This window comes from Vidua macroura, chromosome 3 (assembly GCF_024509145.1).
Source record: "Vidua macroura isolate BioBank_ID:100142 chromosome 3, ASM2450914v1, whole genome shotgun sequence".
Lineage (NCBI taxonomy): Eukaryota > Metazoa > Chordata > Aves > Passeriformes > Viduidae > Vidua > Vidua macroura.
This window is the reverse complement of record NC_071573.1, coordinates 77,515,703-77,587,791: the sequence shown is the minus strand read 5'-3', so window position 1 is coordinate 77,587,791 and position 72,089 is coordinate 77,515,703.

Below are 72,089 nucleotides of genomic sequence, written 5' to 3'. Positions count from 1 at the left end.
CCCTGCTGCAGTCTGAGCTTGCATTACTAAGAATTAGTAAATAAATTTATTCTTCCTCTGCTTGACATTGTTATGAAATGGGTAAATGGATGTGGATTCAGTGTAATATGACCATTTTGATGATTTTAAGTACTGAATGACTTACCATCATGCCAAAATAACTATGTATATTTTTGAATAGCAGTGAGAAAAGTATCAGATTAAGAATATAGTAACTAAGCCAATGGTTTTCTCAGACTTGTTTCTATTTTCACACAAATCAGGTAGCTGTGGCTTGCTACTTCCTATTGGTATATCTTTCAAAGAAACTGTGATAACCTAATGGTCATATCAGTCTCATAATATAACACAAAATGCAAAAAATGGACAAAATGTCCCATAAAAAAGTGCACCTAATATAGAATACTTCCTTTATTATTGTGAAAGAAGCTATGGAAATTATTGTTTTGATTGCTTACTCTTTCTAGAAATAATTATAACATATTCTGCCAAATTTTAATTATCATGGGTGTGGTATAAAACCTACAATATATAGACACAGAAGTAGATTTCCCATTTTAGAAAGTCCTGGGTATATAGCTTGCTGCAATTTCAAATGGCAAATAGATTTAGGTTTTTTTAATGTTATACTAAAAATCCTCTCTCTGTGCAATTTTTCCTTTTCTCAAGATAGATTTCTCCCTTTTGATTTCAAATCCCAAACTTCTATGACTTACTTAATATTTACACAAATATTCCACACTTAGAACCAGCATAGCAAAGACTGAAGAAGTGACTGTCCAAAGCTTTATTCAATACCAAAAGTTATTTCAATGAAAATAGAGTACAAAATTCATTCCCACACTTCACAACTAGGTCTTTCAGAGATTGCAGCTTTTGAACAAAAGTATTATAAAACACAGAAGGAACCCCTTGAGTTTTGATATTTGAGGAAATTGTCTCTCATATAAGAGAAATTCTCATCTGAGCCAAAGGATTGAAATCGTCCCTCACATTTCTCTGTAAGTTTATAACTGTTTATAACATTCAATTTAAGTAACACATAAAGCCAAATGCATATGAGATTCACTGCAAGTTGCTGAATCTCATAGTCTGGCAGAGAGGAGGCTGCCACAGGGCCATGGTCCCAGGTGCAGCCAGCAGCCAGACCGAGCCAAGAGTGTGTCCTTGATAGGCATACACTCACATGGGCACTCTTCCACAATACATATGTACATACATGACTGGCCACACCAATTAGCAAAGACACAAGCACTCACACAACTGCAGGTAGCACAGACAGCTGTTTCCACCTCCAGCAGCTCAGGATGAAGGTCTGTTTGTGGGCAATTTATTCACATAGCATGGATCCCTCCTTTAGATACCCAGTCTACACATTACCCGAGCCCTGGATTCCCTGGTTTCCCAGTTTCTTTATACTCATAAACACAAGATGCTAGTGAGTCTGACACCTACATTTTGCAGTCTCCCCAGTTGCTAGCTTAGTCACCTGTATCCTCTCAGACCATACAGGTCTCTACAGCTGCCCCAAGAATCTGTTGCATTCAGCAGCCAGTCCAGGTGGATGTTAGCTAGTGAACATATTCCAGCAGGTCCCACTGCAGCCTCTCGAGTTGCTGGCACAGGAGATACATGGTCCCTCTGACCTGCACTCCCCAGTTCTGTCTGCTGAATTCAGGTCTCCATGTACATATGCATGTTGAAAATAAAGAGCCTTACTCAGAAAAAATAGTAAAATATAGAACTTAATGTGAGTACAGGACAGATCAGGCAAGGTGATCAGACATAGTGTATGGCTAATGAAACATATTGACCACCAGCCTGATGAGAGGTACTGGCCCCTTTTATCTCTTTATCTCTGTTTTCCTGTTATTGTTACCCATACGCTCCCTTTCCTGTCCTTTGATTTGTCCTCAGAGTGATCTCTCTTTTGAGGTGCTCATATCCTCATATCCATAATAGTCTTGTACAATCCAAATGCTCCCCTCTGCATCCCACACTAAATTTCCTACTTCTGTGGGCAGTATCCACTGTGAGTCTGTAAGGAGGCCTGGAGACCATCTCCTGTCAACTGATGGATCTCAGTCACAGCCTAAGGGGCTGACACCCTCCTGAGATGCCTTGAGAGGGTCGATCTGGAGGAACTCACCCTCCTGCTTTCTTTTGTGCCTCTGGGCTTCTAAGTGTGTGGAGATGACCTTATCTTCTTAAATCCTATCGCTGTACAAATCCATCTGAAGTAGGTTTTGTCTGTTCATTTTGTAGATGTATTGCAACAATATGGTGTCACAGGACTGGTTGGGTGGGGACAAAGGCACATTTGCAAGCCCTGTGGGAACATATTTCAGTCAGCTGTCGCTTTTTGAGAATCTGTATTTGGAGAGTAACCAGAAGTAATGTTTTTCTGTTTGCTTATCCATGACATCTTCCTTGCACCTAAACTTTGTAATTCCTGTTCCTGAATTAAGTGGGGATGTTGGTTATATGGCATGAAGTCAGATCCTTTGGGTGCCTCAAAATAGAGATCACTTCTTCTGCCCAATTAAGTTGCTTAATCTTCTTTTTGCAGGTCTAACTCTTAGCTGAAATTGAAGGAAGAATGGAGGATATAGTCACCTAGGGCATGTCACTATTGAGACTCTGCCTCTTCTCACATAACAGCAGTTGCAGGAAATGGAAACAATTTATAGCATCTTAAGGCAGATATCTAAACCAGGCCAGACTAATTACAGACTGAAATGGCCGTTATCTCTCCACTGATAAAGGCAATCCAGGGTGACAAACTCAGATGTAAACACTGTAGGCATCATTTAATCTGATGAGTCTCACCTTAGACACAATAGTTGGATGTGTAGTACAAGAGACCTGGATGCTGCTATACAAATAATTGAAGTCACATGCCTTTCAGCATGTGTTATACATATATATATATATATATATATATATATATATATATATATGTATATATGTATATATATATATATATATAACATGAGAACTGGTGATCTAGAAGATGAAACACATCTCTTTCAATATTTCCTTTAAGAAATTAAAGGACCAGTAAGATCAGCAGGTGTTTAATTCAAACATATTTGCATTATTTTTAGAGAAGCAAGATCTTAAGCCAGAAAACTCCAATCCAGAATTTTCAAGGGGAAAAGTTTGAGTTTTTTGAAAGTTTGTACTTTTTTTTCTTCTAGATTTTAGAGGATTAATTAATTAAAATAGATGAAGATAAGATCAGAACAAAACAAATTTAAACATTGGCATGTTACAGGAAAAAAAACAACAGTATTTTTTCAGGAACAGTGTTCCTAACCACTACGCTACTAATCCATGTCTTGCTTCTGTCACATAACAAGTCAGGCCTGACCTCAAAAAGGCAAAGTTTGGAGGAGCTAGGCTAAAAGCAATGTATAACTTAAGCAAGGGTTAAAATTTTGGAGCTGTGCTCTTAAATTCATGTTCAGTATTACTTCAGGTACCTCCTTATTTGATATGGTCATTTAACTGCAGCTTACTTAAAAGCAATTTTTTTTTTGGTGCTATGTTATGAGTGGATCATACACAACTCTTTCTTTTGTTTCTGTCCTTGGTATACCTTACAAATTTTGCTCCATATTACAGTTCTTGTCACAGTTCCTGTAAGACAGATTTGGCAGCTGCCAAGATGCAGTCAGAGGTGAGCTCCATGATAGGGAAGTACTTAAGCACAGGTGACAGGCTGCACAGCAGCAGCAGCATGACATTTTATCTGAGATACAGACAATGCAGGCAGTAGCACATTGCATTTGATACACACAGGGGACAGCTGTGGTAAGGATGGCAATGTACAAGTAAGTGCTTTGAAGGATTATGACAGGCAAAATCTGACTTTTATTAAGAAATGGGGGTGAAAAAAGTATCTAATGGACATTAAACAAATGGATTCTATACATTGAGATTAATTCAATTTTACATTAAATGTTACATGAATACTGTACAGAACAGCATTTTAAAAAACTTTCCATATAAGCCCAGACTTTGAAAAGGTTTGAGTGTCCTTGCCTGATGTGCATTAAATATGACCTTGTTCTGTAAGTGGTACCACTGGTGCCACTGACATGAATAAAAGTGGCAGCGGTAGGCTCCTGTTTGACAGAAGCAAAACCAGGTATCAGTCATCCATTTCAGTTTAAGTTTCCCTTCAGACATATTAATTTCTGTGTTGTTCATTATACTCAGCAGGAAAATAAAAACCAGAATACTGAACAATGCTGAGATCCTTCTGGAAAGTTAGTGAAGAGCACATTGATTCAATGATACAACCTCACATTGATTCATCATTGAATTTTGTCTTAAAAGACATTGAAAGGAGAAAAAATGAAAGGCAGAATGGTTCATTGAGACCCACCACTGGCAACTATCTTTCTACTTTTGTTGATCTTTTTAAAGATCAATCCTAATGTTGTCGGTGAGTGGTTACAAACCACAGAAGAGCCAGCAGTGGAGGTATGTTGGCTTTTTGCAGCACCAATATCTCCCACAGCTGGCAGGATTTTGGACAAAAACATTTCTGTCATTCCAGAATGCACATAGAGAGAAAGCAAAGAGATATATGTGCTAGTAGGCTTTTATTTTTCTTCACAGTAATCTGGATTAATGAAATGTATTCTAAGCACAGCTGTTAGGTTTTTTCAGCTGTAAAGAAAAAAATATACAGAGGAAAAATATCCTTTTGGCATATTTGCCTCTTATATCTGTGTTCTATAAGGTTTTGCATTTGATTATATAGTGGGAGAGATCATTAGTAAACACAAATCAATAAAGGTTAACTTAAAATATGTACAATTATGCTGCTTAATAATTACAGCTTTAAAAATTTGGAAATTTGGACCTTGTGACATAGCCAGAAACACTTTTTTTTTTATTCTTTTAAATTGCCAATAAGTAAAAAGAAATCTGACTGCAGGATGAGATAATATTTATCTACGTAACTATCTTTTTATTTTAAGTTTCTTCTTTAGAGATTGCATAGGTTTTTTGTTTTCAGCCCTAGAACTAGTAGGCAGTAAACACCAGTTCTTCTTTTTCCTGCCCAGTCACTCATTCCTTCAGGAAAAGGACAAGGACATCTCCAGAGCCTCCCTGCTTTCTTGTCTGGAGCATGGCAACCTCCCTGCTCTGTTTTACAGGTACAGTGTAGCCCATCATGTAAAAATGTGATAGAGTAGGTGCAAAGGAAAGAACTGTGTACTTCAGCAGCAAGAGATGAACAGTGATTCTGCGGGTCCCCAGGAAACTCCAGCCTGTAAATTCTCACCACCATGAATGACAGGTACAGCGTCAGGTCCAAAGTAAAGAAAAAGGAAATAAGGGGAAACAGCTTTCTGTAGAACATAGGCTTAGATAATTAGTCTGACTTGTCTCTTTTGGCTCTCAGAAGAGATTCCACTGAAGTAAAATTTATGGAGAACCATAATCAACAGGGAGTTGATTACAGCAAATATGCCTGAGGTACCTTCCTGAAAGAGGCTGGGTTCTTTAAGCGCTCCAGACAACTACAAGTCTTATTCTCTGGAATTTTGCACTATTACTGACACCAGATTTTACTTTGGTAAGGAATAGGTGTTTGCTTTTTATTGCATTGCAGTTGCTTTTTTTCACTGCAATTTACTAGAATTAGGAAGAGAGAAAATGTTTGCTTGCAGGATCAATGGAAAGTTAAAAGAGAAAGCAAGAAAGTGAGAACAAAATTTAAACTTTAGCAGGAGAAAATCCTTGAAACCAGCACAGCTAGAACACTGAAATCAGCTAAATATATATATATATAAAGAGCATTCTGATTAAGAAACAAATGCAGGCAGGAAGGAAGTAATGAAAACACTAAAATCTGTAGGAAACTGTTGAGAAGCACCAAAGGAAAAAAACGCAGAACCTGGGATATACTGAATTAGAAGAAACTTAAGTATCAATATACTAGAGGGGAAAGAAAATATTTCTTTTGAAGTGAGAATGCCAGGGTTTTTTCAACAATAATGCAAAAAGAACTATTTAAGTATTTATTTTCAGTCTTTTAGTGTAATAACACAAAATATTTTAAATTTCAACAGTAACTCGGGAAAATATTTAATAATAACTTGTAAAATTAGATATTTAAAAGAAATAGGATTAATAACTTTAAAGCTATTAAAAGAGCTGAGCAAGTGCTTTTATGCACCAATAATGTTGATTTTCAATAAGTCCTGGATGTGAGAGAAGTTCAAGAGAACTGGAAGAATGCTAGTGTTTTTTCAATATTTTAAAAGAGAATGATCACATATTTTAGGCTTGAAACATATATATTACATAAAAATATGAAAGTGATAATCTAGGACTTGAATAATTGCATTAGCCCTCTTTAATACTTTTTTAATGTCAATCAGCATGGAGTTAGAGAAAACACATTGTATAAACCAGTTTTTTATGTTATTATTATTTTATGGCTGCTAACAATAACAATTTTCCAGTGTACTTTGGATTTAGAAGGCTCATCTTTTATTTTAGGAAAAAAATAAAAGAACAAAAAAAAAAAAAACAAAACAAAAAAAAAAAACAAACCTAAAATAAACTAAAACCTGACCTATTACTTTAAACTGACCCTAGCTAACTCAGTGTTTAAGAGTTTTTATCAATGGTGACCTACAGGCAATCGGTTCCTACCCTGCAGATATTTGAATATTTGTAGTACTGATTGATACTGAATAGAAATTTGGGTAAATAAAATATTATGCAACATCAAGACCAAGCAAAAGAGTCCAGCTGTCTTTACTTCTGACCATAAATTATCATCAGATAGTGGCCATGCTATTCACATTTCTTCAGTTTTGACTTCAAGTTCCTTAAAATGAAGCACATTAATAAAGTTTTGATTTCAGTGTTATGATGTCTCCCAAAATCTCATGAAATGTTTTAGGCATAGAAGATAATTCCTATATACCCCAAGCTCACAGTACAGCTGGGTCTGTGTTTCTACCACCTAGTAGATTAAAACTCCCAATACTGAATATAAATTAAAATTATTAAGTTCATTTCAAAATTACAAAAATGGATTTTATAGAGTGATAGAATTTAATAGATTTATTATCTGAGTCTTGCAAGGTAAGGAGGGACATATATAAATTAGGACATTTATAATTAAACCCTTGAATATTGGTTAATAATTTGCTGTTAATGATGAAAAATAGAAATTGCAATAAATAGTATTGTAATAATCTTGGAGAAGGAAAAATAAAGGCTCGGGTTATTTTTAAAGTGCCTTTTTCGTACTATCATTATTTAAATTCTAGGAGTACTTAGAGGTTTTATCTAGGAATGGGACTTTATTAGTTCTTGAATTTCAAAAAACATTCAGGACAATAAAAAATTACTTCATTTTAATGACTTAAAAATTTAGATTCTGGTCTGAGCTATTTTACCTAGGGTTCTTCTTCAATGAATTTGGACTAAGCACCCCTTGTGTTAAAGGTATCTGTGGTTGAGGAGAGGGCACATAAAGAAAGCCAGGTGACCTAGCACAGGGCAAAAAAATATGACTGACAGGCAAGCATTTAAATTATGTTATGTGTTCCAGAGGAGATGGTAGCCTGACCTCATCACTGAGGTGTAGATTGCAGCTTCATCTCTGCCGCTGCTCTTGTGCTGTGTGCTGTGTTTCAGTAATTGTTCCATTTCCTAACCATTACTGATACTAAGTCAAAGGCAGGTCTTACACTGGATATTATCATGAATATCATGGTGATTATCTCACAGCTTATAAATAAAATGCAGTGATTCTTTAGACAAAAGTGCACAATCTCATTTTTCTACTGAGTTTAGGATGACAGGAAAGATTACACTGCAGACATACTTTTATTTATTTATTTATTTTATTTATTAATCATTTGTAAGACAGCATCCTATGACAACAAGCCTGGGCTGATATGGGCAACACAAATAAAGAAATAAAAACTGTCATTTCTCAGTTCTGCAGCTTTTCACAGTTCACACATTCAGAGAAATTGGTTGCCTTCCAAAGCTAGTCCTTCCCAAATAATGAAATACTCTACAACCACATCCTTTTGTGTTCCTTTGAAAGCTCTTGGCCCACTCTGTCAAAATTATCTTTTTTTGAGGGGCGCAGACAGTTCTGACCTATGAAAGGTCTCTTAGTTCAGATTTTTATCTTGAATGAAGTGCAGCAAGCTTGACAAGCTCCAAAATACGTATCACCTAAAATATAGGACACCTCTGATCATAGTACAAACACAGGACTTGAATTTAAGGTTTAGGCTCACTGTCAGATTGCTTGACCATGAAAAGAAGATTTTTTTTTTTTTCATAGATTCTTAGAAATAAGTTCCTCATTATTTAAATAGTTGCACTGATTCCACTAGAGTGTAAGAGGCCAGTATTCTGTATTTCATTTGTTAGGGTATTTGGATTAGCAGAAGAGTGATAAAATGGGAAATTATGATTATTCTTAATATATAAATAGAGAGTTTTTTATTTTTCTGTCACATCATCTAACAGTTGACACATAATTTTACCTTCATTCAGGTCACACACGTACTTTTGAAAAGCTTGTTTGTGCCCTCCTTCATTTCAAGCTCTCATCTTTCATTTTTTGGCTAAGCATTGCACACATTTTTTCAGGTGAAGGCTTACAATGTTTTATATAACAACATCAATATTTCCATTGCTCTGTTAAATATGTCTCCCATAATCATTACAGCCCTATTGCTTTGAGTTTATAGACACTTCAAGAACACAAGAGTGCATTCAGGTGTTATAAATTCCCATCTTATTGCAGATATTTATATTAGGCTTGTTCATCTTATTTCTGAATGTCTGTCATGATATCCTAATTTTCCTGAGGAGGTCTCCAACTCTGTGCATCACTAGCCATTATTATCACCATCTTTTCTGCAGCATATCTATTATTTCATAAAATAAGTTACAAGTTTTTAAGACAAATACTTAAGACACTTCAAGAGTAGCCTCCTGTCAGCTTCCTATTCTGACTTTCAGCATATGGTCTCCTTTCTTTAGTAGTTCCTTACCCCTTAATAGTCTGAACATTATGTCTATTTTGTCCAGCTAAACTAGAAGTTTCCAGGTGGTGCCACATCTTTCTTTTATTTTCCTTTTTTTATTAATTGCAGTACTTATAGATTAGATTTGTATTTTCCTTGACTAAAAAATTACTTATCAGAAAAGATTTCTTTTTTTTTTCTACAATTTATCTTTGATAGTATCATGTGAAATTGCATTACATTTTCCGTTTAACTCCATTCCTTTTTTCATGTTTTAAATTTAGTTCAGTCTTGCATGTTATTAAAAACCTGGCCTCGCCATGCTATTAGAAACATGTGCTCACACTGTGCTATTAGAAAATTAACAAACTGATTTAAAACACCAAAAGCCTTTTATTTGACTTGCATTTATTTTAATATATATATTTGGAATTAAAATAGATTTTTGGGGATGTGGGGTAGTTCATGTTTCACTTTTCCCATTGTGAAATTCTTTATACCATTCTTGGGCGTTTTTCCTTTCTATGCTTGTCCAATATAATGTGTGAAAATTTATTGAAAAAGTATGCAGCTAAATATAGACTTTTTTTTTTTTTTTTCTTTTTTTTTTTTTTTTTTTATCTCTCTTGTCATAGAAGAGTGGCCTCATTTCTTCTGTCCTCATCTGCCAGGTTCCCCATTCCCATTCATGTGCTCTGTAAATCAAATTATTCTTTTATCCCCTGCTCTGTATTGGAATTGAAAGTCTCTGTTTCAATTTGACAGGGAGTAGAAACATTTTTATGTCAGTTAGAATAGGGATAAGTTGCTTAGAAATTCAGCACTTTCAGTTTCCTTCCATATAAGAGGCCTATCTTTGTTTCCCTTTTTCCCTGGTGTTTCTGTAAAGTGTTCATCTTTAGATTAGTGTTGCAGAGGACATGTTTCCAAAATCCTGATAAAAGGTCCAGATAACTGTGGTTTCTGTCCTCAATGAATATAAGTAGTTATGATTACATGATGAAAAAGTTGCATGCAGAAGAGCAGAACTGGAAAGAGTTCTCTGGATTAAATATACAGCACATAAATAAACATTTGGAAAAAAAAATTACCTTAATTTTTTTGGAACAGGGAATTAACTCCTGACCTGTGGAGTTTGTGTGCCAAGAAGGATTTTCCTGTTACTCTCAATCAGTGCACAGGGCATTTGCTCACTTAACTTCAGGAGAAAATGACACAAGCAATAAGGTACAGGTTGAAACCCTTCAGAAGGCAGGTATTAACAAATATATATTTTATATGACTCTATAACAGACTGGATATCCCATGCTAAATAGTAGAAATCTATCTTCATTGAGGCAGGGAAGTGGATTATTCGGAAGTGACATAGGGAAAGAAAGTTGCAAAGAGGAAATTAGTCACTATTTTAAAATAAGAAAAAATAAAATATATCTTGAGTATTTTTAGTACTTATTTGCTTTATAAAATTGAGTATTTTTTAAGTTGTCAGACCTCCTTAGCTCTATAGAGTATTTTCTGCCCTGTCGATGATGGACCTTTTGGCATTTTCAGTGTGCTCTACCCTCATCAAGCTCCTGCTGCTATTGCTTTTCTTATATTTCTTCAGTTACATTACAGGTCCACACTGCACACTGAAGTCACTGAAGTAAATTTAAATCTGCTAAGTGGCTCCTAATACAGTTAATATTATCCACTTGCCATGCTTTTAAGATATTTGCTGAATTATTTCATTTATGTTATGCCTATGTATGGCAGCTAGCTGTATAATGGAACTTTTCACTAAAGTCTTGAAAATGTCTGTAACATTTCTGCTCCGCATAGAAGTAATCAAAGGTTGAAAATTCATTTTTTGTGTGCAAAAAACCAAATCCCACAAAGTTTGCTTTAATCAAAAAATGATCACTGGCTCCAACATACAGGCAAAAGATGAAATGTGTTAAAAAAGAAGTGTCTGAACACCTGGCATCAACATTTAAGGAAATATCTATATCTATAGATCTATATAATCTATATCTATATCTACATCTATATCTATAACATATCTATCTTCAAATATGTATCAAACATAAATAATATTCCAGTGCCTGGATCCTCTAGTTCAAAAATGCAGGCTTACGGTGCTTCAATCAGGTTAGAATGTAACCAAAATCAATGACTGGTACTATGAAGAAAGCAGAAAAAATGTTTTGCCTGTAGAATTTCTTAGTTCAGACAGGATGACTAAATTCAGCTGTGTGGAGGTAAAAAGAGCAGCTAACTTAAACTTGGTGTTTGATTAAAAAACCAAAATTAATGAAACAACTTAGAAGAGTCTTTCCGTTTTTTGATAACATCTGCTTATTTTACTGGCTCGTTCAAAAAGATCAGACAGCTGTTCAGCCAGATAACGTGGGTCTTACCTTTGGAATAACTAGCAATACACCACTGGGACACAAATCCTTGCTTTCACTCAGCTAGCTGGGCATAGTAAAGGGAATGGTGAATATGGGAGGAAATAGTCCTTAGGTACAGCTGGAATGTACAGTCTGAGCAACCTGGTCCTACTGAAAGGCCTGTCCATGGCAGAGAGATTGAAACTAGAGGGTCATTAAGACCCCTTCCAACCCAAATCATTCTATGATATTATAATGCCACGTAAAATTTGTTACATGACCTAGAGCTGTTCTTTGGGAGCATCCACAAATGACAGTGTTTTATAACCATGTCTTCTAGAAGTAACAGACAGGATTGGTACTTAATAAAAATTTTGTCCTCCTTGCACTTAAGTAGGCATGAATGATTCCCTCCTGTGTTATTGTTCATAGTAACATTTATACGAAAAATGGGAATATATGAAAATCCCTAAAAATGAAAACTGCAGCTTTTCTTAGCTAGCTTGAATTAGTGAAGCTGACTATACATGAAGGAAACAATACAGATTAAAGACCAGTCTGTGTCAGGGTGCCTTCATGTTTTTCTCTGGAAGCATAGAATATTATGTTTGGTTTTCATTATTTTTTTTCTTTTGTTTTTACTGGAAAATACACTTTGCATTCTGTTTACTTTGTACAAAATGTTTGAGTAATTTTCTCATACTTTGTATGTTTCTGTCTCACAGATAGATCTCCCTTTTTAGTTCATTTATATCCAAAAAGTTCTTCAGGATATTAGTCAAAGACTGTACAACTTAGTGGGAAATGTTCTTTGCCACTGTGTCTTCAAAGGATCAGTTTAATAAAATGCTGTATCCATTAAATTTCTTATACTTACAATGTCAGCATATTTTACCAGTAATTGAAAGTAGTAAGGCAAATATGAGGATTCACACCTTCAGGACTTCTAATATAGATTTCTCTTAACACGACTAACAGAGTTGACAGTATCCATACTTATTATGTGAATAAATATCAATTACAATGGCTGTATTCCTACCTAATTGTCAGAAATATATTTAATATATACATATGTATATACAGGGATATTTTAAAATATATAAATAAATTGAAGTATTTAATTTGGAACTTCTCCTGTGTACCAGCCGCTTTACATAGTATACATTTTTATTCCAGGTTACATATTTACTCAGTCATCAGAGAGACTGAAATGTAGGTAAACAATGTAGAACGTGTTTTGAAAACTGAGTTATTTACGGCAGTGGAATAATTTACAAAGCCCATGTAGCTCTAGCATAAGGTATGTACATCATCAGCTGTGACAACACAGAATTTACAAGAAAATATGCAACATATCTATTTCTGTACATGCAATACACTTTGAGGGATTAAATACCAGAAAATCTGTTCACTTGCAATTAAAATTTGGAAAAGCGCCATAAAAAGAAACATATTATTTAGTACATAAAGAAAACAGGCTGGAAAAGCAAAAGGTTAAACTCTGGTTTGAAATCATTGGGTCATTTTTGGATGAACATGAACCCTCTGATTCAGTATGGGATAACTCTTCATTAACACTGAAGTCAATAAGATTACTCTCTGGCCCTTTGTTCTTATCTTCTGACAGTGTTTTCTTATGAAACAGCACTGGAACAGATACACAGCCTCAGAGCCAGCTCTGAGTAGGCATGTTTGTCTTTGCATAGGAAATACTTTCTGACATCAATACATATATTTACTCTCTTTCAGAATGTAGAAATATTTACAATATATTTAAATCTATAGATTTATATTAGATTAACATAATCTAGTCTGTATTTTCTAGGGCATGTAATTTGCTTTGGTATTAGTAGTTTTGAAATAACAAAAGCATTTCTGTATCATGAAACCCGCAAGAAAATAAATGCAAATCTTGATTGTCTATGCAAACACTAATCTCACATTCTGTTTTCACATTTGAATTGAGAAGTGTAGGCTTGCTTTTGAATAGAAATGCTATTGATGTCAGCATGTGCTTATCAGCTCAGGATAAAGAAGTTGCCTCTGCTCCCATGCTCTTACAATTTGCAAAGAGGTTATTGTCTTAAATGTTGGGGTTTTTTCCTAGAAAAGAGACAGCTCATTAGAACTCATTACCAGTCAGCAGCTGTCACAGAGCATGGATTTCAAACTTGTGGCAATACATCTCTTGACAAAAGCTTTCTCCAAAAAATGGGGACACAATTGATATTGTCATTAACCTCAAATGACATTATATGGGTGCACATTTGCACCTTTTGCTCCGCTTAAGAACATTTTAAAATTCAGCAGTTAAAACTTGTGTTATGGCATTTATTCCTTTTAACATGTAATTTCTGCCGCTGAAAAAATGTAAAGCAAAAAAATAAGATGAAAAGCAAAATATTTAATCACTGAATTCTGTCACAGAAACAGGAGGAAAATATTTAATTTCATTCTCCTGACAGTCTTTTTTGCAAGGAAAGAGGGATTCCAGGGAATTCATTGCTTCAATCAATGAAAGAAGTGAACTTAAGCTAGAGAAGGTTGACCAGAAAACTCCCATCTGTATCATCAGACCCTGAAAGGTTAATGTGTTATATTGAGGAACAAAGATATCTAGGGAATATTGGCAATGCAACTTCAGAGTGAGTAACATTAATTTAACATTTTTGAACAAGTGTATTCCAAAGGTCTTACTTTTTAACAGGATTTTACAGCCCTTACATTAAAATTAGAAAAAAAAATAGAATTGTTATTTGCAGACCTAGAAACAATATTAAATTATCTTATTATTTGAACATTTCTTTCATCTCTTAAAAAATATGAAATGAAGGATTCTACACAGTGTTGCAAGTCTAAGTGTTAGAGTAGAGCAAGTCTAAGTGTAGTTAGAGACCAGCAACCAGCATTTTCCTGTTGACAGTGCACTTATTAAAATCTGAATGCTCAAGGATGCCTACAGCAGGCTATAGGTTCAATAAGAAAATAAAAAGAGTTTGCAGTTTCTCATACAGTTTAAATAAAATATTTTCTGAAAAAGAGGAGACAGAAATGGCCTGATTTATAACATTTTATGATGCTAATGACACTTTTCTGCATTTCTTTGATCCTTAACATCAATCTTTCTTTCTTTTGGTGGGGTTTTTGATTGTTTAAAAAGCTGTTTTACAGTGCTGTTTCTGTTTCTGCTGGGTACAAAGCAGATAGGTGTGCCAAATTACTGTCTTCCAATGGAGAAAGGTGATCTGCTCTTTTGTTGACTATTTTGACTCTTAAACAAATGTTTTCTCATTTTACCATCTGAGACTTGCAGAATATTTAAAGTGTGTAACTAAAGAATTCTATTAAATATTTTATAAAAAGCAGAAATCCTAATAACTATTATGTGTGACTGCCAAAACTTAGGATAAAAGAAAATAATATGAAACACTAAAGAAAGGTGTGTTATTAAAGCAGTTTTTAAAGTCTGAATAAGCATATTTGGATATTTTAAGGAAAAAAAGAGTGCTACCTACTTTGACAATTGAGACTTGCCTTGGGTTAAAAAAACAAAACCAAAACAAAACAAAACTCCCCCTGGAGTTTCTTTAATTTGCCTGAACAGCTTATTTGGTAAACTAAACAAAAACATGACTCAAATAAAATATGTATAAACGCAATCACAACAAGTTCCTAAAACTCGTGATGCATGCCTGTCTTATTAACCTAATCATAGCAACAGCAGGGATGATTTGTGCTTAAGTGAGGTTACATACAGGAATACCTGCTTTTCATCTCTTTTTCTCCATGATCCTGTACTTAGGACACATGAAAGATCCCATACCAATCATGCACTCCCAGAGGCTTTGGTCTCGAGCAGATTTCCAGAGCAGATTTCCAGTGGGCTGCCAGTGACAGGCCTGGCAGCTGGAATGAATTGCCATCAGCCGTGGAGATGTGCTGCCTTCCTGAGCTGCACCTGTAGAAGCCAAGCACTGAAGGGTGAAATCTCAAATGCTGCTATTTTGCTCAGGGAATCAACATGGTAGAATGCTTCATACCAAGGTTTATGTAACTTATAATTGTTTGGTACATTTCCACCAGTCACTGTAGACTCTGTAGCCAAAGGAAAGAGCAGGACATCTCCAAAAGGTGAAAGCTCCCTTGCAGATGACTTTCAATACACCAATACAACTAGATAAGAAGACTACTGAACAGCAGCATATTTAAAGTGAAGATAAGGAACATGGGAATATGCCACAATTGTCTTATTTCCTACATTTTCAAAGAAACTAATGGATCACATTAGTTTATATGAAGATTTTGGTCCTGTGGAAGGTGTTATAAATGCTCTAAGCACATTGGCCAGACAGAGGGCTTAGGCAGACAGACATCTAGCTTTTGAATCCTTGCCAAACTATATAGGACAACTTGTAACCATCAATATTAAGTCTAAGCCATAAGCTGAGATAGGCCGTGTATTGACCTCCGCCAATATGCATTTATGTAATTTCTAGGAACTCTAGAAAGTAAAAAAGGAAAAATAAAAAAAGTAAAAATAATGACATCTGCAGAGTACAAGTCCTTCCACAATGAAGTGGCCTTTAGATCACAACTTAGGCATGTTAAGTCCTTTCCTGATACCTTGATTTATGTCAAATGCCAAAGATCACAAAGGCAATCCATGTCAGAGAAAGGATTTGACCCAGCGCCTCAACTCCTGAGCTAATATTTAAAATGCTCTACAAATCAGTCTATCTTTTTGACAGTTCACTATGTGAGAAAGTAATTTACTTCTAGGCAAAACATGTTCCAGATGGTTTGCATTTGTAACCATGCTTGAGGAAGAATTATGAGAGCACTTGTTTGGCTCCCATGTAAGAATTAGCGATAAAATTCTTCTCATTTATGAGTGTCTGGGCCTAGTATTTATATACAGTTTTCACTTTCTAGGGTCAGATTCATACCTATTTTTACCCCAGCTGCCCTTGATGGAAATCATGTTGCTTAGGCATGGACACAAAAGACTTTTTTCCTCATAACAAAGATATCTGAAACTTAATTTCTGTAAGGCCAGAACTTTGTTACGGCTAATACACTAAGCAATTTCCTGCTGCATTTTCCAAAATGTGTGAATATTTTCAAATTTGTAGGAATAAGCTTAAAACATTGAATTGAAAATATGGGGGAACATAAACAAAGGGAAAACCATATTTTTTTAACATCTCCTTCAAAGCATATGGCGTATGCCTAACTAAAACAGTGCAACTAACCTCAGCAGAGGTTGGATAATGTTGGGGATATGAACTCGCAAATCATTTGTTTCTTTTACCCTCTGTCATTAGTATTGTGGCTGTTACTGCTCCTTTACTTATCTCATTACTATTTTCAGTAAGTTCTTCTTATCTCAGCCTGTAATCTTTACATTTTTTTCCTCCAGTTTTCCTCTCCAGCCTGCCACAGGGAGAGTGAAGGGCAGGGAGAGGGAGAAGTGAGGAAGCAGCACGTGGTTTGGAGTTTTTCCTGTGGGAACACTAAATTGGGGAATGACCTTCCTAAAGCATGACTGTATAGAAGTGAATTTAATGTGATTTTAATTATAATCTAAAGGCGTGATAATACTTTTTGTGATAATTCTGTCTTGGATTTAGTTTTTATTAAGTAATATTCAACAGTTTTACATTGTGTAAATAAAGAGCATCTTTCTCAGCTTCATCACAATTTATGATTTCTTTATAGAGATTATGCAGTTTGTGAATCCTTTTTCAAAAAGCTAATCACAAATCTCTAATCACAAATCTCACAACCTCTGATAGTGAAAACAGTAGTCTTTGAAGTAAAGACAACTGAGAAGGATAATGAAATCTTGGGAGGCTGAGGAATAAGAATTCTACTTTTTACAATAAGCAAATCTATTTGGCCATAGTGAAGGACAGAAAATTTTAGACTGATAAGAGAAAATAATGACTTTTCTAAAAAAAATTACCAAAAATCCATTGTAATGCAATATTATTCCCTGAATATTCAAAAATGAAAATGAAATATATAGTATTGTATCAGAAATAAAAGCCAACCAAACTAGGAAGCAAAAATGAAATGCTAATTTTTTATTTAAAAAAATCTTTCATAAAACATATTTATAAAACAGAAATTTAAATTGCCAATAAAACGGATTCTGTTTTTTTTTCTAAAACAGCTTTCTCTAAGAAACATTCATGCTACTCCTGTCCATAGAATGTGTAAATTGCTTCACAAAATACATTAATAAATAATATCCCTTATTATACAGCCCTGGTTCTGATTGAAATCTCTGACTGCTTTAGCATGCTCCAGTAAGAGCATCTCTCTCCTATCACTTATGACTGAAACTGTTAAAGAAGAGGTTATCCTGTTAAAAAACTGTTAAAAAGAGGTTTTTCTACTGTCTCTCTGTGGAAGTAAATGCTACTCTTTAAATACAGAGTAGTTGAAAGCTAAACAAAGGAGTGTGTACAGCAGGTGATGTAGGAAATTAGCTCTGTATGAGAAAAAAAGTAGACAACACTTAAAGAACATTAAATTAAAGTAAATTAAAAAAAAATCCTTAAAGTAACTTGTTTTGCAAACTATTAATCAAGATAAAGAAATTATTATTTATGCTAATAACACTAAATGCTTGATTTATTGTTCAGGCTATTTCAAAAGAAGGCACTAGAAACCAGTTTATCATGGTGTTCTTGATAGGAAATTTCACTGCCTTGGATGGATTTTCAAAGTGTCGTTACAGGTAAGTATTTTCTTATTCTGTGTAATACATCTACAATTAAAGACTGTAAACTACACTTGTGCATTCTGATTATTACTCAAGCTTTGGCAAAATACCAACTTGACTATGGAATTGAGCTTATTTGACTAGAGAAAGTAACAATACATCTGCAGTTTTCACACTGCTGTTCATGCCTTTTCATATGGAGCTCCAGCTGCCTCAATGGGAAAATAAGGGCGGTAATTCATTGTAAGGGCAAAAAACATCAGACACACTTCTAATTACTGGGAAGTGTGTTTTGTAACATTTGGCTTCTCTTCTGCTGCATCTCATCCTTTCTCTTTGCAGAAACCTCATAAGTATGTCCTGATTTTTAAAATTTATTTAAATATCTGCCAACTAGCCCAGAGCCCATTGGAGCCTTGTAGATACATCTATGGCACATCCTTCAAGCAATAAGTTGAAATTTTTAATTATTTCTGAGTTGGGTGTTTTTTAATTAAAATAACCTGAATAAAATTTTGCTCATTTTATTATTTCTTTTAAGTGAAGTTTTTCATACAATGGTCCTAGAAGCCAGCACATGAAAAAAAAAAAAAAATCATATGACATCAGCTGAAAAGATGAACATTATTATATTTTAAAGCAAATAGACACAACTATCTCTGCCACATCATGCTTTCCTTTCCACCCAAAAAAAGAAAAAAAAAACAAAAAAAAACAAAAAAAAAACCAAACAAAAACCCAGACCAACAAAAAACCACTACAATCTCTCAGAGAGAAAACAAGGAATGGCTTAAGTAAAATTCTTTTGAAAAATACTTTTTTTGGGAACGATCTACAATTTATGTAGTGCTTTTTATCAGTAGATCTCAACTTTTCTCGGAAATATCTATTTTACAACAAAGTAACTAAGGCATAATGATATGACCTTACTGCCTAGGGTCAAAAGTCCTGTTCAGCAGGATATCAGAACTTAAATCCTTTTTGAAGACAAATCATTGACTAAGACCTGCAGAATCCAGGATTAACTTGTGTGATCTTTTTGTTTGTGAGACAGAAAGTGTTAGTGGCTAGAATCAAATATCAATTTCAGCTTTTCTAACAGTTGTTAAAGAAAGACAAAAATTTTTTAAAATGTGTTTTTAAGTCTGATTGGTTAACTGCCTTCTGTACTTCACAATAGTTCCTTCTGACAACTTGGACTGTTGTCAAATACTGCTCTTGACACACAAAAACCAGTATAAATAAATGGAAGATATTATTGTACCTTTACGGCATACAATGTTCCAAGCCTTAGTCTTGGACTTATAAATCTCTCTTTCTTAAAGATTATTTGAGATGAAAAATATTCTGTAGCATGGGGTTTTTATTACTTTATGCTGAACTTAAACTTTTCTGTATGAGGAATAAGATGGTGAAGCTAGCTTCTAATCCACAGTCCAAATGGTGTAGGCAGCAATATTTTTAAAGCACTTGCAATGCTAGGTTACAAGTTGGTGATGATATAGTCCAAGATAGTTGCTTACTAGTCACATGTGCATCCAATACTTTGTTGTGAAATTCCTTACAAGCATTGGGGGTTCTTTTTAGAGCAAACCAAATTCTTATTTTATTTCTGAAAAAGACAAGTAGAGAATTAAGGGTAGAATTGACTTTTGGACTCAGAAAATAGGATATTGTGTCTCTATTTGACTGGGGTTTTTATCACAGACCTATTTAAATTGTGTGGTCAGGATAGAGAAAGATTAAACCTCTTTAGTTTAAAATCTTTTTTGTGTTCTGCAACTACATGCCCTTTCTCAAAACCTTCATTTTGCCATGTTCTTCTTGATATAATTATTAGAAGCTCAGATTTAGCAAAAAAGAAACAATCAATAAATTAGTAGGAAAAAAAATATGACATATGTTGTTGCATAATGAGATCAGAGCCTTGAATAAGCATAGTAAAAAAAAATGTCTAGATTCAGTTTATGATTTCAATTGATAGTTTTATACATTATAGCTTGAGGACAAAGGAGTTCAGATAATAATGGAGGAAATTTGACAAGGTCATACAGAATGTAGGAACCTACAAACCCAGCTGTTACCAGTAAAATGCCTGGCTATTCATTTTCCAGGCAAACTGATGGAATTAAGATGTAGATTAAAATAATTTTAGCTCAATTGCTTTCAGTGGAATTGCGCTGATCTTCACCACAGGGAACTTCACATGACTGAAGACTGTGTATTCCCATTCTCTGCTCTTGTTCCTCTTCAAGTCAGTGGATCTTTAACCTATGAAGTCCTTTGTTGCAAGATAAACATGTGATATTAATCAATGGGATTTGCATCAGAGGGGTATAGTACATGATTTGTTTATGCAAATAGCACAAGTGAACACTCCAAGGGCAAACAGTAAGTGATGTTTGGAGCTATTTAGATCGACATGAAATGCTGTTTAATAAAATAATGCCATGTGACTTTTAGCACTAGATTAATCAAAAAGGTTAATGTGTCATTTTAGCAAAAAGAAGGAAAAATAGTATTTCTATTTACTGTTTATGGATAAGAATAATATTTCTGTTGTTATACTTCAAAACAAAATTGCAAATAATTGTCCATGATCTTTTGATAATGGTCAGATACTTAATAAATGTGTTCAGAGAATCATTCCATAACAATAAGCTACTATTAGTAAAGGGTAATGAAAATAAATGTATCTTCACATGAAGAATTAATTACTTCAGTGACTTCATACAGAAATACCGATATGAGCAAAGCGAAAATTTAATAATTCACTCACTAATAAATATAATTCTGAGGGAAAAGTGTGATTTTCTGAAAATGGGCCAGATAACTTTTCCTGTCTTTCTTAGCAGGGAGAGCATGGAAGGTTTACCTCTTCAGTTTCCTTCTCATTTCCTCCGAGGTCCTGTCTTCTGTAGACCCCTGAGCAGACATTTTCTTTGTCATTTTTACATGTATCTTCGTATTCAGTCAGATGAAGTTTAGACAGTCAGAATGATTTAAATCTTATTTAAGTGTTATCATCAATATTTTACATAATGCACAAGGCTTTTTCTTGAGGCTTTGGTTGTAATATTAACTTTTTTCTTGATCAATGCATTAATTATCTAGTTCAGGAACCAAAAAAAATGTCTTCTGGTTTAGGTGACTAGTCACACTGAAGAGTAATTACAAGCACAATTATCCTGGTATTCGTCATGGCATACAATGATACATACAGTTATTTCATCCCAGAACTCAGAAAACTGACCATTCCCTGCTCCTCGCTGATTCCATCTTGCACAACTTTTGCACCCATTCAGCTAGCAAAGTTCATGCATTCCTATGCACCCTTACCTCAGACACAATGATCAATAAGGTTAGTAACAGTGTAAATAAGGTAATTCTATAAATTTGTTTTGTTTTCACACAAAGGGAATAGTTGCTTTACGAAAGGTTCTTCCTCAGACTTGCCAAGTGTTTTGATTCCCAAGAAAAAACAGATATCCATTCCTCTGTCTCTAAGCTCCTTACAATCACTAGCATTCTTCTAATTGCCGTTTGTAGGACTCTTCTACTGTGGAATAGCAGCAATGGAGAAAATAGTAACTTGTGCCTCTGCTCTTAGAAATTACTTGACCAAAATAAACTCTGAAGAAATAGCGGTGTTGAAAAAATCATTATTAACACAGGAATGTTTATTTCCTCAGTTTCAATGTTTCAGTCTTACTGCTTTACGTTGCTTGTTGATGCAAATCAGTTGTAGTTTAAATCAAGTCAGAAACTCACAGCCATTTTGCCTCAAGGAACTCAACAATAGAGAGACCATTCTGTGAAAACTTATCCATTGTTCATAATGAAGAAATATAGCTATTTAGTAACCTAAGTTTTGCCATCTTGAAATAGATCTATATTTTGTCTAATTACTTGCTCTGAGCCAATGCCAGACTTTTTACAAGTGTGACAACTTAAAAAGTGTCCTTGCACAGGTAGGAACTTGGATATAATTGTTCCCAGATATCTATATTGGGTTCCACTGATGGAGAATTATCACCTCCATAGTACAAGCAGCATCGGATGGAAAGGGTGTTTGCACTGTATGTGCTCTGAATTGGAACAGGTAAAGTAGGGACTGATGCCTTCTTTCACGGAAGCAAAATTGAATGTAGTGCTGTGTGCTGCCATCAGTTACTGAAGAAACATCCTTCATATCCCCAAACTTATAGTGCAGGGGAACAAACACTCTAAGACAGCTTAAATGTCTGATTTGTCTACCTTAGGATTTGCAGTGCATTGCAGCAAAGCACTGAGACTGGTGTTATGATCCCAGTGAAAAGATCACTCGGATTCAGTAAGATGCTGCTTAAAATACCATTCATTGGCAGTAACACTGTAGGGATAAAGAGAATAATATAGATAATCTTATATGCTTTCAGATGTAGGGAACAGTTGTATATCATTAGAAAGACCTCTAGTCAGGGAACAGCACATAATGCAGATCCCATCTGTTTGATGGCATTTTGGTCTTTAGAGCTCTTATAGGATATTCTTAGAAAAGAACAATCCTATTAATCATTTCTAGTGTCAAACAAAAGGATGTTCACATGAGAACAGGCTGCTTCATTCTGAGATAAATACAAGCACACACAGGTGGTGTTATTTCTGATGCAAATGGCAGCTGCCTACAGGCTCCTTCATTACCAGTACCAGCTCTGTGTACCCTGCAGCCGAGGGATGCGCACAGCTCAACATAGTGCTGAAGGAAAACATCAGAACACAACTTTGCACAGAAAAGTCCTGCACCTTCTCAGGCAAACTCTTAAGTGGAGGTTTAATTCTTTGGTGAACGATGGTCTTCCTGATAGAATCACTACCGGGTTACCTAAAAAGCTTCTGCCATTAGCCGCTGTGCTTGCCATTAATGGCATTAGTGTTTCAAATGCTCAGATGGCAGATAATACTCTGTGCCTGCACCTCAGTCTGCTCAACCAGTTTTTTCAGCACATTCCAGCTGTATTTCACCATGAATATAACATCCTCCACCAATGAAAGTATATTGCAATGAACTGAGCTGAAAACTGAACTATGGGCAGACTTTACCAATCCTTTTTGCCTGCTGCTGTAAAATTCTTACAGGCAGATAATAGTCCTGCCATGTGACTAAAACTTGCCCCTTCTCTTACCTCCATTAGTCTTAAACTTGCCTCTTCCTTTGCCTCCATTAATCTTAAGTCTAATAACTGCCCGGTACTCTGCAGCTCAAAGCCTCATAACTGCTCCATATTTACTACGGTAGCCAGGTGTTTTCATTTGGACACAATTCTTTGGCAGCAATTTAATTTTAATTAAGTATTGTGATAAAATTTGACCTCCTTATTGTATCAGACAGTATTTATTTCTTGTCATCGTGGTATGTTATTGGGATGACAGCAGTTTTAAATCTAATTCCTCTAGACCATTTACAGCTGAAAATATTGTTACTTCAAGTTCATTCTATGTTGGTTCTTCCCTTCCCATCTTTAGAATAGCTTAATATTCTCCTTGTTCTAATAATAAACTTTTAGTTTATCTCTATGAAAGGAGGTACCAATACAGTATATTGTAATACATTTCATCTTGGATATCTGTACATGGCACTATAAGATTTGTTGCATAATTCTCCAGTCTTATTGCTTACACAACGTTGCATCTTTGCTCTTTAGAACCACTTATGAAGTGAATGAATTTCCATTGAAGTCCCTGAAGAAAATAAATTTGAAAAAAACCTCAATCTAAGGTTCATATAAGATCTCAAACTTGACAGGAAGGAATAGTTTTAGGTCTTAGTGTTTCTCCAGAATAGGGTGGGATTCTTTAAATAGAAGCAACTTACATTTACATTACATTGGGCTAAAGTTTTTTCTCTATTCTGAGGAATAATAAAATGTATCAGATGTCTTCATGGGGACTGCAACTCAAATCACAAACATCCTAATTTTATTAGCAGCAATTTGCCTAACCACAATAAATCCTGACTGATCTGGGTTTACCTTTCTAATTAATAAACCTCTTTGTGTATTTGCCAAACTGTGGTAGAAACCTATAAAAATTGCTTTTAATTATGTATGCAAGCAACAAGAATTATCCTTGTTTATTTTCCATTGTAAAAAAGCATTCCCTTTCTTAAGAGCATTTTAAATAACCATATTGATATAGGCCCTAAGACACCCTTTAAATTTAGCAGCTGACCCATCTGAATGGGTTTTCCTTCTTCAAGATAATAATCACTGTCACCTTCATGATGGGATTTGTGAGGACGTAGATGTCTTCTCTTTCTAACTAAATGAAAGTAGAGCCTTATGGCCAACTAAAGCATTCTCCTGAAAGGATTACTTGAGGTATGTGATGCTTTAAAAATTGTTTTAAAACATCTGATACTTCTAAGAAGGTAGCAATTTACTGTTCCTACTAATGGGATTGATATGCTATCCATTTTCCCTAGGTTGTCTCTGAAAGGCTTTTCCCAACTTTTACATTTTTGTAATGTTACTGTTTTAATTGTAATCTATAATTTTTAAGATTTATTTCTTTTCTTTGGCTTTAACAACTGAAGCTGATTAATTTTATTATTTCCTATAAAGATTTTTATCTATGTTTTTGATTGTGGTTTTGTTCAAATAGTATTCTTCCTTGATTTTAAGTATTGGAACAATAATAGTACCACCTCTTGCTTTTCAAATGATTGTTAGCTGCAACAACTTAAACAACCTAACTTATACTGAGCCAATTTTAAAACTCTTTTTGAAATCTTTCTTTCCTAAATTTCTTAAAATATCTAATCAAACAAAACAAGGTTTTTTAAAAAATACTTTTTATAAGCAGGCCTTATATGATTTCACTGCTGTTAGCTCCTATTTAGATTTGGCAGAAAATAGCTATGTTCTTCACTTACTCATTGCTATTATGATTTTAAAATAGTGGGGTTTTTTTCTTATATGAATGCATAGGCTTACAGAAAGTACATATTTAGCTATTAAAATTGCTATATTTTCCATAATTTTTAACCAATTGATTCTAATCATTATTGTTATTATCTTTCTTCCAGGTATTTTTTTTTTCAGTCGAGTAGTTGAACTGAGAAATCAATTATTCATAGAGCCTGAGTCCAGATAGATTAGATGTACTTCATTTCCCTTGTCTCAAAAATCACTTATCAAAAAAAGATATCAAATTAATCAGGCATGAACTACCTTTGTTAAATGTGTGTTGTATTTCATCCCATTTTCCAAGTTCTTCCATTTATTTGATTATATTTTCCTTCAAAAGTCTGTCCAGAGCTCTCAATACCATTGATTGATATGACATTGAGTTTACACTTATTTAGATTGCAATTTTCTTTCCTTTTAAAAGCAGGCACTGTATTTTCCCATCTGTTATATGTTAACACTTTCACTGACTTCCTTATGATGAGTTGGCAATTTCACAAATTACACATTCCAGCATAATATGATAGAGAATACTAGTTCTTTTGAGAGATATTTTATAGTTTTTTTACCAGCTACAGTTTTTTTAATCATTATTTGTTAACACAAGCTTTCTTTCTGATGTTTCAATTACCTTCTTCTTCCCCACTAACCACATTGTTTTTCTCTCATCCTTAATATCTTCTCCATGGTTAAAAACAAGTAGAATATTAATTTTTTTATGCTGTCCATAAATTAATGTTAATCTCTTTCTTACTCCATCATTATATTAAATGTCACTAAATAGAATTTACTGGTCTATAAGGAAGACCTTATGTAATCTAATTAATAATTATGGCCAAAAAATAGGAGTAGGCTAATAAAATATTTTGGTAGAATAAATATAAGAGACATCATCAGCATAAAAAATAATCCAAACCATATCATGGCAAAAGGAAAAATGGGCATGAATTCATTTTTCAGAAAATTATGATAAATTTAGTAACTTTCAGAGTTACATTCTGAAGCAATTTATTGTTAGAAATGTGAAAGCAAGGATCAAACTAGAGTTAAGTATCTGATCAAATGTAGACTAATACTAATATTGATGTATGAGCAAATAATCCTACACCACTTCTGCTGAAGAAGATGCACATCCTAACATGCAACGTAATTCATCTCAAAGTAGGTCAACTAGGTCTAGGTGTTCTGAAAGTATTTATTTCCTTTCATCAGCTATAAGGGAAACACATAGTAACTGGCACCTCCCTACCTTAAGCAGATTGAAGTCTGATCCAGGTAACTGTACTTGGGTATTTATTTGCAAATCTCCTATGCATTTTTCATTTATTCATGATACACAGTATTTAGTGAGAATTCCACTACAAGCTATTCTATTCATATTCTTATTATATTGTTATTTTATAGTATTCTAAATGGATAAGAGGGAAGGTGATTGGCATGTATCAAAACTGGGGTGTTTTGATTTCTCTCTGTTTGCTGAGGTAAAAGAAATGCAAGTTGTCCTGCATCTTAGTTTTATTTTTTTCATTCTATGTCTAGACTCATGATGTACATTTAATATTATCACGGGTGGAGATATGTGAATATTTATACTAAAGCTGTAACATTGCAGAAAATTATTTTATAAAGAAAATACTTTCAGAACTGTGGATCAAATATAAAGAACTGAAGTAGGAGAAAAAAAGGAACAAATTCAGGGTTATCACTAACTCATTAAACTTCAGCAAAAATTTTGTTTAGTTCATTCCCCATAGTCTTCACTTATTACATGCAGAAAAGAAGTTGAAGTCTGTGATTTTCTAGGTACTCAATACTGTGAACAAGCAAGTCACAGAAAAAATCCAAACAGTGTTAACTTCCAGTTTTTCCTGATTCTATGCATAATTGCCTCAACTGCTCTCTGTTACTGTTACTTTCCCAGATGAAGTGTATTTATTTTATATGTGTCCTTTTACATGTGTAGCCAAGTTTTGGTCAGATACTTACATTGCTGTCTAGAATGAGGGCTTATTACTGCGTGTGCATTGCCCACACCGAGGTGAGATATTTCTACTTTTTATTCTAGTGTGAGCAAACTAGGGACCTTGGTGGAAACCCATAAAAGGCTGGCTCACCATTCATCAAAACTTAACACTATTTATATATTTTAATAAATAAATGCATCAGCATTCATTGGTTACAGATTGCATAATTTTTTTTTAAGTTAGCACTCAAACCCCTATTTGCTAGTTATACCAGCTGCTTCTCATCCTAATTAGTTTGCATGTGCAGTTCTTCCCTCCATTTGATTCTGGAATCTATTTGGAGTAGGTGATCAGTAAGTCAGTGGTCACAATCCCCCACCCTTAAAAATTGTCTTTCCCCCAGTTACTGCTTGGTTCTGCTGACTTTACTCCGGTAACTATAATCCAGACAACCTACTCATCTTTGGATTGTCTTCCCTTTTCCCTAAAATAAAACATTACCTACCCATACAATGTTCACAATGCAATTGCTTAATCATTACCATACAGCTATAGTTACTGATTAAAAATTAAAAAAACCTGCAAACTTAGATTCAAATCTTTGAGGGCTCACATTTTGAATGACTCAATATCAATGTGATAGCTTCTGTTGTTCTGTATCAACAAAGTTTATTAAAAGTATATGTGCAGGTAGATAAGAGCTGCCCGTGCACCATCCGTCTTCAAACAGAAGAGGGATTAAAACTGTTTTTAAAAATGCTTAATTTCAGCAGCTATTTTGTATCTTTCTTCAAATTATGTCACCATCTAGAAATATAGAATTTATTGAAAGATATGGCCATGTGTCTGTGATTTTATTTTACAAGAATTTCCTATAAAATTGAAGGCAAAATTTGTATCAACCCTTTCTGTTTCTTGGTACCCATTATTAACAAAAATGCTTATTGACTCCATTTTGGTGATGCACAGGAGTTCTATACTGCAAGAGAATTGCCATTCAACATGTTGAATGTGATAGATAAAAAGGATTTGGGTATTTCCCATACAACACCCAGTGTTGCTTTGCCACTAATTTTCAAGCTCCTTTTATTTACTAATATTTTTGTCAGGGATTAAAAGCTGAAATTAAAGAATTGTAAACTGTTTCAGTTAACATATGTTCTTAAGTCTTGTTTATTCTTGCAATTTAATTTTGGTTTTTGCTTTAATAAAATAAAATTTGCCTTTATTTTTTTTAACTTTGATACTTTAATTTAGTAGAGTAAAAGAACCAATCTCCTCTGAAGATATTGTCTGCACATTATATTAATTTAGTAGAAAAATATAAGTGTGTTGTTTCTAACGTAACTTACATCTTGGTTTTTTTGTAAGGCTTGCACATGTGTTTTAACACCTTACTATGTAGTTTATGACATGTAATTCATAGAATGATGGATTCTCAAAAAAAAATTGCTATCAAATTAATGATCTAGAGGAAATAAACATGCATTTTTATCGTTATATTGAAGACAACTACTGAATAAATAAGGATTTTTTTATTTAGAAGCTAGTGGAAAATTTTACATTTAATGTTCTGGAATTTACATATGCCGGAACATTAGCATAAAATTATCTAATTGTACAAACACTTTTATCCATCTGTTAAACTTGTGCCCTAGAGTAGTAAATGAGTTTCTTAGTCTGGGTTTAGCAATGGCCCGTGTTAAAATATGTATTATGAACATAAGGTTTAAAATTTTATCATTTTGGCCAAAAAATCACTTTTAAAAGTTGAACCTTCTATGCTCTTTTTTACTGTTGAGACAATCACTTGAAAGGATCAGTTTTTTTATTATTACCTGATGGTCCATCAAGAAGTTTTATAAAACAGCAATGGCTAACAATGGAAGTTAAAAATTTCTGTAAAAGAAAGGACAAAAACAGCACAACACTGGCCAAAACTCCCTAGGAACACCATCCTGAGTATGAAGGTAGGTAGGCATCTTTCTTTTCACTGGAGCTCTTTTTCACAGGAGCTGCCTAGAAAACGTCCAAAATCTGGATCTCACTGCCTAGGGAGGCTCTCTGTTTATGCTGGTCATATACTAGAGTTATGGAATAGATAAAAGCCTTAGAGGCTAGACAATTCCTAACCTGCAAGTGCTTTGATAGAACTCTAGTTATTACCTGAAGAAATGCAAAGCAAATTCATTGCCATGTTCATTCTTCATCCACTACAAATGATAGCGTACAATAATGGTACAGACTTGTGCAACTCACGTTGTTTACTGTCACGGTGATAAATTAATGGAGATCATTTGAAAATATCATTATGTATGTGGACATGTATTCAGTTCACTACAATTTTGGCCTACAGATGTATGGTTCTGAAGTCAACTTTTGAAAATAGGGTGGGACAAAAGTTAATAGAAAATTTACATTTAGCAATGTCCCTTCTCTGCTTAATTTTACCGTAAGAAATAATAAATGCTGCTTTTTCTAGTAAAAATTACTTACAAAGTTAAAGGGTCGTGCTCTTTCTGCCACAGACAGGAAAACTGGTTAGAGGACCAGAAGGAAGGAGGAAGCCCTAGAGTAATTTAGGATAACTAGTGGAAGAAAGACTAGTCTGGTGCAAGCTGTGAAACACGGAGTCCATTAGTCTTAGGGAGGTCGAAAGAGAGGTGAAATAGGCAGAGAAGTCTTTCTTCTACATGGACTCAGTTTTACATATTAATATCAGAAGGAGACGCTGCTAGTAATCAGCAGTGATTTGTTGTGATAGAGCATAAGCTTAAATGAATCTAAAAGTATGAGAAAAGATAGAGAAGATGGGAAGAATAAAAGAGACATACAAGGGCAAAGGAAAGGAAAGTATGTCCAGAAATCATAAAATTTGAGGGAAATATTTTGGAACATTTCCTTTGGACTTTGTTTCAAAACAAAAAATACATGTTACATCCATTCTCAAAAGTGAAACTACAAAGAACATAGAGAAAGTAAGAAAAAATAAATACATGCAAAGATATAAAATTGGACATTGGAGGAACTAAAGGAGTGAAGTCCAAGTGTAAGCATTTCATATAATTGGATGAATCCAAAGTAGTGCAGTAAGAAATTGAAAACTGGCTCAAGTTAGATAAACTCTGAATAATGTATTTACTGACACTAGAAATATGACTGCTACAGTGGGAGAAATTCTGCTTCAGTCTTAGAGATTTTAATAGTGAATACAAGGCTTTGAATGCTATGCAATGAAAGTCAGAAAAAAAAAAAAAAAGAAAAGAAAATTAGTCAATTCTAGGGGATTTGGAAGTATTAAAAGAATTTCTGCAGCAGTTGTGACTACTGCACTAAGTGAACTGTACAGTTTATAATCTACTATGAACCATTCTCCAGCAGAAGAGAAGAGAAATGAATTGTGGCAAACAGGGGAAGAGATCACAAATAACTGTTAGAAGGCCAACCACGAGGCTAAACGCCTTTGTGAAGAGGTCAATGTTTGATATGTCTCTTGCTGCTGGGCAAAGTATTGTACTGTGTAAAAGTACTTTGATCTGGTGGGATTTAGCTTATTTGCTCCTATCCTTCAGCTCCCAACAAGCATTAAAGTGTATAATTAAGAAAAGACCTTGCTTGCTTCAATCCAGGATAAAGGAAGAAACACTTTGAAAACAAAATCCAATTATGTTGGGAGGGACCTGAAGGTTTGACTTGCTGAAAGCTGTCAAACATATTTATTTTGAAGCAAGAATGTATTCTCAGGAGTTAATTCACTTCATAGAGATCAACATTTGCCACGAAAAGGCCCTGATAACACATCTTCATGGACTTGTCTGTGCTTTCCCTTATTTTGGTCATCACATGGCTGTTGCAAAAATTAATGTTAAACTCACCAAATGCTAGACTCGGGTCTAGGTCTTATTGACATCCTTTAGAAGTGATCCAAACCATACTTTTGTCTTAATTAAACTCAGGTTCAAATGTTTTGGTCTAAGATTTAAAGTTTTCACCTTTAAGCTTTTTCTGAATAGATGTTAGCCAGAAAAACTGTACATTTGTGAAATAATGTGATGAGAAAGAAAGTTCTAGGCATTAGGTATGCTTATGTCCTGTACAGGCTAGAGAAGAGCTGAATTCAAGAAGTGATTTAAAAGTCTGAAGTGCTTGAAAGAACCACTCCATCATTATAAAGGACTAAGCTTTAAGTAGCATGGCTATGTATGCATGTTTTCCAGGCTAGATGCTAAAAGGACCATGAGAGTCCCTGCTGAACATGCCTTTAAGATGCTAATTTAATTCTGCAAAGATCTACTTTCTTGCTGTGAATATCTGAGCTTCTGAACTGCTTAGGTCTCCACTGCCAGACTTTGTCTCGTGCCTAAATACTTGCTAACAGGTGCATACACAACAGTCTCTGATGCTGCTGAGCAGGTGAGGCAGCTCTGTACAGTCTTTCCTCTTTCTAGCACAGTTATATGGCAATAGGTAACACTTTTGGGACTGTAAGTTAATAAAAAATGTTAAAACTACATGGAAGAATCCTACAATAATACATTAAGACAATTGTGCAGAAGAAGCCAAACATGAGGGATGAATGCAGCAACCAGAAAGAGGAAGGAGATGCAGGCAGGTTCTATAACCATGAACTGCCTCTTATGTTCATATCATCATTGCTATTTTATTTTCTAAGAGTTATTATAAAACTGTGTAGAAGGCAAAACCTCTTTTCCAACACACATTGTAAAATCCATTTTATGAATTGCAGACTATAATGACCTTTCTTGCAACGATTTTTATTTGGATTGCCTGCATTACCACACTTGACTTCTAGACAGATATTAGCCTAAATTCAGCAGCGATTTCTAGTTCACACACATTTGCAAAATTTACAGGAGCTCAATTAGATGTGACTCAGCAAAAATATGGGTAACAAAAATAGAATCTTCATTGCCATTTATTGAGACCATTTAAAAAATAATGGGAATTAAAATGGAAAATAATAATTAGTTTCAAAAGATGTCATAATCAAAGTTAAAACAAAATTTGTACTTTTTAATAAGATCAAATAATAAAAAGAATGATAAATAGATAGTATATCACAGCCCTGGCTTAGTAAATTTTTTTCTCACATTTGCAGCATATTTGATTATCTCATAGCCATGATCCTTCAAGCAGCAATATATAGACATGTGTGTCCAGTCCAGAAAATGAGGACTCTGTGCACATATTCAGAGCTTGGAAGACTCCAGGCTTATGTCTAAATCCTCTAATTTAATTATTTTTTCAATTCAGATGATATTTCTAAAGACATGCCTCTAGACTGAGTACTAAAACAAGTTTTGACAGGGAGCATAGAATAATTAAATACTCATCCATTATTTTATTACATTCCATTCATATGACAAGATTACCTTAAATACACATGATTGAATGAGGATTTTTGGTAAAGATCTGGGTATTAATCTCTTTCTGTTTTCAATCTGTTCAGTATTTGCAGTAAACAACTTTGTTAAATTCCTTATACACAACATATGTTATTCTCATTTAGTCCTCTTCCTCCTATGCTGGTCTTGGGATTTCTAAATTCAATGTTTAGGGCTTCATTGCCTAAACATAAGAGCTTGAGGTTATCCTATGTACTTTCCTCTGCCAGTTCAGAATGTCTCTGCTCATCCAGTGCAGCATCATTCAGCCTCTTTGTGGACTTCTCAGATGTTCTCAGCATCTCAAATTGTTTTATTGTTACTTAGAGAATATAAGATTACTGACTGATTAACCCAGAGCTATCAATTAAATTAGGGTGACTGCTGTAGTTCAACCCCAGTAGGAGCTCAGCCTACTGATTTTTTACAATTGTATCTTTTTAGTACAACAAATTGGTAAAATAATTAATAATAAATTTAATTTTGATTCATTGTTCATTGTGGCAAATTGCATAAGATTGCAATGAATTGGGATACTCATATTGGGATGAATATGATTATTTCTTATGTCAAATAAAATGACAATATTTCTCAGATATTTTCAAACTGGAATTCACATTTGCTTGCACTGAAGTGTGCTTATATCTGTATGCAATATGAAAAAGGAAATATCTGGTTTTCCTTTGGCTATCTACAATATCTGAACCAGCAGTGAAACTTTTTCTCTGATCTGGAAATTTTTTTGAGCCAATAACTACAAAACACTGCTAGGATTTACATCATAACTAGAAATGATAAATACAGGAGTGGACTGCCAGTCTTCACTGCTTAATTAAGTTATGTCAAGGTCTTTTTAAACAGCAAAATCATCTTAAATCATACATCAAAAGAAACTGACACTGGGAAAGAATGACTACATGGTCCAGAAAAGTACTCTTCAATATTTTTTTCCTTCTATATTTTTAAGGAAAAAAATATTACTCTATTAAAGGCAATGCTTCTGTAACATTGACATCCATGAGAATAGGACTGGGCTCAAAAATTACTAATGGCAAACAACATCTCAGTTACGTCACAAAGGTAATTTTATTGAGTTTGCATGGCAAGGTTTGGTATTGGGGTGGGCTGCAGGCGTGGCTCCTGTGAGAAACTGCTAGAAGCTTCCCTTATGTTCGAGGGACCAATGCCACCCCATTCCAAGATGGACCTGCCACTGGGCAAGCTGATCCCATCAGAGACCTCCATTGTGAAGCAGATATCCACCATGGAGGGTCTCATTCTTGGGCAGGTGGATCCCCAAAGGAGGCTGCCATCCTGCGGGATGCCTGGGCTGGAGCAGGCTCGTGACAGGACCTGCAGACCCATGGAAAACAGACTCCACGCTAGAGCACATTTTGCTGGCAGGACTTGTGAGTCATTCCTGAGAGACTGCACCCTGTGGAAGGCACCCACACTGGAGCAGCTCACAAGGAACTGTAGCCAGTGGGAAGGACTCATCATGGAGAAGTTCATGGAGAACTGTCTCACATGGGAAGGACCCTTGCTGGAATGTGAGGAGTCCTCTCCCTGCAGATGAAGGTGCAGCACAGACAACATGTAACGAACTGACCCCAGCCCCCATTCCCTGTCTCCCTGGGCTGCTAGCGGGGATGAGGTAGAGAATTCAGGAGGAGAGTCAAGCCCAGGAAAAAGGGATTGGTGGAGGACAGGTGCTTTTAAGATTTAGATTTGTTTCTCATTTCCCTACTCTAATTTGATTAACAATTAATTAAACTAATTTCTTTCAAGTCAATTTGCCCAAGATGGTAACTGGTGGATGATCTCTCTCCATCCTTATTTTGGTCCACAAGCCTTCTTTGTCTTTCTCCCCCTTTTCAAACTGAGCAGAGAAACAATAGGGAGGCTTTGGTGGGCACCTGGTGTTCAGCCAGAGCAATCCACCACAGTAGCTAAAGTGAGTTCTGTGTGCGTGTGTGCCTTATTTTCATATCTCTATTTTACAATTTTAAAAAGTCCACAGGAAATTCAACTTGTAAGAATAATAAAAAAGGCTGTACAATTCCATTATCCTAGGTAACATCAGGAGATGAATTTTTGACTAAAATTGAAAATTAAAAGGTAAAGATGGAAGCTACTACTGTTTCTAAACAGATTTAATGAAATTAGGATTCATGTAAATTTTACTCAATAATTTTATTATTTTATTTTAAGACTTAACTGTTATGTTTGCAAATAATAACATTTATTTAAATTTTATTTTTAGTATCACTGTGCATGTTAAATTTTTGAAAGTTAGGTATCTTACATAAACTAGTTTTCATCTGGATAAACATCTAGCTTTAATTAAATGCCTGGTTTTGTAATTCTAAAGGTGAGATCAATGCCATCCTGAAAGTAACACAGAACAGAAAACAGGAACATGATCCATAACCCCACAGCTATCATACTCATGCAGGAACTACAGATCTTAGGCTGTGTTCCCAGAGTCAATCTTCTGATAATCTAAAGCTTAGTTTTCTAAAATTCATTTTACAGCTGTGCATTCCTAATCAAAGGGAGTTGTAACTGGCTTCTTCTCCATACATAAATAAACAGCTAGGGAAGAGTTGAATGGAACTGCAGAATCTGCACCAGGGCACAGTCTCTTTTCAAGCTTTAGAAAGCAGACAATACACCACTACTCTGGCAGGATGTTTCTTAAAGCAGAAATGCAAAACTGTCTCCTGAGATACTGGGCAATGAAGATAGCTTGATGAAGTGAGCAAGTTTACAACCAACTTTGTTGGTTTTGATTTTTTCTTCTTCCGAACACTAGTCATTAATGGTTGACTAATGGTCAAATTGTATCTCATGCTACATATAAATGCTGTGGAGTTCTTTATAGAGATTTATTAAATTAGTCTGTTGTCAGCTGGGGACTCTGGCCAAAATACATTAATAAAGGAAATGAGTAAGCTATCCATAGATCAAAGAGCAATTAGAGATTTCAGTTACATGGAAAGATTTTGTGGTAACAGTTCTCTCTTAAAGACATTTAAGCATCAGCAAACAAGGATTGTTTATGGCTTCAGAATGAGAACAGCTGAAACCCATAAATAGTTTTATAGAAGCTAGTTCAGGGTTTTGTTCTAGTGCTGTAATTTGAAGTGATTACCTTTTTTTCCACTCTCATTCTTCATTTAATGCTGTTTGAGCCAGACTGTCATCTTTATTCAGAATGAACAGTATTTTACACCACAAATCATTCCAGAGATATCACTAATGCAATTTATTGCATGTTGTGCAATAAAACTTTTCTTGGATGGAACAGGACCCTTAGACAAAGGAGTCTTGACGTACTGAAAATGTACTTGATAATTTGATAAAGTTTATATATCTGTTACATATAATATTTCTCTCTACAAAGCATATGAGAGGACCAGCTTTTTGCACTTTTATCCTTGTTTGCATAATATAACTGGTCTTGAAACAGCAACTAAGTCCTGGAACTCCCCAAAACACTGCACAGAGTGGAAGTCTTCATAAGCTTTTATAGACAGTTGTCCTCATAATCTGAACAGTTGCTGTACAGCACAAACTAAAGAGACACTCTTTAGACTGCTGTTATATCACCTACTCAAAAGTAACAACTTTTAAAGACATTTACGGTTAAAAATATCAGATTACATGAAGGAGCATGCTGCCATTACAAATTGCCAGTAGTAGTTATAATATAAAGTTTTATATTTTATATATTTTATTCTATATCTTTTTACTAATTTTATTGATATAGGTGACCAAGTCATTTAAAGTAACTGCAGCCAGTTAGGCACTGTCCATAGTCCTGCTGGCAAAGCTAGTCAGGCTTTCTTTTAATCGTGTCATAGATGTGAAAAAGAAACCTTACAGAGTACCATGGTGCCAACATTTGCTTGGAATTGATTTTAAAAGTGACTTAGGAAATTGGAATTCCATATTATTGTGTTTTTAAACAGTATTTTGATGTTCAATATTGTTACTATTTTTTTTAACTATACTACAATAGCAGGGAAATTTTGCAAGTTTTGACATGATTAGCACCAAAGTTGATTTTAGAAGGAGGGACTCATCTAAAATTAAGGGTAAGAATCTTGTTTATGAGCCTACTTTATTAAATATAATTCTTCATTAACATATTTCTGCTTTTCCAAGTAACTCATGATAGATTTTCTATTTTTTTCTAGGACTCAAAAACTGACATTAGGGAAGTGTATCTTCTCTAGTGACAAAATTCTTGAACCTATTCTACACTGGTATGTTGAGAGATCCATGAAATTCACTTTCTTTTCTTTCATTTGATAATGACTCTGGAAACAGAAAGAAAAAGGCAGTGAGAGGAGGAGAGATATACCGATATAATTGCATCCACAGTTTAAAGCCTCTAGAAGATAGATTCACTCTCTATTACTAAGAGTATAAAATATCCAGTTAGTTATTTTAAGTTGGTTTTTTGCATGGAGGGAACTGAGACTTTGAAATTTTTATTCAATTCCTTATTGAATTAACTAAACTTAGAAGCAACAAATTGGGTGCATGGACAACTTGCAGAAAGAAAATTACACTACTAGAGGCTCTGTAGCAAAGCTATGCAGTGAAGATCTAAAGTGTAGCATAAGTCAGCACATGCTCATTCAAAATCAGAAACTCTGAGGCAGGTATACTCAAAAATACTGTCCTTATAACCATATTGCCTGATTTACCTCCTGATTTATGAGTTAAATATTTTCAGTCTTAAGGAAAAGTTTTGATACATGTACAATCTGTATGTATGATGTATAAGACAATTAAGTACACTAGACCTATTCAACCTGCAAAAGGGTTCTGGTCTTTAGAATCAAAATTGCCTCAGATAATGGAAATAAAGAACAATCATTCATTGTCTGATGACAATGAATATCTAGTATGAACTTTGTAGTATCAACTTTCTGGTAATAAGGAAAACATCCATTGAATTCATCTGGAGTTATTTGTATATTCCCACAGAAATTGAAAAGAAGTATTAAAAAACAAAATTACCTTTACCACATGTCAATGAGTATAATGAAAAATCATTAGCTTTTCTTGTATTATGCTTCAAGTTGAGAAACAGGTGTTCTTAAGTTATCCCTTCCTTAGTAGAAGGAACATGTCCTATAAATGTGCTAGTTCCAAAGTCACGTGATTTAATTTCATATTTTGATTAAGAAATTGTGATTTTGTTGCACTTCAAAATACTTTAGCTGAGAAGTATATGATCCATTTAAATAACAGGAAATACCTGCTCCTGATTTAGTGAATATTGTTTAGTGTGGGGGGATGAAGAGTCTTCTTAATGATTACATTAGAAGTAAAAGATATGTTCAGTCCAGCAAACATGGTAATAATTAGAAAATGAAGGCTGGCATTGAAATTGATTCATTTCACTCTGGCTCACCCAGCTGTGACAACATCACTAGTAAAAGAAGGGAAATTCCACTCCCGCCAGTTGATTCTTTACTCCTTCATCTGCTATTAGCTCTCTTGAGGCTCTTTTGACAATTTCGTTTTGATTTGGGGAACAGAAAACATGTCCTCCAGTGTTTCTCCTGCAACTACTGTTTATTCTTCTAACTGCAAGCCTCTAGACTGAATTGTGGTGAAAAATCAAGACCCCACAATTCCTATAAAGATTTGTAGGGACAATATGCTTATTACAGTGCTGGACCCATGTGGGGAATCATTTCCCTTCAAAGGACATGTGTGCCCCTGAAAACTCCCAATCCTTTTTTATTACTCTAACTAATTTACATATTCATAGAATTTCACAATAGGTTCATGCATATTCATTCTTCTGATTTCAAGTTACACTTACAGCTAGTTGTACTCAGTTTTTGTCAGAAAGTGCAGAGAGAACTCCTGGGTCACTCTGCACTGTCTGTTTCAAGGTCCGAGGAGTCTTTCTTATCTCTTATCTCTTATCTCTTTAGCTTGGAAATTTGTATTCTGTCTCCTTAGCTGGGGCAGTTTTGCTAGTGCTGCAGTTACCAGACTAAACAGCATATTTTACTTATGTTTACAAGCTCAAAGCGGCGCATTTCACCTACATCTGCCGCCATGCCTGCCCTTGAAGCTCCCTGGCTTCGCCTGCCCGGCGGACACAGTCAGCAGCAGGGGACACTCCCCTGTTTATCGACAAGATTCAGGGAGCGGCTAAGACAGAGCGCTTCGCTGTCTGCCTTGTATGGAGGAGAGGCGGCATCTGAGGAGGTAATGTGGGAGTCGACTCAAGGCTGGGGAAAAAGTCTCAAGTTTAATTCAAGCTCCGAGGAGCTCCAAATGTCATTGTCCCAACAGCCAGAAGTGCTCTCGAGGCTTTCGCAATCATCTTAAATACCAGGGCAGTAACCAGGGGGAAGGGACGCCCACCACCCAATGGGGGAATTCGGGGGAGTGGAAGGCAGAGGGACAGACAGACACACAAACCAATGGGGGAAGTTCAAGGGAGGGACCCCTGGCCCTCGTCCATTCACTTGATGCCCAAGGTGGAAGATTCTGGGACAGCGGGATGGGGAGCCAAGGGATGGACAGGGTGCCAGGGAGGGGACAGGGGAATGACTGAGCATTTTCAGGGAGATTGGCATTGAGAGAAAGGCGGGAAAGCTCAAGGTGGGACCATTGGGAGAAAATGGGGGGTGAAGGGGCAAACCATTACAGAACTGTTACAGAGATATAAAAACACAATCCAAGATAAATCCAAATGGATTTCTAATCAGTTAAATTTTCACTCTGTCTCAAGACAACAGATGAAATACAGAGTTCCCGTTTCATAAAAATTTCAAAATATAAAATTGGAAAGAAACATCAAAATAGCTCTCATTCATCCAAAAGAGAGAAAAATGTGCAGCTCAGCTGAGTGAATACAATTCTATTTCATAGATTCAGAACCCTTCATAGGTATTTTGACTGTTTCAAATGATGCAGACTGAGTTAACATTCAACATGAAAAATCATTCTGAAGACAAAAAACATTTATATGTGTATTGACATATACATATAAACATCACATATATGTACATATATATATGTATATATACATATATACATCAGACATATGCATAATAGGTTTTTATTGAATAATTTATTTAATCAATTAAATCCTCAAAAGTACCTCTTTTAGAAAACAAGTATGAACTACACATTAAAAAAACTTTTTAATGCTTGAAGAAAAATTTGCAAATTTAGTTGTAATATTACCTTCAATTTTCTATTGAATTTTAATCATAATGGACTACATTCAGTATTCTTGCACTTTCTCATACTTTCTTGTCTGTTGAGTATAGCTTCTGGAAGTCAGAAAATAAGGGGAGAGAAAGAAATGACAGGAGAAACTATGAAAAATGATCTTACAATAAAACAGAAGAGTAGAGATGCAAACAACAGATCTTTTTCTCTCCATATGTCCTTCTGTAAAGTCTCCATCAGTCATTAATACTTTTGAAGGAGTTCAATTAACTTTTCAGAGATCTTCAGCTAAAGAAACATAGGGCACTTCAAAACTTTCATTACAAAAATTACAGCAGCTAGTTAATCTCATCAATCTATATGTGATCTGTATGTAACGAAGTTCCATTTGATTAAAGAAAAAATTATAGAAGTGGAACAAAAGTGTAACTCCTGGAAGAAAGCAAAAGTGAATCTTTTTTAGGACTACCTTGTCTGTAGAATTAACTTTTGTTCAACAGAAGCATTCTGGAGGTATTCATAACTACAAAGTTTCTATGACACCTTACTTTATCTGTGATTTTCCATCTCAAATGGAAAAACTATATATTTAGTTCCAGCAATATACTCAGTAGGGAGGTGACCTGGCAAGGTGAGATTTTAGGCATTGCAAGCTAGAAGCATGAAAGAGTTAAGTCCTGGAAACCTAGCTGAGTAGTGTTCAGAAGCAATTTTGATAAATTCAGAGAGGTATGCCAAAACTAATAGATATTAATAACAAGTAGCTACAGAAGTATAGTGCATCTATGGACATGCATTCACATCTCCTCATCAATCATCATTTTTGTGGAGGCAGCTATTAATGGCCCTAAAACTGAGCTGTATCTTTGGCTATTTTGTACTAATAAAACATTACCTAGGCTTGACTTGAAGGTTATGAAGTCAAATAATGGTTTATAACATGTCTCCCCAAACAAGATGATATCAGAAGCCTTGAAACTGCAAGCATGCTCCAGATACCAGATGCTCCAGAGCTATAAACTCTACTCAGAAACAGTCAATTAGCATTTACTAAAGGAATACAGCCTTGGGAACAGAACAGAACTACCTTTTGCAAATAACAGAGAGAGCAATGAAAACTCTCTAGTATGTGTAAAATGTAGATGTAACATAACATGCTGAGAAAAGCACGGAAAAAAAATGTGAGTAAAGGAAGCTAGCTGTTAAAAATTTACTTTATAACCTCAACAGCACCTTATAACAAGGTGAAAAAAACCCACATCAGGAAAATTAGTTTCAAAATAGGTTGGGATGTTTATGACTTGACAAAAAACCCACTGAAATCATGAAGCATAAACTCAGAAAAAAAATGATAGATAATACAATGCTTGTGTGTAACAACTTTAACTATTGCTTAATTTGGGATAGTCTGTAACTGAATATTTTGGACTCTACGTGCTAGTATAATTCTAAACTGAGTGATGTTCACTCTTTAATTAGCTTACTAAGACTTTAGTTAGACTTTCATTGACTTCCTGTTTTCAAATACAAGGTGTGCTTCCCCAGCCCACAAACATTCATGAGGTCTTTTCATAAAGTTCCTCACTGTTGCATATGGTTAGAATTCAAATGTGAGAATAATCTAAGGGGGAGGAAAGTCATATCTTATTGTTAAATATTTGATCTTATTTTTTTTCTTTGCACTATCTCAAAAATACTAAATACAAGTCTGATATTTATAACTAATGTCAAGAATCTGTTTCATGCTTTAAGAATTGGAATTTATTTAAGTTATTATTACGGAGACAAATGTTTTCATTCAGTAATGTTCAGGGTTTTTTAAGTGTGCATCTTTTACTTCAGCTGCAGATTTTGGCTTACTATCCTTGTTCTTTTCATGAATAATTTGTCAGACCTTACATTAAAACTCTGCAAGAAATAACTGAAAACATGATACATAGAAAAAAATCTGGGTGAAATTTCAATGATCTTTATAATGACTGGCAGTACTGATAGCTGCCTTTGAGAAACTATTGTATTCAGACACCAAGTTAAAATGTTAGGACTAATCTGACTATCATTATATAATTTTTTTTAAGTTGGTGAGTTGGTACAAAAAAGTTAAGCTTTTTTGAGTAGAAAAGTCCATTTTCTTTGAAAAACTAGACATTATCACAACACAACTGTGTGCTGAGTTGCCTATGATTTAAAACTCAGTGCTTTATAACTGTTCTCTAAAGTAGAAAATGCTATTTTAAAATTTTTGGGAAAATTAGGTTTGAGAATATTTTTGGATAGAAAACAGATCTTTTATTGCTCTTCTCAATTATTGGAACAAATATTATACGAAATAATATAATATAAAATATTATAAATATTAAAAAATTAAAATATAAAAGAGTAAGATGCAGATTTTAAAGCTACACATGGATGACAACAGCAGCAGTTCTTGAAAATGAAATGTTCATTATTATTTATCTTTAACTGGACATAGTATTGAAGAAATAAATGGCCTTTAAACAAAAAGATCTGAAGAGATTTCCCCCCACACACAACTTCTTTTTGATACAATGGCTCCGTCAAGATTTGTCATATAGTCTTCAACAAAAATTATTACTAGCTCATTTGTGAGTTAAAGAAAGTAAGCCTTGCTTTTCCTTCCTGAATAATGAAATAGACATTGAAAGCAGCTTCTTTCTAATACTTATTTTTCATTAAAAATCTTTTAAAGCACAAAATTGTGCTGGGTTTTTTTCCCTCCCTAGAAAATACCAAACTTTGTTGGATGCACAAAATAAATCAATGGAACTTACAAAATTCTCTTTCAGTTATTAAAGTTTATATCATGGGAATTAAATGAGGATTTGATACTTTCTTAAAGTACAGCTTTTTAGTAGAACCGCCATCAGTTTTAGCTGCTATTGGAAATTTTAACTACAGATCTTCATTGCAAGAGGCAATAATCAGAATATTCAAAGACTTATTCATAAGCTAATAAGATTATGCTACGTAACTTCCTCACATTTTCATTCTGTTTTCTCAAACAGAGAGGATCCAGATGCATAACATAGTTAAATGTCATAGTACTGCATTTGCTTGTAATGACATCTGAAAAAATCCATACATTTGAAAATAAATTATGCCTTCATTGTGCAAACTTTCTGGGAAACTTAACCCAGATCTGTACAGTGTGATGTTTGAGTAGCACATTAAAAACCATAGATGATGAAACCATAGTATTCTATGACAGATTTTCTGTCTCAGTCAGCACTTTACATTTACAGATGATGGAAAATAAAATATACAAAGTAGAAGTTAAAATTAATCTCTAATATTTTACAATATTTGTCTCCCTTATTTTATGCTGTTCAAGACACAATTACTATGAGCAGTAGGATAGGTCTCTACCCTTGCTAGCTTTCATGCATAATAAATAAGCTTTCAATATATAATTAATGTAAACAATGAAACTGAAAACAAGGCACCTTCCCACAGCCAAAAGTTTATTAGAAAATACTATAATTATATAATGTCTTGAATTCTGTATCTGAAAATCGTGCGACTTTTTAGTTTCTTTTGTTATAAACCCAACCTTTTCTTAGAAATTTCCATCTACAACTCAGAACATCTTCGGTCTTACTTAGATCTTAACATACCAGTTGTCTATTTGGGGCTTGACTGTCTGTCAGCAGAGCACTAAATATAGATTTTTTTTGTTGTTTTGTTTATTAACTGATAAGCAAGATTGTTTACTATGTTAATCAGTGCATCCTTACTCCTGCCTTGAAGGCAGTTTATACTGAGGCTGAATATTTCAGCTAATTGGAAGAAGAATTCATGTTGGATCCATAAATCTTGCATATAAGGTTAATTTTACTGTTGTACTTACTCTTGCTGTAACCATATATCAATGGTTTAACTATCCCTTCTGAATTTGTTTAGTCTTTGCAAGGATTCCTGAGAGCTACAGAGGCATTCTGCAATATATCTTATAAGACTCCACAAAATATAAGTAGCTGAATGAAAATTTTATGGTGGTGTAGATCATTTAATGCCCACTGTCCCTTGCAGAAGGCAGCCATGGAGTGCAGTACCCAGGCAATACTGTTTTGAACACTTTGCAGCTAAAGAGAACACAGGGAAGCCCAGAACACCGAATATAGAAGAAAAATATTACTATTATTACAGTGCTAAGTTTCCTTAAAAGAAAATAAAAGGGCTGGTAGTTTGAAGACAGTTGTTTAGCTTTTCATGATCAAACAATTTACTCGAAACACATATTGACAGATGTTGATTTTCTATCTCCATTTTTGTTGAGCTTGACTAATAAAATGAGCCTTCCATAGCCAAAGAAAGCAGTGAAAAAGCTTTCCGGAAACACTTAAAAAAAAAAAAAAACCACAAACATTGGCAACTGCATGTTTGGAAATATGGCATTAATGATTCAGCACATGTAGCAAAAGATTAAGAATGAATATTGATTCTGCTAAGCACCTACCCAAACGTGCAAGAATAGGCTGTTTCCCTTGGAATTCTTTGATGTTATCTCACATCATGTATTATACTTAGCAAAACAAAAGGTAGTATTAAGAATCATGTTTTCAAAGGTTACAAGTACACAGAAATGTGGAAAAAGCACACACCATGGAAAAAAAAAACAAACTTGTTAGTTTATAGGGTCCTGTAGATATAATACAATAGCAAGAATCTAAGAAGAGGTATAGATAAATATGTGCACAACCTGAAACAAAGCAAAATCTGGAAAGGAAAAAAATCCAGCAATTTAGTTCTTACAGAACTGTGATGCCTGAGCTCAGTAGAGCATGGAGAGCAGGAGACTAAGTAAAAAATTTAAAATTTTGATTTCTGTTAAAATGACAGTTTTTGGAAATGATAGTTTCAAGATAAGTTCAAGATAAGTTCAGGATTCGACTTTGACTAATATTTTTTATGAAAATTATCCTGAACTGTCTTAAGAAAAGTCCCAAACAAAGGACAAGATTTCTAACCAGAAAGAAGGTTTTTAAAATTAAAGAAACGTGTTAATTTTAAAGGAGATTTTGCTATACCAAAAGAACAAAGTTATAATTCATAAATTTAATCTACTTTTAAATAGATCTATATTGAGAATTGCACTATGCAAACACAAAGAAAATTAATAAACTATATTAAGCCTATAAAATGTCAATCATTGGAACAGAAAAAAAACCCCCTTTTATACTAGAAAAGAGCATTTAAAATTAATTGTGAGGTTGAAGGCCTAAAAGCCAGAAAACACTGGCAGCATTCAGGTAGGTCTAAGAGTTATTCAGTGATTTTGTCTCCTTATGTCTAGAGAAATCAGCCTGTAGGTAGCCAGCAGTAGAGCAATAATGCTGTTCTCAGAGTATACTTTCAATTCTTGTTGATACTGTTTTTGTCCAGGTCTTCCTTTTAATTTCTTAGCTGTGCTTTGACATGGTACTGAATCGCAGAATTTGCTTTCTGTTTCTCCTTTCCCTTCTCCAGTTTGTCCTTTGGCTCCCCTGTTGTTCTCTTGGCCATGATTTCAGTCCTCTGCTCTCTCTGATCCACTTTCTGAGCCTCTTCATATATTTCTACATTGTTGGCTGTCTCTATTTTTCTTTTTATATTTTTAATGTCTCCCATCTATAATGTTGCACAGTTCCCACATGGATTTGATTAATACACTCTTCCCTTGTTTTTGCATAAGTAGGACTAAGCTAAAGAATTCCATGAACTGTTTTTAGAAGCAGCTTAAAATGTTTTATCTTCTCCAGAACTCCCTCATTTTTGTTGGGTTTGGTTTAAATATGTTGGTTCAGATTCACAGTGAAAGTGGATGGAAAAGACGGAGCAATCCCCTTAAACCCGCTCACATGGAGCCTGTGTCGTAGTTAAATCACCTGAAGGATTTGCTGTAAGAAAATAGGATATAGAGAGTTATTTCTCTCCTTCTACACAATCTCCTTTCCTAATGCCATGGATGGAATCTACTTTAGCCTCTGGTCTGGCCACTAGCAGGCTTCTACCATATGAAGACTATGGTGTCCTGACATGAGTAACTTCCCTGCCAAGGCAGGAGATGCACTTCCCCTCTCACTGTGCTACCTAGTTTTTGATTATTAGAAAATTATATCGCTTCAGCCAAGGAGGAGAATTTGTCTTTAACATGATTTTACAACTATTTCTGCCTCCAGGACTACTCTTGCTTTTATGACTCAATGTCCTAGTGCAGGTTAGGTGAAATCAGCATTAACCTTCTAGGCAATTTTTTTTCTTTCCATGGAGGAAAGAGTCAAGAGAGTTATAAGGAAGTTGAGTGTGTGCTCTTCTTTCTGAAAGCAGCAATGATATGTTACCTACCTGTAAATTAATTTATTTTTCTGGATCACAATCAGTTAGAAAAGTGGGATTAGACCATGACATCTGCTCAGGACTGAATTTTCAGGCCTTTGTGAGAGGTAGAGAAGAGTCATGTGGAGGAAGAGATCATAGGCAATAACTCACAAATTCATCCTATCTAATTTGAGGCACCTAACTGAAATACTTGGGAGTGTAGTCAACCTTGTAAAGTCAAAAGAGAGAGCTACTTGAAGAACCAACCTAGATACTCTCAGAGGAAAGTTCAAACCTTAGACTGAAAAGCCTTCTGGAGGTCCATCTCTTTTCCTTTGATCAAGGAAACTAGAAATGCTACAAATCTACCCAAAAAAAGTATATTCTAAAATAATCTAGGGTATGTGAAGTAGAGAGTAGGTGCCTAATAGGAGGTTACAAAGAATGAAGTGCTTAACTCCTAACATGAATCTTTCTGTCAAGGCCCTGGAGGCACCCACAGCCTTGCCTGTCCCTGCTCACCTCTTGGGGAGTGTCTCTTCTGTTCCTGCCCAGGAACTCATTTCACACTCCTGGGCCATCAGCCCCTGCCCCAGCAATGCCTTTTGACCCAGCTCCATTTCCCCACAGCCCTGCCTTGCCTGTCTGGGGGTGCACCCTCCAACCTATGTCTTGGGCCAGCCTCATCTATCCCAAACCCAGGAACGTGCCTTATACCCAGGGTTGGGGTTGGCCCAGTTCCCCCTGGATTTCCTGCTCCTCACTGGGGTTGTGGGATGTGCCCCATCTGCTAGACCCCACCCTGATGGACCTGAGGCACTCCTGCCCCTCCCCCTGGGGCTTTACTGCTCCCACTGAATCCTGATAGTTTTTCTTTTCCATGTTTTTTTCCACTTTTCTTTGCTCCATTTCCTCTTTAGGATCATCTCGGCTTTCAGAGAATATTTTTCTCTTATATCTCTTAAAGCAGGATCTTTGGGAGCATTTAGGTGCCTAATGAAGCAGACTTGGACTAATGGCATTTTTCACACTGCCTAGGCACTTCAATTCTATTGAAAAATCAGCACAAGTACATTATTTCTTCACTTTTATCTGTGTTGTCATTTGTATCCCTATTACCCCAACACTGGGCAGAAGGGTGGATTGCAAACTTGAGGCAAGATTACAGATATTGCTGCGAAGCTTGAGAAGGAGATGGGAAACAGACTGGAGCAATGTATAACTAAGTGGAAAGAGGATAACAAATCAAGGTAATATATAATGGTCTAATTCATTGCGCTGCAGAGCTCCCATTACTCAGGGGAGCTGGGCAAGCAGGCACCATCACTGTGCTGGGTGTGCAATCAACTGGTCCACATGCAGTGGGTTTGCTTTTTGCATGCTCATGAGCCATTCAGTCAGAAACTTGATAAATCCCCATCAAAATAAGAAGAACAATGGTACACCTTTGAAAGCAGTATGCCTACCTCCAGAAACATTAAAAGAAGGAATCTGATTCAGTGTTGGGTGAAGACGGAAAGGAGTGAATGCCTAATACACGAGCAAATGCTTACACACGTTGAGAAAGGCACCTATGTAAGTGTGGGATGGGGATCTAAGGTTTTTAGGTACAAGAAGAGAGCATTAGAAATCCTTCAAGGTTTGCCATTTGTTTCTAATATTGAAAGATAATTTAAAATTCAAGCATGTGGATTAAATCTTCCCAAATAATTTTAAGTTGTATGGGACACAATTCAAAAATTTGTCCAAGGTCTTTTGATACCTGGCTGCTGCCCAGATTTTAAGGTGTTTTACAGACAGTGATGTATATTGTCAGGCTCTTTATATGGCTGTCTGGAGGTGATTGCTGTGCTGAGAATAGATAAGGTAATTGGCACTATGCTGAGGTAAGATTAGGAACGGCAGACTTATAATTCCCTGGGTGATGTTCTGAGGGTAGTAGTTCTGAAAGAATTTTAAAAAATTAAAATTCAATGTCAAATAAACACAAGCTCTTTATCATTTGGGGTTGGGAGTTGGGAGGGAAAATCAAGTAAAAGCCTCCAAGGGAGCAAACATGTCACAGAGACATTGCAAATGTGGTGACAGATGCTCCACAAGCAGAAGAAAAAGGCATCGTTTTCTAACCGCCAAATGACTCCTTCTTCAGAGAAGAAAGCAACACAGTTTCTTTATAAGCAAGATTTCCTCTGACAATGGTTTTTCTTCACAAGGCTCTCAGAACACTTTATCATTTCCTCATTTCAGTTTGACACTTCCAAATCAATTTCTGAATAACCAGAATTAACCAGTATTTTTACTGAGATATGGACATTCTTTAAGCAATGAAAAGTTTTTGATTTACTGTGAAGATTAGCCATCCTTGTGATGTCAGTCATCCTACTCTTGACTGGGCTGAGCCCTGAAGCCTGTTTCCTGGAATGAGCTTCTGTACAATCTGCAGACTTAATGCAGGCAGTTTCCAATTAAGAACAATAGGGGAGGACTGGAGCACTTCAGACCATGGGAAAACTTACATAATGGTATTGCTTGTAAACTAGAGATAGCTCTTGAAAATCAGGTTGAGATGGTACCTATATTCATTCATAATGAATGCCTTCCAGGAAAGCCTTTATGTATGAAAGCGTGTCACTGGCTTAGGCCCAAAATTAGAATGGCTGTTTGCATTTAGGTCTCTGCCTCTACTAAAAAACCTGAGAGTCACGAAACTGTTTTGGTATCAAGACATTGCTGACATAATTTTCACAGGATTTATAAAGTATACAGGTTATCCATGCACAACAGAACTAATTGCCTAAAGTTGTCAGGTAAACTGAATTGACAGGCAATCAATTAGTTAAAAATGGAATTTAAACCTGTTAAGTAGATAGGAATTATGGTCTTCCTATGGAATAAAATGTGACAAATTCTACCAAAAGATTTTATTTGATCTGCAGATCTTAGTTGTCAGGGAGAGAACAAATTCAGTTGTTTGGTTTGCTTTTTTTCTTTCAGACATTCTAACTAATACATATCTATTTGACTTTAATAGCAGAATTATGCATATGTGATTTTATAGTCTCCTTATTTTTCTGTAACTTTGCCACTGTATTGTAATGATGAATTATTCTTAACCTAGGAAGTCTTTTCTTAGTGACACTAAAAAATCTGAGGAAACTGGGGGGGTACTAACTAAAATGAGGTATAGCTGATGAAGTAAGTACTTGTATAGAGACATTTGTCACCTTGGAACCCTTTTGTCATGTTGGGGTTTTTAGACTGGTTTTGAGAGATTTGCAGATGAGAACATTGCCTTTAAAACCATTTTGGTTTAAGTAATGTGGTCACCTGTTAGTACCAATCAAAAAGTAATCCTGTTTATCCTCATATTGGCTCTCTACTCCATGTGTGGAATGTAGACAGTAAATAGAATCACAGACAGTTTGGGATTGGAAGGGACCCTAAACATCACCTTTTTCCAATCCCCCTGTCATGGGCAGGGGAACCTTCCAGTAAACCAGCTTTGTCAAAATCCCATCCAGCCTAGCCTTGAACACTTCCAGCACTCTATGCCCTTGGAAATATCCTTGTACAGCTTTCTTGTAGCCCCCCTTTAGATACTGGGAGGCTGTCAGAATGTCTTCCTCGTGCCTTCTTTTCTCCAGGCTGCACAATCCCAACTCTCTCAGCCTGTCTACTCTCAGAGTGCTCCAGCCCTCTGATCACCCTCATAAGCCTACTCTGGACTCATTCCAACAGGTCCATGTCATTATGCTGAGGACTCCAGAGCTGGATCTAATGCTTTAGGTGGGGTCTCATGAGAACAGAGTAGAGGGGGAGGATCACCTCCCTCAACCTACTGGTAACATCCTAAAGGTTATTTAGGAAGTTATAGATCATTCCAAAATTTGTTTGGCAAGACATAGTGCACAAAGGGATGAGGCAGGCCACATGTCCCTGTTCAGAGCAAGACTCAGTCTATAAATTAGACATCTCATCTATTGGGATCTGGACCTTGAATTTTTTTAGTAGAATCACAAGAAATTTGAACTCATTCTTCTTACCACAGGTACTTAATTATTCTTAAACTGAGGTTATTTCTGCTGATGACCAAAAAGGGTTATAAAAAATAATTTATTTACTGCATTTTGTGAGACTGTTCCCATAGATATAATAGTTTTCTAGGTCAAGAACACCATGAGATATAAAAAATAAAATGCTTTTCCTCTGTTGGGGATAGAAATTTCCAAACAGTTTAATTCCATCAAAAGAGTAGAACTTTTTACTCAAACTCAGGAAGATTTCTGGAAAAAAGTTGTGAAAGCCCTTAAAAGATAAGTTAAGTTTTAGAAATTAGCTGAATAGGAATTTTCATGATAACAGATTTAGATCTGAGCTCCTAAATTAAATTGAAACCTCACATTAGAAGGTCAAATACTTTTTTGCTTCTCTTCCCTTCAATCCAATATTCAGTGATTAGCAATGAGAAAGTAAGCTCTTCTCTCTAAAAATATCATAAATATTAAAGCTTTAGTAATCACTGAAAAATAAAGTTCTTACAGGACAGGGAATAATGAGCATATGCTAAACCTAGCAGTTAATAAAGGTGTGTTTAAACATGAATTTATTCTCTTTGACACAAACATGGCTATACAAGACTTATCCTAACAGAAAGGGGTTTAATGTCTTTTTTCTTTTTAATAACTGAGAGGTCTGAGCTGTTAACATGAAGAGATTCCAGAAAATGCCTCTTTAATTAAAAAGGAATGATGGAATTAGACTGCTGTTTAATTCCATTGTCTTACAAATCATAACACCAAAGACATCTCTAAAACGTGAATCGACTATACCTTCAACAACAGAGAAATGGAGAAGAAAGGGTAGAAACTTCTTAATGTTTTCTTCTGAAAGATAAAGATAGAATTATTTGATGTGGAAAATTAAAACAAATGATGTTCACATCCCAATGTTTACTGTACTTGTACTTGATATTGCAAACCTTGTAGGCAGCCTAAAGCAGGAACTTAAATTAATGAAGGAAAGTGAGATGAAAGACTATGCATAATGTTGAAAGTTGAAGAAATTGTTAGAAATATTATCACTGTAGGAATTTTCTAGCTTAAAAGGATAACATTATCAGAGGGACTTAAAACCATTACACTTCTGAAACAAAAAGAGTCTTTAAATTGTATTTTATGCATCGGCTGAGATTGTGGAAGAAAAGAAAACATCAATAAGGAGCAAAAAACAAAGAAAGGATCCAGTTGGACCACAAAGCAACAAGTTAAGAAAACTGTGGATAGACCATGTTGATCTATCTGAAAGCCAAAATTTTCATCAAAATCTATGTGTCGGTTTTTGGTTTATAAGTTTATCTTTAAAACTGGGTATTTTTCATAAAAGGAAAACCCCTTCCTTTTCAAACTCAGTAGTAGTGGTAAGTAACATTTAATTGCAGAAAATAATATTTGTCAGGGTATCATTCAATAAAATAACTCCAAACTCCCTAGCTTGATAAAAAAATAAAAGAGGGGAATAATTTTTAGTCACATCAATTATTAGTTGTTGCATTTGATAAAACTAATCCAAACTATTTTAAAATTTTATAATATTTTTTAAAATTATTTACTAAAGCATAGGAAATTGACACTATTAAAAATGAGGAATGAACACTAATTTAAAAATGGGGAAACTAGGCAATGTGAAAGTTTTGCTCAAGATAGTCAGGAAATTTTTACTGGAGAAATGGATAAGGTCCATTTCCCTCATTCTATGATACTATGTTAAAAACTTTTAAAACTATATATCTGCCTTAGGTAGAAATTACCACCAGCTGCAGACAAGAAGAATCTTTAACAAAAATGAATTTGTAGAAGACGAATTACCAGAATTTAAACCCCACAAATAATAAAAAAATGTTAATAAAGTAATAGCTGGCTAGAAATGGTAATAAATAAATACTAACTCTAAGGAAAGATTTTTAAAAATATAGGCCCTATTTGTGTGTTAGAAGATTTCAGAATTTAGTCAACATTTCCACAAATAAAGAGCTTGTCTTTTCAAGGCTAGGTTTTCTGATGGATTTTGTTGCCTAAATACAAGTTCAATCTACAGTGTTTTCAGTGAGCTGGCACCCAAAACACCTGGATGTATAAGCTCCTGTTAAAACAAATCTTTTAAGTATTAGCTTCAAGCTGGAAGGAAAGGATTGACTAACATGTTTTCAGCCATACTCATCAAACATGTTCTCATGTAGAACCCTTCAGCAATAACATAGTCCTTGAAAATTTGGGAGTGGGAAATTTGAATTTACAGGAGTGGCTGACTTAAATTCTTCTTCTAACTGCTCTTTAACATTGTGAAAACTCTTTAAATATCAGTGGCAAAAAAAATTTATTAAATATGTGACTAAAGCTGCACCATCAAGGTTATCTATACAGACACAGAGAGACCTGTCCTTTTATAAATATAAAACAGGGTATCCTCTTTTCGGAACAGGTTCAGATATGCAACTCTGAGTGTATCTTTAAACCCACGCCTGTAAGATAATGAACAATATAAGTAAAACTCCAAATATCAAACCAGAAACAGAAATACTTGAATTTCTGCCTCTAAGGTTTCGTCTGACTACATTTATTTCTAGACTATTAAATGTTTGATCAAAAAAATAAGAAGACCTTGCATATTTATCTCCAACAATGTATTCATAGCAGTGAGGATATGGCAGAAAGAACAGTTCCAGCCTCAAGGTGGATGCTTATTTCATTGAGAGAGGTAAGCAGGGTTTCATTTCCCATCTAAATTTTCTGTGGAGTAAAGTTCTCCATACTCTGCATGCTGTGCTTTGTAAATCTTTCTAAAGGATTATAAATTTTCCTCAATATTGTTCTGCCTGTTTCTATCGAGTAGCAATGCAGATTTCACAGCATAGCAGAGTATATAATAAAGGGATCTTGTCACTGAGTCTCAGACACCTTTGTGTTTTCAGCTCTTAAATCTTTAGAATTGTTATATTATGGTTCAAGAAAATGTAGCAAGCATGGCTTATACCTAAGTGCATATAGTTGTGGAGTGCAGGTGCTGACTTTCTTCTTGGGAATCCAATGACTACATATATAGTAAGAAAAATAAAGAAATAATTGATGGCCATCAACCACTCAGGGTAATAGTATACAAAGACATGAAAAATGAAAAAAAAAGAGAAATATTGCAATTAATAAGGTGACTATCCTAAATACAGTTCTTCCAGAGTCACTTAACAAACAAGCAGGTCAAAATATGTAATTAAGTAACAAAAGGAATAACATGGAAAGAGCTAGAAATCAGTCTTGAGATAAAAAAAGAGGAACAGCTATGAACAAACTTTTAGAAAAGGATAAAATGCAATATTGCATAGATTAATGGGATCAAAATGACAAGATAAAACTTCATATATATTTGCTTGAGGTAATTATGATTTATTCTCTGGAGTCATTTAGTTTTCCTCTGGTCATTAAGCATTTTAATGTGTTTGTGTGTCATACTGGTATTTGAGCTTCAAAAAGACTGAAGCTTTCAGCCTTTTATTTCTATAGGTAATTAAAAAAATATACCTTACTAAAACCTGACCTAGCAACTTTTCTAACAAAGTAACACAGAGCATCTGTCTGGTCATATCAAAAAGGATATTTGCAGAGCATGTAAGAAAACTTTTTGAAAAGGTTTATGTTGGGTTTTTGCCTGTTTGGTTGGTTGGTGGTTTGGTTTTGGTTTGCATTATGGTTTTGGTTCTTTTTTTAAAAAGAAATTAAAAAGAAAAGCCAGGCTTCTTGAATTCACTCTCAACTTAAAAATCTAACCACTCCCATCTTCTAAGTATAAGTTGTGAACCAGAAGCAGCAGATAGAATAACAATATTAATCTAATGCTAGTAAATAATCTCTGAAATTCAGGAAAGTGAGTAAATTCCAATATGCATACATCACTGACTGTACCCTCCTTTGCTTTATGCCAATAAGGTTAATTTTTTTTTCCCTTGGGAAGATTATTTTGAATCAACTCTTTTTATTGACCATTACTGATGCTTGGAAAGCCGTCTGCTCCTTTTGCTTCATATCTCTAGAGAATTGCTCTTCTTTGTGGTACCCCTTGATTTCCTAGAGTGAAATGAGGATATTAGCCTATAATCCTCAGGACTGAATATTTTTAAAATTTATTGCAGTGGTTTTCTATTTGGAAATTGAAGATGGGATCTTTCTTCCATAGAATTAATCTCTATTTCTTAAAAGTCCAAAATCACCAAAAAATATGAAAACATAAGGATATTGTATATATTTTCAAAGATTTTATATTTCTCCAAGGTAAACAGAGCCCAATTCCAGTGGCAATAAATGATAAAGAAATCTTAATATTATGTGATCAGTAACTCTCTCGCTTACCTTCCACGCATTTGTTACTTGTCTTTTGCCCAGGTGAGTGTCTATGCACTGTCTTTTCACTCTCACTGACCTGCTGGTAATTCTCTTCCTAACACGGCCCAGGATGCTCTTTCATACGAAGGCACACTGGGGAAGCATGTTCAATTTTTCCACCAGGACATCCGGGTCCTCTTCTGCCAAGCTGTTGTCCAGGCAGACAGCCTGTGCAGGACTTTGCTTTTCTTGTTGCTGAGCTTTGGAAGATTCCAGTTATCTTATTTCTCCAGCCTGTAGAGGTCCTTCTGAATGACAGCACAATCCACTGGTGTGTTGGCATCTGCTCCTAATTTGGAATCATCTGAAAACTTCCAGAGGTTGCACTCTGAGTGTATAAACCTACACATTTAACTTTCTAGCCTAATCTGCCACTTTCTTACTTGATTACTATTCATTATATCCCTTCCTGGTTGTTCCTACTTTAAAGTTTTCTACAACTCATTGGTCACCCTGTTGGTAAGTACTATTGCCTTTGATTTGGCCTGTAAGCAATGGCTATTGTCAGTGACTTATATCTAAAACAATGTCTAAAACTCTATATGGTATGTTAGATAGGTGTATTATATGGTATGTTAGCAGAGACGACACTTTCTTTAGTGTTCCTTTTTTCTTAGTAGCTCCACACCTTTATCTTCCCAGAGGTATCTTAATGCTTAAAGAAAATGCCCTATCTGATTAGGCTCTGGCTCTCTTTCCCTTCTCCCATATATACTTACTCTCTTACTAGATGTTGTAGTTCTTCCTCCTTAAATGAGTTCCTTCCTGACATTACAATAAAAAATCTATTTCTGTTTTTTCACTGAACAGGGAAAAATAATCAGTTACAATTATTAATTCCATGCACAGGTAGATAGACAGACAGAGTAAGCTAACTTTCTCTTGGAAAGTTAAATCAGTAAAAATTCTGAAATTAACTCTAAATGTTTTTGGATTCAATAGTTATTATTCTCTACTGATGACATACTATTATTGTTACTGAGTCTGAATCCTATTAAAGAGAAAATTTTTAATACATTGTTGATGGAATTTTTTTAAAGTTTATTTATTTGTCTTTACATAATTCAGTTGTCTGTTTTTTTTTTTTTTTCCTCAGATGGGAATTTCTCAAGTATCCTACATCAATCCCATTGAAGAAATATTCTTTATATTCAGTGGTAAATTGGAATAGAGACAAAAACATGCAGGAGATTGTTCACAGCGATCTGTGCCTCTAAGTTTATCGGCTGGATCTTACACCAACCGCAACTTTTTCAGGCTGTCCTTTTATTTTTCAGCCTGGAGGTCATAAGAGTGCAAGTCATTACATTGACATGCAGGATCTATCCTTCATAACATTAAGTATCTCTGCTACTCACAGAGAGAGGTAGATTTTTCCCACGGTGCAATTTGCCACTGGTAACACTGGAGCCAAGGCTAATAATCTATATTATAATCACTTGCTAAGAATTTCCTTATAAATGGGAATTATGAAAGACAGATTTTTCAGAGACTTTCATATGTTTGCCAGCAATCCTATAGCCTTGTCTGTGTTTGACTTCACATGAAAATATCAAAAGCTAGAAATAGACTAGTTCTGCCTTATTCATTCTTTGATAGAGAGACATAAAGACAGTCTGTTTGACATCAAAGTCATGGTGGGGAATCTCATCCTGCTCCAAGTTTGGAGTTGCACCAGCTGTGGATTTTCTTTACATGCAAACTGTAATGTAAACAAAGTGATTTTGTATCCCCATTTTAAATGTAACTCAGTTTCAGTATCATCAACATCCTGAATGCAATTTCTCCTGTCTCTTATAAGCAGGGATTTCTGCAAATGTTCAGTTACAGTGTAAGGTGAATTAAGGAATAGGTGTCTAATTCTGAATAAACAGTTACTGTAGTTCCTGTGTAAGAAACTGCTGTATGTGGAAGTATGAAGGTACTGAGATGTGTCCATAAAAGCAACCACATGTGGGGCTTAACTTCACAAATAAAAAAGAAGGAAGATATCATTTGGAAATAGAGCATGACAGCCTTTGAAAAAGAAAACAATTAGTTCATGACAATATAAAAATCAGTTCACGTCACTTGGAATGAGAAAAAAGTTTGAGAAGTTTGGTTTAAGGAATGATGATAAACGAAAGTTAAGATAGAGTCTGACAACATATCATGCATATAAGAAAGGATTTCTTAAGAGAAACCTTTTAAATATAATAAAATAAAAATAATCATTTAAATAAAATAGTTATACTGACATACATTGGAATAAGTCAGACTTTAATTTTTTTTTAAGGAACAGCTATATAGATTACTAGTTGTAAAGAAGTTATCATTCTTTGGTAGTGGATGTGTAAATATTGCTCAGCAAATAAAAAGGTGTGTTTTATTGACACTGTTTTAGTGATAATTCCAAAACATGGCAACATATCTGCAGCAGAGATGGCCTGCAGCAGCCATTCTAGCCTTAACCAGACCCCTGTGTAGAAAAGCAACCTGTTACACTTATCTTGACTTTGATAAACACTCTCTGTTCTCTTGGGAAAGGTGCATACCAGAGGAATGACTACAGCCATAAACACCAGGTGTGGATGCCTCCTTTTTTGTCACCTAGGAAGCTGGGAACAGCATGTTTGAGTGAGTGACTGATAAGGGCCAAGTCAGCTCTAAGGAGTGCTTGGAGGTGTTGGCTGTTTTGTCTTTCCTTCTGCACATTCCCAAGACTATCTTTAAACTTTCCCATAGTAGAAACATATAAATACTGAAGTGGGTGTAATAAAGATGGATCCTGCTGGAAGAAGCAGTGATCTCTGTCTGTTTTTTTTTTTTTTTTTCCAAGCTGCTGCAATAATATCAACTACAATAGATAAAATTAAATCTACCCAACCAAAAAAAATTGTATTAATAAATATTGGTGTTAGGGATGCTGCACATCTCTTCCTAGTTCAAATGTACATTTATCTATATGTAAATCTGACTGCAGCATAGGCCATACCAACCTTTAGGAAAACAAAAATCTATTTTGCATTAAAACTCATCTTAGAAATACTTGATTGCTGTGAGAAACAAATTTTGTGAAGTCATCTCTAATTTCCATATTTGACCACACTTATTTATACACACTCATTATTATGTCATATTAAAAGTGTGGTACAGTTTTTACATATAAATAAAGTTCTTATATTTTTACTTTCTAATGCTGAAACCAATGATAGTTGTAATCAAATTAATATTAAGCATTTTTATTTCCACAATACAAATATTAGGTACTAACTAGACATTTAGGATACTGAATACTGTAACAATGATATTTTAGTTTTCTATAGAAACAGCAAATATAGTGAATAAAAAGCAGAGTGCAGTATTCAATGGAAAACAATGAAGATAGCTTCACATTGACTGACTACACCTGTTTGTATATTAAAGACAGCATTTTCTGTTTGCTACTCTAAAAGTTGAGAGTTATAACTATAGCTTCCAAGCCTGGCATATGATTAATGAGATCTACCCTTTGCTGTATTAAAGAATGGAATGAAAACTTAATGGCCAAAGAATGCATATATATCTTCAAAAATAGCAAACAAATAAAGTGATATAAGGTGTCTATGTTGTTCACAATTCCCTTGATGCTGATATTTTTAGAAACACACACACACATATGTGATCAATAGTACATTCTGTGATACATTCAATCAGTTCTCATTCCTAATGGCTCACCTACTCAAAGTAAAATTTGGAATACACATAATCCTTGTATCACTAAGTTAAAATAATTTAGTAAACTAAGGAGAAATAATTTGAAGCCCTGAAGAGGATGGTGAAAATAAGAAATGAAATGAGAATTTGCTCAGAATAACTCTGTAGTTAAAAGAGCAATAGAAAAATCATGTTGCTAACTTGAGATATTTATCTTAGAGGTAAGTTCTCCACAGTCCTTTGTTGCAACTGAATATTTATATATATATGTCTATGTGTATGTATGTCTGTATATCTATCTATCTATCTATCTATCTATCTATCTATCTATCTATCATCATCATCTATCTTTCATCTATATATCTAGGTATCACACATACCTAAATATGCGAATTAGGCAATTGCAGATTGTTGTGATGAGAATGTGTAGAAAACTGATGCAACCAGTAGGGCACTAACTTGGGGATAAAGATTTCATTAAATCTATAAACATCATGAATCATGGTAATGATAAACTCTTACTATTACAAATCTCCTAGTCTTTATATTTATGTCCTAAGATAGTTGTGGGTATGCAATACCACCAGGATGATTTTATAGAGCTGATAGAGATGGGAAGTGCCTTTGATAGTCTTTAGTTGCTGAGGCTGAGGCTCTTCTGTCAGAACTGAACTGTAGTGGGCTGTCATATTTTTTTATTTTATTTTTCTTGGTAACACTCTTTGTTATTATGCTATTGCCTCCTTCCCAAAAGGGTATGTCTCATTTGATTCTGATCCGTTTTTTGATTTTTTTCTGTCTCCTGTTAATTTGGCAGAAGGTCCTGTCTGTTTGCACTCTTTTACTCCTATCTTGTTCTTCGCCAGCTTGTGTGTCTCCTAGGCTGAGCTACATCTGTTCATCTTTACCCCTTTAGTGGTCGCGTATCCCACATGCTTATGAAAAATACTTACATCTTGTTCTGTTTGGCTGTTTCACCTTAGATTTGAAAAACTTGTTTAACAAAATCTTTTACTTACATTTTTTAATATGTAAGATATGTTATAAGCAAAAATCTTGTTGATATAATGATCGATACAAAGTGATACTATTTATATTGCGATTGATACGCACAATTTCTTGGTGTCCAGACACCTGCTTTGGCTACATCTTTTACAGAGTCTGAGAGAGCTGCCTCTGGACCCTCACCTAGCAGTCAAAGGACCAGATCAACACCTGTTAGAATGGGATAGACCCACTGCTTCCATTGAGCTGAGTCTGAGGGATTCATGATCTCATAGAGAATTGAGATGATTAAAGTGATAGAAAATAATGCATAGAGAATTTAATTAAATTGGCTTATTTTGTGACCTTTGAAAGCTGGAGGCCTTATGCTAGAGGCATCATACTGGGGAAAGGTGTCATTTAAATGGATTGTGGCAGGAAGAGGAAGAATATAAGGAAACAGAAAGTATAGGAAATCCACATCAAGGGAAGAACATATCAAAAGAGAAGTTTCCTTCATTCTGCAAATGTGAATCATTCACCTTCCCCAGCTTTACTGTGTTTTCAGCCCACTCAGTAAGGCTTCTGTTCTGAAGCACCATCTTCTACTGCCTTCCTATGGTCCTTCCTCAGTTGCTGACAGTTATGACTAAAAACCACTCCATATAGAATTCTGATTTAGAACTTATTAGTAAATAGTAAGTAAAAAAACCAATAAATAAATAAGCATACTAAGAAACACAATAAAACCTACTGGAAAGTTGCTTTCTTTCTCTTTCTTTTTCTCTCCCCCTTCTCTCCCCATTCCTTTGTTTCCCTTATCCCAATCTTTGTGTTTCATGTCTAGGCAAGGTTTTAGCTTGATACAAGCCTAGAAAACCATGGATCAAACCTTTATAGATGCTGTATATTCAAAGGGAAAAAATGTATCTTTTCTTGGGTGAATGACCATAATTTATTATATTTATGGCCCATTGCAAATAGCAATAGTCTTGAATGCTGAGTGAAATATGGTGTAGTGTTTGAAGTAGGAGGAAAGGAAGGAAAGAAACTTAACACCAGCCAGAAAGAAGTAAAATTATGAATGGAGTAAACAAGGAGATTCTTCACCTGAGTATCCTGGGTTGGCTGGGATTTGTGTCTCTTTGTTTTTCCACTTTTGATCTTTGTTCAGACCTTTGCTCAGTGACACAGGTTGGTTGCCATGGGTCATGATGTCAAGGATGGAAAAAGAGTCCAGGCAACCCTCATGGTAATCTTCACAGTCTTTCTGGAACTACAGCCTAAAGGTAGAATTCTTATGATTGTGTTTCATTTTCATTGACTTTTTCTGAAAATTTACAATAGAAATAATATTATGGCTACATGAGAATTTGATGTTGTATGATTGCAATAATAAGTAAAATTTTGACCTGGTTTGTTATTATAAACCAAACCAAATTGTTTGTAAAGCTCCGAACCAGATTATAAATAATTTTCAGAGGAAGAAATCCAAGTACACAGAGATTAACTAAGCAGCCTAAAGTCACTTACAGAGCTGGAATTTGAAATAAGAATTCATTGACACAGGTCAGTGAGCAATAGTGGTGGAACCTACCTCTACTTTATTATGGTAATCAAGATTATATGATTCTCTTAAGAGTTCTATTTTAATTTGTCCTGCATGGATAAAAAGCAATTTAAATTGACAAATAACAAATGTCTTATTCTATATAAATAAAAAATGAAATAGAAAAAAAAGGTCAGAGGAATTACTCAAGCAAAAAATAAAATTTTCACTAGAGCAGTACTGAGTTTTTAATCCAGAAAATGTTGCTATTCTCATATTGATTCCACAGGAGAAAAAACATGCATGAATTCTGGAAGGTGAAAGCCACCACTTTAAGTTACCAAAGAAGTTAAAAAAAAAAAGTCTCTAATCCTCTGGTCTTAAAATAAATGCACCATTTAATAAGCAGTTATCTTGTCATTTAAATAGCAATCTCCTGAGCATATTTTAGCTACAAAGTGCTCTCCTAAAATATGCCAAACACTAAACTTCATTTTATATGTTCCAAAGAACAATTAGGTGAGCTAAAATTATACTTAAATCAAGTGGATATGGTGTTCTAATCTGTGGCTTCATACCTAAAAAAAACCCATCAAAACCGTCTATAGGAGAAAACAAAGCATAAAAGACTGAACAAGATGGAATAAATAGTCAGCCTTGAACATGCAATTAGGATTAATGGAGAGGATGGACCAAAGAGAGTAGGGAATGGGATGGTTAGAAGAAAACAGAAATAGAGAATATTGGGGTGTGAAGGGGAGGTTTGTAGGGTACAGTGGAATAATTTTTTACTCTTTCACCAAAATTCACAAAAAAAATTATGCTTCTAAAGGTATCAGAGGTGTCTAAAAAGCCCAAGGGTTTTTGGCACTAGGAAACTAAAGTAAGTCAAAAGACATCACTATTTTATCATGCTTTTTTTCTCTAGAATAAACATCCAAATATAGTAGGAAAAATTGAAGTGTCTCAGAATCTACTTCAGATGGATTAAAGGTAAAAGAATTGTTGTTTTTATTGAAATTATAGAAAAACAACAAAACACATGAAGCAAATCAGCATCAAAACAACAGGTATCTTGTTGTTTTGCTTCTGCTTTGTTATCACATTAGTACCAGATAATTTCACGAGAGAAATTAATGAGATTTACCATTTCCTAATAGCTACCCATCAGCTTGAGCTTGTTCTTTGTCATGATTATTCACAGGACAGAAAGCACAAATTGAATTATTCATACTGAATACATGTATTTAGTAATTTCGGAGATCAGAATGTCAAAATATAGAATGTCAAAATATAGAATATTTAGAACACTAAATATTTGTTCCAGGTTATATAATTCATGGAATATTTCTTTAAACGTTAATCATAATTCAAACAAGAAAGAAAGTGAGCAAACAAAACAGCAAGCTGTTTATTAGGGTCTCTTTTGTTCTTCATAAACACACATTAAGTCTGAATTTTAAGAACAAATTTTGTTTATGAGCAGGAATAAGAAAAAAAAAACAGTGCTAAAGTTACTTAAATACTTTAAAGTCAGTATTTAACATGGCTTATTCTATAAGATCTCACTCAGTCTTTAAGATAATCTGATACTATCCTTTTTGTCTGTGAGTATCAAGCTACTTTAAGTATTCCAGGAATTTTAGTGCACTTTGTATTTTATAGAATCAGGAAGAGGACATGAGGGAACAGGGAAGAGATTTTTTTTATGACAGACTCTTATATCAGGTTCTGCAAATTTGACTCTTTTGGATTACCATATTTAACTTTCTTGAGGGAGAGAAATTCTTTCCCTTTTAAGTTAACACTTATCATGAGCTCTAGCACTAATGTATTTGTTATGGTAGCAGCATATTAAGGTGGCTTATGCTGTGTTTATTTTACAGCATTAAACTGACATCTATATTTGTTTAACTGGAAAATTAAGTGTACGGATATCCTGAAGGAAGAGATAAGGTGCCATTTTTTATTCTGTTATGCATTGTGGGGGTATAAAATAGTTTATTTGAGGCTCTTCTCAGGTGCCTTGATCTTTGCTGGAATGGAATGGAACATGTTTGAAACCTTCCTATGACCTCCCATCTTTCAGGGTGATAAATCAGTTTCTCCATGTTTTTGAGCTACTCTAAGATAATCTTTGGATTTACCTCTGTGCAGGGCCAAACAGTTCACAGACAAAATAGCTAATACCTTTCTTGGCTGTTTTGTCACACACAGTCATATCAATCCAGCAGTAGATGACATGTGGCAAGAAAAGTCAATGAAAATTTTACAATAATGAAGTTGAAAGAAAAAAACCTTGCGTGATTAATTGCTCTTCATGCTTTTTACTATCACTTAAATGATTCCGTTTTTTTACAAATTTCCCTCTAGCAGAGGAAATCACTGAGAGAAATGCTGATTGAGTCATTCAAGCCACTTAGAAAGATAGCATTATAGATTCTATTTTTTTTCCAGTTTAATGTGTTTTATACTATGGCAATCTATAGAAGCTATGAAACTCACCAGAAGCAAAAACAATCCAATGTAAGATGCAAGATATTAAATAAAATGCATTTAATTTAACTAATATTCAATGTAACAGGAGTCACATAAATAGCCAAGTAATAAAAGCAATACTGTTATTGAAATGGATTCTACTGCAAGAGCTATAAAGTGAGGGATAGTATGAAAATCTCATGGAGGACTTATTTAGATGGATAATGGCTGTGATGCTTCACTTGCACTTAAGCAAATTAAGAACAATCTAACCAATAAATACAGCCTTTTAATCATGACCAGTAATACTTTTCAGAAATGATTGATTTGGAATATTGTATATTGGAATTTTTCCACTTTATCATCACATTTCCTTTCCACATGTAGACTTACAGCCTTCTGTATTCTCTGTCTTTTCAGTACTTATTAATTGATTAAAGAAAGAGCTAGATTATAGGATAACTACCAGTGTCCTACACATATATATGTCCAACATCATGGCCTACTTCGATCTGCTCTTCATCCCACATATACATTGAAATGAAAGCAAGAACCTTTCTTTGAACTGCTTCACAAGGAAAACTTTAATCTTCTAAATGGTCTGAGAAAACTGAAAAGATAAGTATATTTAGTGAAATGTAGCTCTTCAAATGAGAAATCAGTGGTCTTAGCCCAGGTAAACAACTCTTGAAGACAAGAAAAACAAAGTGAAAAAAGGATTGGTGAAATCACTGCTATACTTCATTGTACTGCCAGGCTTCCCTTTATGTCAGTGGTGATGAGTCTTTTTTCCATTTTCTCAGTGTTAATTCATGTTAATATTTGATAGTGAGATGTCATTCTAAAGTCTCTAAAAGCCCTTGAAGCATGCTAAATTCTGCTAACTTCTCAAGACTGAAGTACTGGACTATATGTGTCTCTCTGTTTTCACATGTACACATTTATGTAAAACCCAGTAAATCAGTAAGTTATTGGTAGATAAACATATGAATCTAAGTTCCACAGCCATGCTCCTTCTGCCTAATGAAGTTAGGAGCATGCAAAGGGGACAAGGCTTTACAACTGCATATCATCTTCCCAGCTGAGAAGAAAGACCTAGTATAATAGCAAAATAATTCTTCAACTTTTTCTTTGATTTTCTTTGTTTTGTAAGTCATCTGCAAGTCACTGTGAATCTTTGATGTTTCTTAAAAATTCATAGAGACTAAATATTACATGGCAACCTATTGTGCTAAATTAAATTAGTATCAAGCACTGTACTTGTGTAAGGAAATGAATTGTAAGAAAGGTGAAAAATACACAACTTCAAAGAAGTCTCTGATTCCTGCTTTTCAAATAATGAGGGCAGGCTGCATGAACACTGTTATCTTGTACCAAACAATGCACAGCAGAAAATTCAGCAGCTATGATTTATCACCAAAAACCATGAGGAGAAAAGGGAATATGTCATTAGAATTTAGTCACCAAAACATCTGCAGCAGAATCCAAATAGAGAACTATCTCTTTCTACTACAGAATAATGCAGAAACTTGGGTATGCCCTTGAAACTGAGAAAGGAGAATTTTACTGGGCTGTGTGAAATGATTTTCACCTGTTTTGCAATACAGACTGCAATATGTCCTGCAGTCAAGGACAAAAACCGTACTGAAAATGTTTCAATATGTATCCCAAATGTATTCTAAAATGTAACCTTCAAAGAACAAATATCTTAAAGCACACTGAATTATTTCTGAATATTCTGTGTTTCTAAATGATTGCTACCAAATCTACTGCATTATTTATTAATTTAATAACCTATTCAGTATATTCTATATTTATTTAATATGTTAACATGGCATATAAAATCAAAGATAAAATATAGATACATTTTCAATTTTGCAGCAGTGTGTTCCTTATATGAAAGTTCTTACATCCTTTTTGGAACTAGGTCAGTACCCGTATCTTAGGACAAAATCTGATATAACTCAGTCTTTATTATATGCTTTTTGGTTTTGTTTTCAGTGGAACAGACAAGAGAAAATCTGTGGCATATGGACACCCCAGGGTCCATGTTTTTTTGTTACAAAGAACTCAGACAGGGCTGCATTCCCCCTACTTTCCCACCCCAAAATACATCCATTATATGACAGATGACATTAGGTAAGCATCCTGGAGATGGAGACAAGAACACACCCAGCTGGCTTCATATCCCTTCAAATCATGAGCTAGACAGCTCTTCACTGGGACTGCCTGTAATGGCCTAGTTTGAAATTCTTCAGATAATACATCGATTCACAAGGAGACAACACTTAACAAGTTTATGTGCAAGCACATTTTCACTTTTTGTCTTCAGAATATTTCAGAATATTTTTCAGAATATGTATGTGCATGTTTTAGCTGGAGGAAGGCACTGGCACCTATCTGTAAAAAAAACTGATGCAATGGCATAAACTTAGTACTAGAATTGTGCAGTTGACAGCATCTATCTAAAAGCTACCTAGCTGAAGGGAATGTATTTATCCTGACAATTCCTGAAAGTTTGATAGTCTTTTTAAGCATTTGCATTAAATTCAAACTGTGCTTTCACCAGCACCATACTGTGTTTATGTAGGATTTTACTCAGTCCAGGAGAAGGACACAGAAAACACCTCCTAGGGCAGAAGACAGAGATTCAAACTGTCAGTACAAATTCAATTAAATTTACTCATTATTACTCAAAATAGGCTTCGTCTATTACTTTCTAAAAACTTAAGTATATGAAAAGACTGTATAACTTATAGGATACTAAATTTATTTCACTAGGAATTTTCACAAGCAAAAAATAAATTGGAAGTAAATTTCAGCTTAAACTCAGTGCAGATGAATGTGAATTGATTCATATATCTTTATATCTATGCACACAGAAACACAGCACACAAATATGTAGAAAAGAAATCAAAATTTGGGGAAATTGTCTCTGGATTGAACTATTCTTTATAAGAAACAGGATCTTGGGCTGTGCAAATTCTGTAAAGCTCAAAGTTCAGCATCATGCAGAGAAGTTAACCAGATGTGATTACGGACAAAACTCATTCTTCCTCTCAATAAATATATGATTCAGCAACATCTTGAGTAATGTCTTTAGTTTTGGCTCTGTCCTCTCAAAAGTATTGCACAGAGTTAAAAAAAAAATAGCAACAAGGAAGTTTGAGACTATGGAGCCACACCCATATGAAGAATAGCCCAAAGCTCTTGAATGTGGAAAAGTGGTAAATCAATAAAGATTTAATAGAGGCTGACAAATTTATGAATGGTGTCAGGATTGTGCACACAGGTATTGACTGTTCACTGAATCTTATGGCAGAGGTACTAGGAAGCTCAGAGTACCAAGTCAGTCAGATCCCAATTCAAAACAAGAAGAGGGAGGCAGGTGTTCAGAAGCTGGAGCAGACAAGTGCAATTCCTTTACATGAACAGGGACATTTAAACAGACTCAGAAGTAGAAAGGAAGATGAGTTCATGTAAAAGAAATACAGAATCTGGTGTTTCCTGTTTAACATCAGATTGACAAAGTATTAGGTAGAAGAGTATAACTTCCCAGGCATTATTCTTATGCAGAAAAAAAATCAACTGCTAATGAAGACAAAATACTGGGCCAGACAATCTATCAGTCTGGGTCTGTATGTTCTAACTTTTCCCTGAAAAAGGACAGTTAAAGTGGAGACAAAAATAAAAAAGAATTTTTGTCCATTTTCCTTTTTTAAATTATTTTTGGCATAACTATATATTTTTTATGGTCTTTAAGAGCAACATCCTTATGGAGCTTGAGTAATGAAAGACAAAAAAATTAGGGGAAAAAAAGGAAATGCATGAAAATTTTCAGAGAAGAATATATCAGAGGGTATGAATATTCAAAGTAGTTCCAAGTGAAAACTGGAGATTATCACAAAGACTGGTGCTATGTTGGCTCAACAGATAGCAAATTAACACTTGACTGATGTGTCAAACCAATAAACGTCTTGTTTTAGACCTTGGAATGAAATGCTTAAGAGACTGGAATGGCACTGTGCCTGACTTGATTGACCAGGAGTAGAAGGAACTAACTTATGAAGATTAAAGGACTTCCATCTACATGCCTATCTTGGTTATAACAAATTTGTACTCTCATGTTGTGCTCCTTGCCTTCAGCATTGTGCTAAACTGATTAGCAAACTGCACTGATATGCAAAGATAAAGATGTACAGCAGTGTATGAGCTTTAATCACTATCTGTTGAAGATTTGAAACTAACAAAAGCAGTTATGTTTCCTTTAAAAATGTTCACACCTATCACATCATTTTATATGCAAAATGTACTGTTTGTTAATTAAAGTTTGTTGAATCTTTCTCTTTTTCACCTCAAACTTTTAGAGCTTCAGATGAATCTTTACAATAGGCTTCTAATTTTCAATGTAATCTCAATATTGATTACTTCAGTTATTTATAGCTGAGTGAAATGAAAGAATCATTACCTACTTCTATTAATGAACTGAAAAAGAAAAAGCAAACAATGCATTAATTACATTTTCCATTTTTACTACCTGAAGAGCTGATGCAAAAAATGAGAAATGAGAAATATATCTAAAAAACCAAGAAATTAATTGTGGACTGGAAATAATTAAAGGATCTTCAGCCTGCAAACCTGCATACAGGTGGGGGTTAATAAACCAAAACATAGATATTCACAGATATAAAGTACTTGGAGCACAGTAACACTGAGTGGGATTTTCTGCTCTAAATGGATGGTATTAGAAACAAAGAAGCTTTTAGCTGCTTATATTATGGAGGAAAAGATTAAAACACAGTCAGTTTTATCTTCTATAGTATGTAAACCAATCAAATCAGAAACCAAAGAAATTAAAGCCTCTTTCCATATAGCTATATGTAACCATTCATACAGAATGTTTATGCAATTGTGGGCACTTCATTGTTCCAGACAACATCAGGAACTCAGGAATTCAAGGAAAGACACTTCGAATAGACATAGGAACAGAGAAATTTATGATGAAAAATTAAAAATTATAATAGGCATTCACTAACTAAATTGGAACTAAAAGATTAGGTATGCAATTTATGTGGCCACTATAGACATTAAACATTTTGTGAATTTTATGTTGCTTAAAGTCTCCTTATTCAATTTGCACATTGCATTTCCTTTTTGTTCTTTTGTAGACACTAAGGCAGATTTTTTTTTCAAAAATTTGCAAAGAAGCAAAAGTTGAAAATATTTGTAAGAAAAAAATGTGAGAATTTCTGCAATAGAAATGAACATGTAATTGCTTGGAAGACAGCTTTAAAACATTTCAAAATAATTCCTTAGAAAATACAATTGTTTGGGTTTATTGGTGAAAAGGAATAAATAGTTATATTTCTAAATTCATGGAGTCTAAGGACAGAAAGAAAAGATAACATACATGACAAGCAATAAATTGCATTGCGGTACTGGTAAGACATAAGAAAGCAAAAGGTAGTGTACTAAAATGACCATTAAAACAAAAAGGGTTCAAAATATCTATCAAAATATTATCACTATCAGTAAACCCTCACTTTTCAAGCTCCCTAGGCAGATATTGAATTACAGGACCCATGATCCAGTTCTGTAGAGACTGTGGGAACATATTCACTCACTTCAGTCAAAAGGGTCATATCAAACAATCACCAAACTTGGGGACAAAACTTGTGGTGTTTACATAGATATGCTCAATACTCTTCTGGAGACTTGTAATGGTCATGTTTTCCTAGTCAATGTGTATATCAGCATGTATTTGTACACCTAAAATTTAGACTTCAATTAGTTATTTGTGGTAAGCAGACTAGATGTCTTTAGCTCCTATGTTTTTTGCATTAAGTTTATTTCTAATTCTTTGGCCACATGCATCTTTGCAAGTTGTCATTTTTCTGCCCATATCTGTATGCTGGCTTTTGCTGTTACTTGATATGACAACAAAATAGGTTTAATTTTTACAATTCCTTTTCATTTTATCTAGTTTTGTATACTGACATGAGAATCAAAGTGTCCTTATTTAACAAAGTTTTCCAGTCTCAACTCTACATATGCTTGTACAAATAGACAAATATGTTGATTCAGATTTAGGTTTCCTGAGTGTTCAAGATATTTTGTTTAAAGAGAGGTTTAATTCTCCTTCTCAGTATCATGAGGATGTTGTATATTTGTTGTTTATTTACACATCACATTAGCAAAATATATTGATACGTCTGCTTCAAAAACACACACACACACACATACACTGGAAGAGTAACAGCTTCTCAGGAAGATCAAGTTGGAGAATCATGATATGAGAGAATAATGATAATAATAAGGTCTTACTCAAATCCTAGTATCTGAAACAATATCAAAGAGATTACTGAAAAAGACAGATCAATAAATGGACGGATTTAACTAGTTTAAATTTCCCTTGGCTTACAATTGCCTTTTTTAGATATAAATTTAAGATCTACTGGGTTTCAGTGGAGTAGTTATCATCTATGGAATTGTACAGAGATGGTAGAAGTTGCAAACATGTTGAATTTGGTCCATTGGATTTTATCTCATTTTATCTGGAGAGTAAATCTGTAAAATGGATTAGCCTTCAATTTTAATGTAATATTGTAAAGTAAGATAAGATGGCTTGCAATGATAAGTTCTATAAAAGTTTAAGTAGCTCTTTTCAGGGTAACTCTGTGGTAAGTGACCAACAGCTACACACCAGTACCTAATTTGTTACACAGTTTTTCTTCTAACAAGTGGTTTATGGCTTCAGCAAGTATAAACAGTGGTGAATAGAATGGGAGAAGCTTTATACTTTTCAGATGTTTTAGATATCTACTGTGTTCATAGTACGTTTTTATTCATCTTTCATCACAGATAGCTCTGAATGCTCACTTTTTCCATTAGGAATTAGTTTACTTAAGCTGAAATAAAGCAGAGTACTTTCCTGTACTGAAATACCAAGACATGGTAAAACTCCTGAAACATCAAGGATTCCTCCATTATTATTTGACACACCAGCAAACTAAGAGGAATTTGGATACTATGAAAATGCAACATACTTTCATTTCACTTTTGTATTTAAAGTTATTTTTGAAGTGTCAGGATACTGAAAGCCTAGCACTTATTTTACTTGTACAAGCTTAACTTACTTTTTTTTTGCAATACTTAAATAAGTAAGCATGTACAATATGGTTTTAGGTTTTTTTAAAAAAATGTATCCTATACTTCTAGCAGTAGAAATTGCACATATATTTTATGGTTTCACCTTGAAGTGTGTTTTCTTCTATTAAAAATTTTCAGAATCAATGTTCATTTACTAATAATATTTTGTGCCACCTTCTGGTCATGTGTCTCTGTATTAAATGCAGGTCTTAATGTGCCTAGTTGGTAACATGTGCATGCAGTAAACATCATCTTGTCCTACAAAAAGATTATTTTTTTATATACACATTTTATTAATCACTATATAAGTGAAAGTCTGCTCATGAAATTATTTCTTAGAGTGCTGAACTTAATTTTCATCATCAATAAGTTTCTTACAACTTTATGGTTTCTGTACAGTCCCATGAAAATGGTGTTATAGTTTTAATATTATCCAAGAGCCTAAGAAGTTGTTCTTATAAAGGACTTGGATTGTTGAAATGAGTTTAGCAAGAAGTTTGAGTTCCTTGAATGTCATCTCTACATAACCTTGAACATGACAAATGAGGATTTGAAGAGCATTAATAATGTATGGGAAATGCAATCTATTTTCTGGCTCCACAGTCATAATTAGGTTCTGATGGAGCCGTCTGTACCAATTTACTGAGAAGCTTTTATTTCAAAAAAACTCCACTTTTCAGAGTGTTTATCAGTGATAGTGCAAAGGCATCAAGGCCAAGATCAGAAGTAAAAGGATTAGGCATTTGGCGTAAGTTACTTGCCCTTATACCAGTTATTGTCACCAGTAGACAGGTGAGCCTAGTCTGCTGTTGACTAATGCAAGTTATACGGCAATTTATGCAGAAAGGAACAGGTTCTACAACACATATGAGGCCCCCATCAAAATATATATGTTTTGGTCTGTATAACCCAAATAACTAGAAACAGCAAACAGGTAGAAATAGCTTCTGTGTTTATATCTTGCATTTATTTAGTAGACCGAAATCCCCTAGTTATAAAGACATTTTATTATGATGACTGTGATATTCTCTAGAGCTGTGCCCTTTAATTTTATATTAAAATTACTTATGTCAATTTTATGCATTTATGAAAATATTTTCTGGAAAGAATAATTACATATTGATTTTTTTCCTCCCTATATTTCTTATGTAATTTTTAGTGGTTAAGAGAAGTGCCATATAACAGTACTGAATCCTAAGAGGGATGGAATTTGCAAATGAGACAGGACAAAAGCTGAAAGTTTGAATGCAATCTCTGCAGTTGTGACTATATACTATAATCTCTCATAAGAACTCTTTAATATTTTCTTTAAAACAATGATTCCTATAGATCATTCCATATTCACATATCATAATTTTAGGTGGGCCACAAAAGCAGCTAATAATAAAACTTGTTTTCCTGATTTGCTGATAACTGTATTCTATATATGATAAAGCAAGCACTAAAAAATGTAGTGTACTGAGCTGCACTCCTGGCCTGTATAGGAGAAGCTGTGACACACTGGAATCCTTGCACAGATAAAACTTCTGTTTTATCTGAACAGGAATAGGTACCAATCAATTTTCAACAGAAATATTCCAGTACAACATTAAAATATCACCCAGTTATGCTGGGGTCAGTGCTAACACCTGATAAGATGTGAACAAAATAGGGCAATCTCTTTAAATGAGATTTTTAAGAATATTAGAATTAAATTATGTTAATAATTGATTAAATTAATAGAAAAAAAATTGATATGTTGTGGCTAGTAGACAGCAGTTTCTCTCTGCAGTCATTTCATCACACAAGAAAAAAACCTGCCAGTTTTAACCTGTGCAATTGTGACACTGCCATATTTTT